Source organism: Elephas maximus, chromosome 8 (assembly GCF_024166365.1).
Source record: "Elephas maximus indicus isolate mEleMax1 chromosome 8, mEleMax1 primary haplotype, whole genome shotgun sequence".
Taxonomy (NCBI): Eukaryota; Metazoa; Chordata; class Mammalia; order Proboscidea; family Elephantidae; genus Elephas; species Elephas maximus.
In genome coordinates, this window is record NC_064826.1 from 78119169 (window position 1) to 78191257 (window position 72089).

Below are 72089 nucleotides of genomic sequence, written 5' to 3' on the forward strand. Positions count from 1 at the left end.
ATATTAATGAGGCAGGATTAGAGGCAGTTATGTTAAAGAGGCAGGACTCAATCTACAATATTAGGTTGTGTTTGAAGTCAATCTCTTTAGAGAAGCGAGCAGAGAGACAGGGGGACCTCATTACCACCAAAAAAGTAGTGCCAGGAGCAGAACAAGTCCTTTGGCCCTGGGGTCCCTGTGCTGAGAAGTTTGTAGACGAGGGGAAGATTGATGACAAAGACCTTCCTCCAGAGTCAGCAGAGAGAAAAAGCCTTCCCCTGGAGCTGGCACACTGAATTCGAACTTTTAGCTACTAGACCATGAGAGAATAAATTTTATTTGTTAAAGCCATCCACTTGTGGCATTTCTGTTATAGCAGCCCGAGATAACTAAAACACCTGGCTTTTGAAGAATTTAGCTAAGGATTATTTACACTATAAAATAATTTACTTGGTATTTCTTTAAATACCAACACACTCAGAAATAATTCTTTTGATTTTCATGTGTTTTTTTTCAGAAACATATTTACTTTGAGTGATTATTTGGAGAATGAGATAACCAGAAAGAATTTAACCCAAAGTATGGACTGAAGAATATAAAAAATTTGCCCAAGAACTGGCGATAAATTGAATCCTTCTAACCCATTTGCATCAGGGTTCCTTGCCTCTGTAAAGGCAGATGGGAACCCCATCTCTGGTCAGGCTGGAAAACAACTCAACTAGAGTTTAAAGTTTTACAAGGGAAATTCTTACACCCTGCCTTTGGCGGGAAGGGTGGAGAACGTGCTGTTTTATATAGGACACTCCACCCTCAGCTACATTCCTTTGATTAATTATGCAACCAGAACCTCTTTATCATTACCAACTTTCCAATCAGGTAATGGCAGACTTGTCTGATGCTTGGTATACTATAAGGTTTGGTTGAGAAGAGTCCTAAGAAAAGTATTTACAGTACATGTTTTGCATAGCATTAAGAAAAATGTTTAAACTAGGCTTAACAAGTTAACATTTTTTCCCAAAATGTTAAAAAAAAAAAAAAACTATCATTTTAGAATGTAAGCCTTACAAATATCCTGACTACTGATCTTAGCAAAAATCTTAGAAAATTCAGTGATTATATGTAAGAAAATAGATAAGGAATAAATTTCAGATTTATAATGTAAAAACAAGTGAAAAAGCATTTGTAAGGTATTGGAAACTATTAATGTCCAAATAAATATAACTGACCAGTGAATACAGCAAGATGAAGAATTTGTGGTTAACATAAATCAGCTAAAACTTGAAATATGTAACTACACCTCTGCTCCTCAGTCCACAGATACTACAAAATGGGGATTTGGGCTTCTAAGTTCGTTCTCAAATGCGAGAAGTGCAGAAACTTCATTGAACTCTTCTGTCATTTGTTTTCCACCTGTTTCCTGTAGTTACGAGGTTTACAGCGAGTTTCAAAGCTTTGTCTTAAGAGCTGGGTGCTTAATATATCAGTCCTGGCCTTACCTCCCACCGAAACTGTTATCAAGCTTCAAATAATTCCTTTGTCTCTGAATTTTAAACTTGAGGGTAAATGGCTATTTGTTTTTGCTCCAATTTTTTTTTTTCTCTAACTTTTCTATTGTGAAATTTGTCAATATTCAGGAAAGTTGAAAGAGTAATATAACAAATACCTGAACACCCTTCACAGTTGTGTGTGGGGAGGGTGTGTGTATCAATATAAGCCAAACCAAACCAGTTGTCCTCGAAAACGCTCCAACTCATGGCGACCCCGTGCATGTCAGAGGAGAACTGTGCTCCTAGGGTTTTCAGTGGCTGACTTTTCAGAAGTAGCTCACCAGGCCTTTCTGCCCAGGCCTCTAGGTGGACTCAACCCTCCAACCTTTAGGCTAGCAGCAAAGCGTGTTAACCATTTGTACCACCCAAGGATTCTGTGTAAAAGCATATATATATACAGATACATGTCTGGCTGAATTTTTCATAAGTTGCAGACATCAGGATAAAAAAAAAAAAATTTACCCTAAATGCATTTTTCAGAAACACATTTATAGAAATACCCCTAAGAAGCCTGCATTTCCTGAAAATAAAAAATTTCTTCTACATAACCCTGAGAACACTATTACCCCTAAAAATCCCCATGGCTATGCACAATCCAGACTAATTAAATAAAATCTCTGGAAGGGGTTCCCGAAATCAGTATATTTTAAAGTTCTCAGATGACTAGAATGTACAACAAAAGTTGAGAACTACAAGATACAGATTAATTAAAGTTAAACATTTTCAAAAAGTATACATTGATTTTTTTTTTTTTTTTAATGTGCATAAGACAGTGGTAGTCTTTTAAAGTTTAGCAGATCTCAATTACATAGACTTTAGGACAGAGTTTCATAATAACTTACTTTTCCCTAAGTTTTTCATCTGGAGTGATTGTAATTTTCTCTTTTATTCAACATGTTTTCTTTAATATAAATGCATTCAATCTCATTTCCTTTCTTCTACATGATTAAAAATGCAAAACGTATATATGCATTGTTACATAGATTCTAATTTATCTTTAAAGCTAAATGGTTTTGAATAAAAGACATGTTGTTGTTGTTGCTGTTAGGTGCCAGTCAAGTCAGTTCCAGCTGTTAGTTACTCTATGCACAACCAAAGGAAACACTGCCTGGCCCTGCACCATCCTCACAATCGTTGCTATGTTTGAGCCCACTGTTACAGCGATTGTATCAATTCATTTCCTTAAGGGTCTTTCTCTTTTTCGATGACGCTCTACCAAGCATGACGTCTGCCTAATAACATGTCCAAAGTACATAAGACAAAGTCTCACCATCCTTGCTTCAAAGAAGTACTCTGGCTATATGTGTTCCAAGACAGACTTGTTTGTTCTTCTGGCTGTTCATGGTATATTCTATATGCTTCATCCACACCATAATTCAAAGGCATCAATTAGTCTTCAGTTTTCCTTATTCATTGTCCAGCTTTTGCACGCATATGAGGTGACAGAAAATATCATGGCTTGGCTCAGGGATACCTTAGTCCTCAAAGTGACATCTGGTTTTCAACTCTTTAAAGAGGTCTTTTGCAGAGTTGCCCAATGCAATATGCCATTTGGTTTCCTGACTACTGCTTCCATGGGTGTTGATTGTGGATCCAAGTAAAATGAAATCCTTGACAACTTCAATCTTTTCTCCATTTATCATGATGTTGCTTACTGGTCCAGTCGTGAGGATTTTTGTATTCCTCATGTTGAGGTGTAATCCATACCGAAGGCTGTGGTCTTTGATCTTCATTAGTAAGTGCTTCAAGTCCTCTTTGCTTTCAGCAAGCAAGGTTGTGTCATCTGCACATCACAGGTTGTTAATGAGTCTTCTACCAATCTTGATGTTACTTTTTTCTTCATTTAGTCCAGTTTCTCGGACTACCTACTCAGCATGCAGACTGCATAAGTATGGTGAAAGGATACAACCCTGACACACACATTTCTAGATTTTAAACCGTGCAGTATCACCTTGCTCTGTTCAAACAACTGCTTTGTGGTCTATGTAAAGGTTCCCCATGAGCACAATTAAGTGTTTTGAAATTCCCATTCTTTGAAATGTTATCCAGAATTTGTTATGATCTGCAGTCAAATGTCTTTTCATAGTCAATACAAGATAGGTGAACATCTTTCTGGTATTCTCTGCTTTTAGCCAAGGTCCATCTGATATCATCAATGATATCCCTCATTTCATGTCCTCTTCTGAATCTGGTTTGAATTTCTGGCAGTTCCCTGTCCATATACTGCTGCAACTGCTTTTGAATGATCTTCAGCAAAATTTTACTTGCGTGTGATATAAACAATATTGTTTGATGATTTCTGCATTCTGTTGGATCACCTTTCTGTGGAATGGGCACAAATATGAATCACTTCTAGTTGGTTGGCCAGGTAGCTGTCTTCCAAATTTCTTGGCATACAAGAGTGAGCATCTCCAGCGCTGCATCCCTTTGTTGAAACATCTCAATTGGCGTTGTGCCAATTCATGGAGCTTAGTTTTTTGCCAGTGCCTTCAGTGCAGCTTGAACTTCTTCCTTCAATACCACTGGTTCTTGTTCATATGCTACCTCCTTAAACAGTTGAACGACTACCAATACTTTTTGGTACAATGACTGTGTGTATTCCTTCCATCTGCTTTTGATGATTCCTGCATTGTTCAATATTTTGCACATAGAATCCTTCAAAATTGCAATTTAAGGTTTGAATTTTTTCTTCAGTTCTTTCAGCTTGAGAAATGACAAGAATGTTCATCCCTTTTGGTTTTCTAACTCCAAGTCTTTGCACATTTTATAATATTTTACTTTGTCTTTTTGAGCTGCCCTTTGACATCTTCTCCTCAGCTCTTTTACTTCACTGTTTCTTCCATCCACTTTAGCTACTCTATGTTCAAGAGCAAGTTCAAGAGTCTCTTCTGACATCCATTTTGGTCTTTTCTTTCTTTCCTGTCTTTTTTATGACCTTTTGCTTTTTTCATGCAGGATGTCCTTGATGTCATCTCACAACTTGTCTGGTGTTTGGTCATTAGTGTTCAATGCATCAAGTCTATTCTTGAGATGGTCTCTATATTCAGGTGGGATAAACTCAAAGTCATACTCTGGCTCTCATAGACTTGTTTTAGTTTTTTTCGAGTTCAACTTGAACTTGCATATGAGCAATAGATGGCCTATTCCACAGTCGGCCCCTGGCTTTGTTCTGACAGATGATATTGAGCTTTTCCATCATTTCTTTCCACAGATGTAGTCAATATGATTCCTGTGTTTTCCATCTGGTGAAGTTCATGTGTAAAGTAGCCATTTATGTTGCTGAAAAAATATATTTGCAATCAAGAAGTCATTGGTCTTGCAAAATTCTATCATGGGATCTCCAGTGTCACTTCTATTACCATAGCCATATTTTCCAACTACTGACCCTCCTTTGTTTCCAACTTTTGCATTTCAATTTCCAGTAGTTATCAATGCATCTTGATTGCATGTTTGATCAATTTCAGTCTGCAGAAGTTGGTAAAAATCTTCAATTTCCATCTTTGGCATTAGCGGTTGGTGGGTAAATTTGAATAATAGTCGTATTAACTGGTCTCCCTTGTAGGCGTGTGGATATTATCCTATCACTGACAGCATTTTACTTCAGGATAGATCTTGAAATGTTCTCTTTAATGACGACTGTGATGGTATTCCTCTTTGTCATTCCTGGCATAGTAGACCATATGATTATCTGATTCAAAATGGCCAATACCATTCATTTCAGCTCACTAACGTCTAGGATTGCAATGTTATGTGTCCCATTTCATTTCTGACGACTTCCAGTTTTACTAGATTCATACTCCACACATTCCACATTTGGATTATTAATGGATGTTTACAGCTGTTTCTTCTGAGTCATGCCATTTCAGCAAATGAAGGTCCCAAAAGCTTGTCTCCACTCACATCATGAAGGTCGATTCTACTTTGAGGCGGCAGCTCTTCCTCAGTCATATTTTGAGTGCCTACCAACCTGAGGGGCTCATCTTCTGGCACTATATCAAACAATGTTCTGCTGCTATTCATATGGTTTTCACTGCTCAATTTTTTTCAGAAGCAGACTGCCAGGTCCTTCTTCCCAGTCTGTCTTAGTCTGGAAGCTCCACCGAAACCTGTCCACCAAGGGTGACCCTGCTGGTATTTGAAATACCGGTAGGAAAGCTTCCAGTATCACCATAACATTCAAGCCACCACAATACAACAAACTGACAGATGCATCAGTTTCTTTAGTGAGGTCAAATATGCCTATTAGACCACAGAACCATATATTTCTCCATCACAATATTTATGACAGTATGTCCTAATTCATTGAGAGCATAATTCATTTTTCTTAGTCACTTAGTTATCTAGTGCTGCTATACCACAATTGGATGGCTTTAACAAACAGAAGTCTATTTTTTCACAGTAAAGTAGGCTAAAAGTCCAAATTCAGGGTGTCAGCTCCAGGGGAAGGCTTTCTCTCTCTGTCAGCCTTCTCATCAATGTTCCCCCAGACTAGAAGCTTCTTTGCGCAGGGACCCCAGATCCAAAGGACGTGCTCTGCTCCCAGCACCTCCTTCTTGGTGGTATGAAGTCCCCCTGTCTCTCTGCTTGCTTCTTTATTTTATATCTCAAGAGATTGCCTCAAGACAAAATCCAATCTTGTAGGTTGAGTCCTGCTTCACTAACACAACTGCCACCCGTGCTCCCTCATTAACATCATAGAGGCAGGATTTACAACATATAGGAAAATCACAATTGGGTCCAGCCCAATCGATACACACATTTTTGGGGGGGAAATAATTCAATCTAAAGGAGAGACAGTCACCCATTGTCTCTCCTTTACTAGCACAATTCCTGGCACATAGTGAAAAGGAAAAAAAAATTTTTTTTTCTTTTCACAATTCCTGGCACATAGTAGGTACCCCAAAAATATCTGCTGAATAAATTAATGTATGATAATCAGCCAAGGAATCCTGAATGATGTGGCATTTAAGCTGGGCTCTGTCAATTTGGTATTATTGGAGAATAAGGTGGAGGGAGATGATAAGGGACATTGTGAAGAACAAACTTTAACTGTATCTGTTGAAAGATTTAGATATAGGTGGTAAGGGAGTTGAAGATGATTCCTAAGTTGATCTGAAGAATGTATCTGGAAACTGGTTGAACCGCAACAGGGTGAGATTTCAATTAAAGAAAATGATGAGTTCAATTTTTTGTTGCACTGAATTTGGGATAAGCTTACCAGGTGGGAATGGCTTGAAGGCATTTTGAAATGTAGAAGTGGATCTGATGTGAGGCAGCATCTAGGCATTTTAATCTGGATGTCCTTCTGCTCCTGACAAGCGAACAACTCCTTTGTCTGTGTTCACTGTCTTAGTTAACTGCACCCACAGAAACAGTCAGAAATCTTGAGGCCACCCTAGATTGTTTTCTCTCTCCCCTAGTGTCTTAACCACTTCTACCATCATCTATATTTTCTCTCTTCTCTCCATTGCCACAGCTGCTTCCCTGGTTCATTTCAACAACTTTCTAACTACTCTCCCCAAATCCAGTCTTTGATAAACTGTTTATCAAGTCTTTATGATTTGATCCCAAACTTCCTGAACTTCACCTTCAGCTGCTTTTCCTTGTTCCGACATACCAAAAGCAACCAAACCAAACCCGTTGCCTACATGTCGATTCTGACTCATGGCAAACGCATGTGTTTCAAAGTAGAACTGCTCAATAGGGTTTTCTTGGCTATGAGTCAGAATCAACTTGATGGTAACAAGCTTCTTTTTGTTTTTTAATTTTTTACAGTAGCAGTTCACCAGGCCTTTCTTCAGTAGAGCAGCTGGGTGAGTTGGAACTGCCAACCTTTAGGTTAGCAGCCAACTGTGATCTGCTTGAGCTTCCCAAGCACCTTCTAATCATACCAGACACCTTCTATTCTTAAACACCTCCTGTCCTAAGTGCTTCCCTTCTTCCTAGCTTCCTTCTTTCCACTAAGGGATAACAAAGTTTTACTGAGGAAAGGACATTATACTGCCTAGCCTGAGAGACAAATTAAAAAATAAAAAAGTCCAAGGAAACTCTTAGCCTCTAAGTCCCAACTTAAATGTGGCCTCCTGAAGCTTTCCCCTCTGGGAAAATTTAGATAGTCCTATTGGGTTATCTCTTCTAGTTTACTGAAATTCTTAGCCCAAAGTTAGCTGTCTTTCCATAAATGAAGTTTACTATTTGGCATATTTAATCTTGAGACCATGACTGCCCGAAGAAGGAACAACTCTTCCTTTGAAGAGGTACAGCCAGAATTCTCCTTAGAAGCAAAGATAACCAAGACTTCTTTCATGTACTTTGGACATGTAATCAGGAGGGACCAGTCCCTGGAGAAAGACATCATGCTTGGTAGAGGGTGAGCAAAAAGACAAAGACCCTCAACCAGACAGACTGAAGTGGCTGCAAAAATGGACTCAAACATAGCGAGGGTCATGAGAATGGCACAGGATTGGGTAGTGTTGCATTCTACTGTAGGCAGGGTCCCTATGCGTCAGAATCCACTCAAGGGCACATAACAACAATAATTCTTGAGACAGTCTAGCTACAAACAGTTTGACTACACCTTATTTGTTCTCACACCTCTTCCTGCGCTGGAGAGATGTATCCACAAAGGAATACTCCCTTTGACCTCACGAAGATGGCTACTGGAGAGCATCGTTACGTTCTACGTCATCACGTGCTGGGAGGAGGGTGGAGCCCTCAAGGGAGACGGAGTGAAGGGGCGGGTCCAAAAGGATGGGGCGGGGCTCTTCTGGGCGGGGCGGGCCCGTCAGGGGTCGGGGGCGATTCTGCTATTCGGCCGGCGCGTTCGGCGGCGGGAGGCAGTTCAGGGAGAGTCTACTCAAAGCTCGTCCCGAGAGTTTACCTAGGAACGAGGCCCAGATTTGAGGCAGCCGCATAGCCGAGCGGAAGCGGGTTGCACCCAGGACTGGCGGCCGGCTCCCGAGCTCCGCGGGCGGGAAGCACCTAGGAGCGGGGAAGCCCCGGGAGCAGCGCGGCGGCGCCTCCCTCACCCAGGGGGCCGCCGCGCCGGTCACGGGGCGCCGCACCACCGAGCGCAACCCAGGCCGGCGCTCCAACCTGCCGGCTCAGGCTCCTCCTCCGTCTGCCGCCTCACCTGCAGGCAGCGCCGCGCCGCCTCCGCCGGTGTAGACGGCACCTGCGTCCCCTCGCTAGCAGGTCTCCGCCGCTCTGCCCCCGGCGCCAAACACGGGCGCCCCCGGCCACGGGTTGTCTGGACGGGCCGGGGCTGCGGGAGGCGAGGCGCAGGGGGCGCAGCGCCCTCGCCACCGCGCAGGGGAGGACGCAGGTGGAGCGGGCGCGGCTTCACGGAACCCGGCGCCGGCCGCCTGGCAGCCCGCCCGCCCGCCGGCCTGCCTGCCATCGTCCCGGCCGCCGCCGGGCCCCAGGGACCGGGCCGCCTCACACCGGGCACCATGAACAGCAGCAGCGCCAACATCACCTACGCCAGTCGCAAGCGGCGGAAACCGGTGCAGAAAACGTGAGTGTCCGGAGCGGCGTCCTCGGTGCGGGGACTGGGTGCCGGTGCACGCGGGTGCGGGTCCTACCGTGGTGGCGGGAGGCGGCCCCACCACGCCCCTCAGTCCCCGCGTTCGGGGAGATTAGGTCTATTCCCGACACAGCCCATGGAATCAAGATTTGGTTGGTCGAGAGACCGAGGGCTTGGATTTTTTCTGTATTACACTTGAAGGATCCCCCCTACCCACCCTGTCACCAGCGCACACGCACCCACTTACACTCCCACACCTTTGCAGCTCTTGTTCTCTTTTCTGTGGTCCCAATTTGTTGACAGTTTTGGCCAGCCCCTTGGTGCTGGCGTATTAGCTAACATTAGTCTGTCTTGGAATACCCTTAGACTTTTAATATCCACATCAGTTAGCTTAGAGGACTGTCATAATTCTCGGAGGAGACTGAGAGCTTGGTAGGATGAAAAGTTTTGAAAGAGGCAAGCACGTGCGGTTTTGAAGAAAGGGGCTGAGTGTTTCTGAAGGCATTTTTTTGAGCTAGAGCAACTGGTGTTCTGTTGCACTCTTACGTCCAACGTGTCTAGATCGGTAGTGTAAAGGAATAGTAGCAGGTGTGAGTGAGTGTAGTGGACAGATACAGTGGGGGATTTGTAGTCTCAGTAATCTTTTGAGGAAACTTTCTCATTTTTGTGGTGGCTTGGGGCTCTATAAAAGATTTGAAACTAGATTTATCGAGGGAGACGTTTTCTTGGCATCTTCCTCTAATTTCCTTTCTTCCCTACTTCAAAGTTTTGTCAATTCTAGCAGAGTGATTCCAAATTTGGAGTTTTTGTTTAGGTGGAATATTTGTATGAGATGGCAAATACTTTAGAACAGTTTTTTTCCAGGAAAGAAAAATGTATGCTTGAGACAGATTTCCTGTTGTGATTTGTATGTCTTCATGTGTTTACTCCTAATTATTATCTCTGAGTTCCTTGAAATCACCTACATCTTTCAAATTTTCCTAGACAGTTTTAAAGACATATTAAAAATCTATTCAGCGAATCAGAGCACATTTGTTTAAAACTTGACTTAAGAACCAAAATAAATAAATAAATAACACTTCTAGGGTTTATATTTAAAAAGTTGTTGGTTGGAAAGTTTCATTAATTTATAGACTTTTAATTTCCATTCAGATTTCAGCGATGATTTAAAAAATAACCCAGTGCCGTCGTGTCGATTCCGACTCATAGCGACTCTATAGGACAGAGTAGAACTGCTCCATAGGGTTTCCAAGGAGCGCTTGGCGGATTCGAACTGGCGACCCTTTGGTTAACAGCGGTAGCACTTAACCACTACGCCACCCAGCGATGATAGTTCCTCAAATCTAGATGTATAAATTGGCATTCAGAGGATATTAGACCATTTTGTAAATACTCTTTGTTTAAAATTTTGAAAGTGTTACCTATAGTGTGTCTCATTTTAAGAATATTGCCTAGTCAGCACTTTTCTGTCTTGGGAGCTCTGCAGCATTGTTACAATATTTGACATTTTGTAGAATGGTTTCTTCTATAAAAATGTATTTGTTTAATTTGATGTTGTCCTTGATAGTTAAAATTGGGAGGCACCCAGAATGCCTGTTCTCCATAGCTGCTAATACAGTAGCATGCTGAGCATTGTATATAATAAAGGCATCGTGAGTTTTATTTGTGTGATCTGAAAAGGTGACAGCCTCACTGTTGGGTTTTTAAGATATTGAGCTTCAGTCAGTGTGTTACCCAGGGACCTAGGTAACTTTTTTTCCCCTCCTACTTTTAATTAAATGCTTTAGTTTGTGTTCATTATAAAATGTAATGTTTTTGGTTTCTAGTTAATGTTTTGTTAATGATCTTTTCTTTTAGTGTGTTAAATTTTCCTTTTACTTACGTAAAATGTACCTTTTATTGTAGTATTTTAATATTTTAGTCTACTTCCTAAGGCTTTAATATACATTATTGAATTAGTTCTCATATTACAATGTAACTAAAGCATTTTTCTCATATACCCTCATTTTATATTATCAGGTGGTGTAGATGTTTATCATGCCTTTACTGAGTACCGTGCATTGCTTCTGATTGTATAAATGCCTTATAGTGACACCAAATTGCTCTATAAGAAAAGACTAGCGCTGGTGTTTAAATAGTAAAATGAAATTGTTTATAAAACATTTTTACCAGAATAAAAAATGGTTAACTCAGTTAAAGTGAATATTGACCTTATGAATGAGGTCATTAAACCTAATATTAAGTTTAATACGAGTTTTTTAGTTAAATTACTACTTTGTGGATAATGGGCCTTGAAACATGCCAACATATTCACAGGAGAAATTCATCTTGTTTGATCTAAAAATGTTATTCACATCTCTTTAACTTGATCCCTTAAGTGATTGATATTTTACTTACAGAGAAAATACATTGTAGCATAAGTGTAAGACTGTTGAAAAGACAACCATTTAAATATACATTTTCATACAATTTTGGAATAAAGTAGGTGACATAATTTTAACCTGAAGCTCTTCTAGACAGTTGAATTTATTAAACAAAGTAAACTCCCTCTAGTGGCAGGTCTGACACTGAAAATTATTAGGGGAAATAAATTTTAAATGTGCTAAATCTAATCCTACTAATATAACTTGGAAACCCTGGTGGCATAGTGCTTAAGTGCTACGGCTGCTAACCAAAGGGTGGGCAGTTCGAAACCACCAGGCACTCCTTGGAAACTCTATGGGGCAGTTCTACTCTGTCCTATAGGGCCACGATGAGTTGCAATCAACTTGATGGCACTGGGTATTTTTTGGGGGTTAATATAACTTTTTTTTTTTTTTTTTATAACTTACACATAGTGGACACTAAATAAATGTTTCCCTTCTCTTGAGAATAACGAAAATTAGAGAATTAAAGGATCTGAAACAACCTAGATAAAGCATCTGATCCATGTTCCTGGTTTCTTCGTGAAGAAATTTTCAAAGATAACCTTAGGAATAAATTCTGTAACTCTCCTTAGAGTGTTGTTCTAATACTCAGTAACCCTGCTCAAAAAAAGAACAAGTATTTTTATTTTAAATCTCCTTGCTTTATTCTCTTTGGAGATTACGGCATTGTCCATTTGTTTAGTTGGTTTGGTTCATGAATATAGTTGAAAAGCCAATTTCGTTAACTTTGGCATTCTTACTGTATTTTCAAAGTTTTATTAATACAGAAAAAAATTTTAATGGAACTTCAGATAACCATATCTAGAGCATTAGTACTTAATGTTGGCAAATAATAGCTTTTCAGTAAATGACATCTAAAAATTGCCATCTACACTTAAAAATGTCAGCAGTAGTGGCTATCAAAACAGCCATCATGTGGTGTCAAAACTGGCAATAAGTATTGACTTGACTAACATGTCTAACATACTAAAAAAACTTTGTCTTTCTTGCTGTTTTTGCGAAATCGCAATTCATTTCATTTAGATATGATCTTCATTTATTGCCAACTTAAAATAAATCGTACTGAAAATGTTTCATATATAGTATGATGCCATTTCCTAAATAGTATCTAAAATAAAAGGATGTGTCTTTTCAGTTATATATTTCTCCACACCATTTTCCTTTCACATAGCTTTATTTAGATAGCTTATGCATAGTGAATATGGATGCTGCTACACATTGGAACTATGAAAAGTGTTATTAAATTAGGGTTAACATTTATGAAAAATAAATAGCTAAAAGAGGGAACAGTGAGTTATAAACTGAAAGAGCACTGGATCTAAACTAAAAGATGAGGTCTTATCTCCTCATTCTAGTAAATCTGGGCAAGTTCCTTAATGAGTAGAGGAGGACGGTCAACATCTACACTGTCAATTTTACAAATGAAATTAGCCACACAAAAGCATTCTACCAACTGTAAAGATGGCTAAAGGTATAAAACTAAATGGAAACATAAATTCAGTTCTTTAAATATTTTTACCTTATTACAGACAGCCAATTCTTCTCTGAAACTGTAAGAGGCAGTGTGTGATTATGTTCTCACTTTGGGGTATTGCTGAAATGTGCTACTTCAGTGGTGAATAAACTTACATAGCAAATATTTCATGATGTAATTCATAAAAACAATGACTTAAATAAATACCATGCAAACCTGAAACTTAACAATACATTGCTGCTTCCACGCCTTTTTAAAACTGATTTTTTGCACAGAGGTTTAATGTAACAAAAACTGGTATTTATCAGTACTGTACTTCCAAGGTGAGCCAAATTGCTCTACAAAAATTTACCAGTTTATATTCCTATTGGTAATCTGTGCCACTGTCCTTGAATTTTTGCTTAAAAAATATTAATTGTCCATTTCATAGACAAAAGGGGAGCAGGATAGGTAGCTAATTGTACTTAATATGTTGGGATTGTGTATGGGTGTATAGTAGTAGTAGTGTGTGTTTATAGATTTTTCTATTTGAGGTGTCTTTACATATTGACTTGCTTTGTCTTATACTTTTCAGTTGTTTTTTAGTTTGCTCTTTTTCCTTTTTTTTGGTTGACCTGTTTTAAAAATGTATTTCTATTAAATAATACATACACTTCTTAAAAAGTCAAAGTGTGCAAAAAAGCTCACGGTAACAGAAGCAACCCCTCAGTCAATTCTTGTTCACTATCATCTATGTCATCTCATCTTTGAATAGTATGTATAGTCTACCTTGATCCGAGCATGTTAGGAATTATTTATTGACGTTTTATTGTTGTAGTTAAATATTTTATCTTTCTTTCATCTTGCCTTCCCTTTTCTTCATCCTCCCAATATAATTTTATAACAATTTTCTATTAATATTCAGTGTTTATATTTCTATTCAGCGTTGCATTATTTTTGACTATGTAAACATTCTTTACTGCTAAGCCAATTAATACATTATAATTCCTTTCTTTTCTATCCTAAGTCACTGTTTCTTTCCCACATACTTGCCATTTTTATGTTTTGATTTGTTTTGGAGTTTAGCTGTCTCCTAGGTCTATTGAAGATAGAATTGGTGTTTTGTTCTCTTCTTTGTTTTCAGGTGATTTTCTAGAAGGGGAGGGTGGTTGCAGAAAGCTATGTACACCTTGAAACTGGCAATATCTTACTTGTTTTTAAAACCTGATTTAGATGCCATCTCTCCAAGAAGCTTTCCCGCATTACCCTATTTGTACATGAGCTCTTGCTCTCCTGAACTCTTTAGCATTTTGATTAAATCACTTTATAGCACCTACATTATTGTGTAATGCTTGATTTTGTCTTGTCAGAGCCTGTGTCTCCTCCTGCTAGGAGAGATAAGCTCTTAAAAATAGGATTATCTTTGTAGCAACCAGAGCTTCTTAGTACCTTATATATAGTAGGTATTTAGGAAATATTAATTTAACAAATGACTACAGCTTAAAATTGTTCTAATAATGTTTTAGTGATTTTGGTGTAGCAGATAAATTATATGTGAATTCAAGGGGAAATACTAAAAAATAAAGTCTAAAAAAGTGTACATGCATAGAAGAAGTGGCAAAAAGGAGCATTCTTAATAATCTTTTCAGGATTATGTAAATAACAGTGATTTCTGGGCATACTTTCATTTTCCTGGTTTTCACTGTTAATTTTTTGTGCTAGAGATGATGCTGCTTGGACCTCATCATGCCTCCTTAGATAGAGCAAAGAGAGGGAAAGGAGAAGGCATCACAGCTGTAGGGCATCAGCAGGAGAGTGACAGAGAATTCTGACTCACTAAAAGTGACTTCCAGCCAGAGTTCTCAGAATTTTTTTTAAAAAACATTTCTTGCTTCATATAGGGAAGTAAAATCTCTAGCTGTATTCAGCCTAACAATGAAATTTAACTTTCTTTGTACCACAGATCACCTCCCCGCATGTTCATATAAATATAGTATGATGCCATTTCCTAAATAGTATCTAAAATAATAGGATATGTCTTTTCAGTTATGTGTTTCTCCACATCATTTTCCTTTCACATAGTTTTATTTAGATAGCTTATGCATTGTGAATATGGATGCTGCTACACATTGGAACTATGAAAAGTGTAATTTGGGGCTAAACATTCAACATTCATATTTAGAGATAAATAAGGTATGCACTAAAGCAGTGGGGAGGAAGTGAAGAAGGGGTGAGTTTATGAGTTGGGCTTCATCGGGTGTAGTTGATATGGTAGAGGGATTTATTGAGGAATATTTCAAAATCCCTAGTTGTTGAATGGAGGGTAGCACCGTAGTAGATGGAGGGATGGTCATATCCTAAGTTCTGAAAAATGTGAATGAGTTTAGTCAGGGACACATTGAACTTCATGTGCCCAGAGGACAGCCAATATAGAGACTGGAAGTAAAGATAAACTAGTCATTGGTAAATCAGGTAGTCCCCAACTTACGATAGGGTTCCAGCCTGACAACTACTCCGTCATAAGTCAGTTCCGACATAAGTTGAATACCTCATTTTTTTTTTTTTTTAGTTTTCATTATTTTTGCCTTTTATTATCAGTATTTTTAGAAATTTGATCTTTATGTGTCTTTGGGGGTTGGAAACATTACATCTGAGAATGATAACATCAGCAAATTAAGGGCTGCCACATTGTATGTAGTACATATTACTAATGGTAAAATGTACCAAAAAAAAAAAAAAAGACAGTTGTTAGTGCACTTTGTCATAGTTCACATTCGTTTTAAGTAGGGGACTACCTGTAGATTGAAACAGTGAGAAAAGATTTAATCACCAAAATGAAAAAGCCTATGGTGCAAACTCAGTAGTATTGTAGGTAACCTGTTGTTAGAAAATGTCACTTTAGTCTCATAGGTTTACTGAAACTGTATCTTTGCATGTCCTTTTGAGGTTTCATGATAAACATCAGATACAAATACATGTACAAGTACATTAATATATGACTAAGTGGGTTGTTAGTTTCTTCAGCTTTGTTTTAAACATTAGATGGAAATGATGAGCTTGAAACATTCTAGATGGGGATGTTAAAAAGACTGTAAAGACAGCATTCACATTGGCATCGGACGTGCTACTGGGCCTGTTACCACCAGCACTTAGAGCGTGCAGGGCTTCTAAAGCTGGAGCCTGGCATGCAGTCAGCTAGAGCTTTGATTTCACAACAATTTTGATTTACAGGTTGGGACAGGACTTTTGAGGTTAAGGTTTAAAAAAATAAATAAATTGCTTCTTTACCTGATTAACATCTTACAGTCTACTTCAGGAGATGTCTGAACTCCAGGTCCCCCAAATCCAATCTTACAGGAATGTTTGTTTATATTTCACATGTAGCTTTTTATTTAAATAGATGGTTGGTAGTATATTTTGGTGTAGACTTGGAGACAACACAAAAGTAAAAGCACTAACATAATCCAAGTCAGGTGTAATTGATTTAGGATTAGTCTCTGTATTTTTAATTATCCGGTACATCTTCAGTATGCGTGGATATGTATGAAATATTTTCACAAAATAGTTCTAATTACTTCTCACAAAATGAGTACAAAAGTGAGTCAAATCTATTTGTTTAGCTTCAACAATCCGACCTTTTAAAGCTCCAACTCCAGTGGAAAAAAGCAGTAGATTTGAATTGCCAAGTTTGAATTATTAGTGGGTACTTCGCAACCTTGACTTTATTTAATCCCTCTGTGCATTTGACTTTCTCCTGTGATGCCAAAATATTCTTCACTAGTTCTTTTTCTATTTTATCATTTCTCCTGTGTCATCTGTGTGTGTATTTCTTTCTCTGCGTTACACCAAAATGTTAATGTTACTGAGGTCTGTTCTCAAGTCACTTTTCTCCTTGTTTGGTATACCTTTTGTCAAGAAGTAGTTTCTATCCTACGCTGCAAAGCCCAGAGCGATTCAAAACCTCGCCTTACACCCCATTTCCCTCTTCCTTACATTCTATAACCAGTTACCAAGTCAGTTTAGTTCTGTGAACCTTTGGCTGTATACCAGGCCCTGTAATGGTGCTGTGCTTAAATATCTCTTCAAGCCAATCCTTTCTTACCATCCTTGCTATCACTGCCTTTGGTCAGGTTTGATCATTTCTTTTCTGGTCAGCAAACATTGAGAGCAGACTCTGTGCCAAGTATTGTACTGGTCACTGGGAATAAAAAGATAATTAGGTTTACATAGTAATAAAGCAGACAGACAAAAGGTATATGCAATATAGGTTACATAACACTTGTCTTAGGGAAATTTGATCTCATGCTAAATATTCTGAAAGGTGCCTAATGATACATTAGAGTCATGGACAGTTTTTTGCAATGTGTAAAGAAACAATCTCATTTGGGCAGATATGAATACTACAGAGAGCCAGTGCAAGAGGGGTAGCGATACCACAATACCTTTGTCTTCTTTCTCCTGTGGTTGTTATTTCTTCCTGTATCATATCAGCTTCTCTTGCTTTAGTGTTTGTGTTACTCTTTTCTCCTTAGTGTTTTATAATCATTACTAAGAAGTCACCAAGAGGACAAGACCAGACTGAATATGCATTTTCATTTGCATAGAAATCTCATAGTGGAATGGTTGTATAAGAAATTCGTATAAGATACAGAGGTAGTATAGGGAAAAAAAACCCAAACCAAACCCATTGCCGTCGAGGTGATTCTGACTCATAGTAACCTTATAGGACAGAGTAGAACTGCACCGTAGGGCTTCCAAGGACCCCTGGTGGATTTGAACTGCCGACCTTTTGGTTGGCAGCTGTAGCTTTTAACCACTGTGCCACCAGGGTTCCCAGAATAGGGGAGGGAATAGCTAATTCATTGTGAGGTAGGTCAGGGAATGCCTTACAACAGAGATCTACCTAAGCAGGGCTTTGAAGGAGGCGGGCCAGGGTAAGGAGGTTCTAGGGAGTTACATGTATGAAAGCATCAAAATATATGTTTCTAACTATAAATAATTTCTTAGCTCTGCAGTATAACGGACAAGGAAGGCTTTGGCTGAAGGAAATGAGGCTTGGGTAGTAGATAGGGGCCAGAAAGATCATGAAGGGTTTTGTTGTTGGGCTAAGGAGCTTGGACTGTCAGGAGCTACTGACGGGTTTTAATCAGAAGAATAACAGATTTATATTTTAAAGAGAAGTTCCTGGCAGTACAGTCCTAATGTCAGTGAGATCTGCCCTGCATTCCGTCCTCTCCATCACCAGTCAGCTTAGTAAAACACAAGACTTCTTGTGTAAATTCCCAGCCCAGAACTTAAGATGACTCCCAGATACCAAAGGCCAAGGTGGTTTTTTTTTTTTTAATTTTTTAAAAATCATTTCTTTAAGGAAATTTGCTATTTCTTCTACCTCTACCTTGAACACCTTCAGACACTCACATGACACACGTCTTCATTTTATTCACGTCTGTGCTGAAATACATCAGAGAGACCCCCTCACCGGCCCGTCATATCAAAACCAGTATCTCCATCATCCCTTAGTTTCTTACCTTGTTCTCTTTTTTGTCTTAACACTCACAATCCTGAAAAGTTATATGTTAATTCATTTGTTTATTTCTGTATCCTCCCACTGGAATGTAAGTTCCACGAGAACAGGAGCTTTTTTATGTTTTGTTCACTGCCAAATGCTCTGCTTTTGGCACGTGGTAGGTGTTCAGTGTTGGTTGAAAGACTGTCGCCCCAACCAGCTTCCCCATCTCTTCCCTCTTCACCCAGTGTTTCAAATGTCAGACACAGAACTTCTGCGGCTCACCATTCCCCAGTCACTCCTTCCCATGAAATCCTGTTCATCTTTCCGAATCCATCTCAGATACCACCTTTTCTGTAAAATCTTTTTTTAAGCACTTGATCTCTCTAAGCTTCTATAGTACTTTTTGAATATTTACTAGAAGAAGGTTTACTGAACTGTTTGGAATGTGACAGTTACAGAGAAATATTTACTCAATGAGGTAGATGGGCATGATAGGTAAAAGTTGAAATTCCGTTGGTTAATTGGAGAAATGCAGTAATTAGGTGTGATTTGAATTTGATTACCAATGTAATATGATTGGGGAAAACATCTACAGAAACAGTCACCAATATCTATTAAGTATGAAGTTATATGAATACTCTGGACAAAGTATTGGCCTTTTGTATATATGCCACTTAACTGATTTATTATCTTTATGTGTGTGTATGTATATATGTATATATGCATATATGTAGTAGACATAAGATAAATTGTAATAGAGAAAAATAGCAATAGTTCTGAATAGTTCTGAAGAAAATGCTTGTTAGGGATAGTATAAAAAAGGCATGTTAAATTTCGTATTTACTTTTAATCATCTTTTTGCATAAAATATTACTTCTTCATATAGAACACTGAAGGCATAAATGATCTAAAAACATTCTCATTGAGTCAGATTAATAGCACTATACCCAAGCCAATTTCTACTTTGTAAGATAATTTAGTTTGAATTGTCAGAAATGCCTTTTGTTGTAAGAATACTCACAATAATTCTTTATTTTTTGGCTAATGGAAAGGTGGAGAGTCATGGTCTAAAAATTTGTTTGGATTGGGAACGTATTATCTATTCACATTTCAGAATGGGTGTCTGATGATGTGTAAATTCACTTTAAATAATGAATTTCTGTTGTGAAGTCCTGGCTAAAGCGTTTGTGTGACGTTGTCCAATTTATCACTTCTAAACATAGACTCTACTCTTAACTATAAGTATCTTTTCTCTCAGATAGATGAAAATCGTAGTAAATATTGACATTTCTTTGAATTTTCTAATTAAGACCAGACTCTGACAGATGATAAATAAGTGGAATTACTGCCCAGTCATAAAAGCAAAATTTACCAGTAATCACGGTTAGCCTCTAGTGTTTGTCAATCAGTAAATATAAATAAAGCCTGATTTATTCTTTTTTTTATATTGTTTGACTACATTAGGTAGCTGGAGTATCTAGGTACCAGAGGGCTTTGAGAGGTTGTCAATGATGGAATGAAAATGTATAAAAATCGAAGGCTGGGGATGATGAAGATACACATTTATTTAGGCTTGCTTCTATTTATCTACATAAATGAGGATGCTTCCTGTAGAAGATGGCAAAGGAAGCGTAATATTCACATAATTTATTGAAGCTGTATTTCTTTTTTTTCCCCTTCCTCTAACAGTGGCTAACTATGGTAGGGGAGGAATTATCTAATTCTTCTAATAGATTCGTTAATTGGGTGTCACTGTATCACAAATATATGAAGTAGAGGTAGGCATTTTCATAAGATATTATTTTATGATGTGTACATCAGATTTTTAATAAAACATTATGAAGAATTTTATCCTTGTTTTTCCCTTGATTAAGATATGAAAGGGAGATTTTGGAAAGAGTTATGTAAAATTGAGGTAGATTTTAAATATTTGTTTTATTAGAAAAATATTGGAGGAGATGTTATAATGCAGTAGAAATTTTTACTTTATATATTTTAATGGATTTTTATTTGTTTTTCAGAGTAAAGCCAGTCCCGGCTGAAGGCATCAAATCGAACCCATCCAAGAGACATAGAGACCGACTTAATACAGAGTTGGACCGTTTGGCTAGCCTACTGCCTTTTCCACAAGATGTTATTAATAAGCTGGACAAACTTTCAGTTCTTAGGCTCAGTGTCAGTTACCTAAGAGCCAAAAGCTTCTTTGATGGTAAGACAAAGGGTTTAATTTTTGTACAGTAGCTTACAAAATCTTCATACTAAACATGGCTGTTGTTACATTGAAAATTATAAAAATTAGCCATATGTGAAAAAAAGCTTTAAGTTTATTGCTATATAGTAAAATTTAAGTGGCAAAACCAAATATATAATGGTTCTTAAAATCAAATTTCCAGTTTCATTCATCAGAACAGGTGAATGGTGTCATTCTTTCAAAATCACATATTGGAAAGTTGTGCTTTTACTAAGTATGCCAGATTTCCATTCCCCTTCTTCTGCATCAAATTTTTGAAATCTCTTTTCTTTAATTAAAGAATAAATATATATTAACTGTAATATATTATTGCTGGATGCCTTGCAATATTTTACAGATATGTCACTTCATTGGCCCTTTCAAAATTATATGTACCATATTTTTACACAAATAAGGAGTGTGTTCTGTGTTTTTTTGCCAACCACGCCCTCCTCCTCTCAGGTATTTTCTTTCACAAGTATGCTATGTTAATTTTTTTTACAGCATCGTGTAAAAAATTAGCATAGTGCACTTACAAAAATACCTTGTAGGGAGAAGGCACAGTTGGCAAAAAAAAGTGGAACCTACACGTTGTGTAAAAAGTCACAGTTTTACAGTTCTTTATATTAGCTGTATATTAACTCCATGAAAATGTAATTTAAAAAATATTTTTCAGTGGAAAGAGCACTATAATATAGAAGTCAGTAGAGCTTGATTCTGGTCTCCATTGTGCCATTGACAAACTATTTAACTTTCACCAAACTGTTTTAGCACCCCTGTACCTCAGCTTACTCAACGAGTAAAGTTAGGGATTTGTTACCCACTAATCTTACCACATTTCATCAACATAAGGTATTTTTAATGGAAGTTTTGTTTGTAAATAATGTTCCAATGCAAAAATATTTCCTTGATTTCTCCTTTATCTGTTTGTAAGTCTGTAAAAGATTTTTAAAGGAAATGTTCAGACTTTTAAAAATGGCATGTTATTTTATAAACCTTAGTAAAGGAATTAATGATAAAATCTTAGTAGCGTTTATCAGTGCTTCTCAGACATTAAGCTTTCGATCACATGAGCATCTTGTTAAGAGATGCAGTTTCTGATTTAGGAGGTGTAGGTGTGGCCAGAAATTAAGCTCCCATATCATGTTGATTCTGCTGGTCCAGGTCGGTACCTAGACAGCACATTTACTGGCACCTGAATTTGTAATTTGTGTTTAGAATAATGCAAAATAGTTAATATCCCTTCAGGTTTGTTTAGATGGCTTGATGTGTTTAGTCCAAGCATTTTTGTTTTTATTTATATGTCCGTTAGGTTGCTTGTTTGTTCTTTATTTTTGACAAGAGCCGTGTAGTTTAACAATTGGGATCTGGGCAGTATACACTGGTTTGAGGGTAGTAATTTCAGGCAACATTATGTATTTAGAGGTTTTATGGTAGACACCTTCTGGTCTGTGTAAAAAGTCTTTGAATGTTCACTTTCGCCTGTACCAAAGACGCCCCCCATATTGGAGATAAATTGTGCATATGTGTGTGTAGTATGTGTGTACGTTGTGTGTGTGTGTATGTGTGCATTGTTTTTTTTCCTGATGACATCTCAGTTATTTCTCTTTTTTGGGAACCCTGACGATTTTGCCTTAGATCTGTGTGGTCCCCAAACAAGCAACGTCAGCATCACCTGGGAATTTGTTAGAAATGCCAATTCTTGGGCCCCACCCCAGAGCTATGGCATTATAAACTCTGCTGGTAGGGCTGGATGCACGTTGAATAGTTTGAGAACTGCTGTCCTAGACTGTAACCTCGAGTCCACTCCCAGCTTCGTGGAATGCCGTCCTGATCCTGGGCAGTCTTTTATTTATTCTTATACTATGCTTACTGCTTGCCCCTGTGGTGGGGGATTCCAGAACATAAATGTTGTGGTCTGTGCCGCTGGAGCACTTAACAGTCTCGAAGCAAGGGAGGCGTTTATTTTCTGACTCTGAAAAGGATTTATTGACTTAAGTCATTTTACTTTTCCATTTCCTGCTCCTGTGCTTAGGAAATCAAACTATATCTGTTTAAAAAAAGAAAAAAATTTATTGGTTGTCCTCTGTTTAGAAGTAGTGAAATTGATCTGAAGCTTCTTAGAGAGTAGCCAGTGTACCATTTAATTACTAGTCATAATTATTCCTTTGTAGGCAGAAACGCATACGCACACAATGTACATTTATATGTATATAAATATTTATATTTTTTTGTATTTTGATGTGTGTACTGTTCAATATCTCAAGTAAAGAAGATTTCAGAGTCTGACTTTTATATAAAGAATGTCATAGTTTAGCTTTTCTTGGAGTTCTTAACCTTTTAAAAAGTTTTTTCTCAGTTCTTCACTAATGAGTTTATGTGTTTTTCATTCTAGTTCAGTGTATTTGACTGTAAGGTATCATTACCCTGTTTATATTGTTCCTTATTAATTATAATATCTTTTATTTTAGATCCTTTACATTACTGCCTTTTAAACTTCAGTGTGCATAAGAATTACCTGGAAAGGTTATTAAACGTTCCAGGCACATGCCTTACATGCAGATTCAGTAGGTTCTGTATAGAACCCAGAAATCATCACGCATGTTTGATTATTCTGATGCCGATCATGAATCATACTTTGAGGCAGTGATTTAATCTGGCCTTGATTATGCCCTGAATTATTTAAAAATTTTATTTTCTTTGCCTTTGATAAGGACAAACCCAGGTGTACAAAATTTTAGGAAGACTTTAGTTTTGTTTGCTTGGCTTAGTGTATAGTATGTATGGTCTAAGCAGTTTCTCAGATTGTTCAGTACAGAAGCATAGAGTTAAATGAAAGATGAGGGAAATAATGGTTAAAGACAATCCCACGTCTTTTTCACACCACCAGTGGTTTGGGAAGGCAGTGCAACATTTGGAGAACACAGAATAGAATTTTGAAGGGAACGCTTATGAGCTGAACAAATGCTAAGTGCAAAAGAGGAGACTTGGTGCATGCTGACACTGGTTGGATTTTTGTGTGCAGTTAGAACCACTCTCCCACTATTAGGGAAACAGTATAGCAAAGTAAAGGGAAGCTCTAAGTGAATAACAGGATGCAAACAGGGGGTGTGTGAATTCCTGCGGAAAGAACAATATAAACGAGTAATCATACAATCTTGTTAGAAAGGAAACTCAAGTTTTACTGTAACAATAGATATTTTTCCAAGAAAATACACCTATTTATTGCAAGTTTAAATAATCCAACTTGGATGAATCTTCTTAAACTTTGGAGTCATGATTGTACAATTATTTATCCATTTTTAATTAGAACATTTTAAAATATAACTTTAAAGCACTAGAGTCATTTTTCAGTTATGGTAAAGTTAAAAGTAGCTTCTGTGGCCCTATCACATTGAAATTATTTTTAATAAGTTTTATAATTCTAGACTTCTTTATTCTAAACACTGTACAGTTGCAGGATACACAAAAAAGAAAAAGGTTTTTGTCCTTTAACAGGTCAAAGTCTAGTAAGGGAGACAGACTCAGAAACTGTAGCAAATACAATATGCGAACTAAAAGCACATATTAAATGGTTTATAATAAACCACTTAGGGAGCATTATCAAGGGAAATGATAGAATGGAAGCTCCTTGAGATTATTTTAATTTACTACCATGTCACAAGCACCTAATTCAAAGCCTTCTCCATAGTAGGCATTGAATAAATATTTATTGCATTAATTTCAGTAACTTACATCTGGAAAACAATATAAAATTCATGCTTAATATTCTATATAATGTTTAGAAAATATGTTTCTAGGGCTTGGTTTAAGATGTTAACAATATTTTGCTATTTCCAGATAATCATCTTTCTGTTAATAGCCAGTTATTATTATTGGTTCTTTCTATTATTTTATTCAGTATCTATAAATACACAGCTGCAAGAAATATTTGCCTTATTGAATTATAACAGAGGTCTCTTATTAGCTGTATCATACGGTGCAGTGTGTAAAAGTATTTAAGGGCTCAATGTCAAAGCTATGCATAGCTTTTTTGAACCAGCTAGCATCAACTGTAATCGTTTCAGTCTTTTCAGTACTGCCCTGAGTTCTTTAGCTATACTCTTTGCTCCTTTGCCATTCTTTCACATTTATTATCGTGTTCCTTGGTCACCAGTCCTTGTCATCTTTGCTGAATGTACTTTTTGAGTACCAGCGACCTGGCAATCCTGTTACTTTTTTTCTGGTCAAAAAAAAAAAAAAAAAAATCACTGACTTGGTAAATCTTACAGATTAAAAAATAGATAAAAAGGAAATATTTTATTCTGGGTATTCTGCATAAAAGACACATTTTGACATGCTTTAAGAGTAATAATAGATTAATAGCAATAGTAGGTGATGTGTAAGTTCTACTTAATTTCCTTAATAACATCGCTCTTCTGTGTTGCCTTCTCTTCCTCCTCTGCTTTTATCTTTTTTTTTAACTTATTTTTAAAGAGTTCTCTAAATTGTATCTTTGACGTAACTCTGTAGAATCTCTTTTGTTTTTAGAAAATAACCGAGCAAAAAAATAAAAAATTCCTATTGTTTGATGTTGGCAATTAAACATTTTAAAGCGCAATTTTTTTCCTCTCAACATAGTTTATATCAAACTACAGAGGTGCCTGAAGATAAGTATTCTTTTTTCCAGAATTCGTATTCTAAACAGAAAACCCTTATTATAACAGTCATGATACCTTCCTTAAGTAAAGCTATATAAACCTAGAATGTCTTTTAAATTTTATTTTATGGACTTTATATAGTAACATGCATCCAAATTTAAACATAGGTAAATAAAAAGAATAGAACATCCTTCTTGAGTCAGAGTAAAGAGGCTTTCAAATCCTGGCTTTTAAATTTAATAATATTATCTACTTGGATCAAGAATTTAATCTCTCCTTTCATCAGATATCTCAGCTTCCAATATAAGATTCATTAGATTATATGAATATGTGTAATATTTTATGATATAGTTTTATATAGAACACTTTCATATCTGAGTGTTTCAGTTTCCTTTGACAAATATTTAAAAAATACAATGACAAATATTGGAGATTGATACTGAATCTAAACTCATTGCATCCGTTATTATTATATATTTTTTAAATCATTACCTAGTGTTACATGGCACTAGGATCCTTAATTGCTTGGCAAGGAATGGATCCAGTTAGTCATCAATTTATACCTTTAGCTTTTTTTTTTTTTTTGACTTTTTCTTATTTTAAGGAAAATAATTGGAGTAATATTAAAGCCATTCAACTTTCAGAATTTTTTCCTTTTTTAAATTTTTAAATACAGACTTGTAAATCTCTTCTTGAGGCTTTGTAATCTGGTTAACGAATTAGGTGCTTGCGACATGATAGTAAATTAAAATAATCATGTGATAGAGTAGAACTTCCCATGTGATATAAAACAAACTAATCACATCAAAGTCTGTAAAGAAACAGGTATATTGCCACTAATCATTTTTATTAAGTAACGTTTATGTGTTCTTTTCAAGTCCTGCATTTCAGTCTTTTCACTTTTTGATGAATCCTTTAATCAGCATCTCAAACTCATTTATTTGCTCATAGCTAGAGATTTAGATGTTGAAGTCTTTGTAATATAGATGGAGTAATATTTTAATCCTTGGGAGTGAATAAAATATTCCAGGGAGAGCTTGTAGAGAAAGGGGAAAAACACCAAAGTTGGGAAGTTAAGGTACTTTTAAGGATGGGTGGAGGTGAAAGAAAGCAACTTTATTCAATATAAAACTATGCTAAAATGATCATAAGTTTCATTTAGAGATACCTTCATTTGGTGTTGAAAGTTCTTAAATTAGAAGAACAAAGAGAAAATTGTTCACAGAAATGTAAACTGAAATGAAATTCAAGTCCATACAAAAGTAATAACACTAGCGTAAAATGGCGGAGTGCCATCAAACCTTGTCTAACTTCAGGGAGAGGAGAGAGAATCAAGATCAGCATCAGCCAAGGCTGATTCCTGTGAGATGGAGGCCAAACATCCTCCCCCCTCTAACCTCTATACCAGTTCTGACACCAGCTGCCCCTCCCGTGGCACTCTCTACCTCTCTGCTGGGTTTGATAATTCACTGCAGTGGCTGCACAGACCTCACAGACTGTACTCACAGTGAAGGGGTTTATTAGGGATGTAACTGGTTCAACTCGGGATCGGGATTAACAGGCTGCAACTCAGGATCAGGAAGCATGTAGGCAAAGTCTAGAAGGCTTCCCCCAAAGTGAAGCGCACATCTCTTGCTTCTTCAGTGCAGGACAGCTCTCTTACTTCCTCTTGGCCATGTAGGCAAGCGGGCCCTTCTCTCTGCCGTGCACGCCCCCTAAGGATAGGCTCCTCTTGGCCCTCTCAGGACAGATTCCTCTCGGTCCTGGCCTCTGCCCTGCTCAAACAAGTGTTACAAAGTTCTTTAGTTACGCTGATAAGTGCCTGGAGGTACCCCAGGCCACTAGCAAGCCTCCTGCCTAAAGTCTGTTGGCCAGGAAGCCCACTAGAGCTGCCTTACTCCATGGGCTGGGAAGCCCACGACGCTAATCTTCTGGTTCCTGCTGTCTCAAACTGCTGCCACCCCTACAGTGTTACTGCTTTGTCTCTTTCCTGGGTCTAGGAGGTTCTCAGCACAGGGACCCTGGGTCCAAAGGATGCGCTCTGCTCCTGGCTCCTCTTCATGGTTGTAGTGTAGTCCCCTTCTCCGCTTCTGGGACTGGTTCCCTTTAATCCTAGCAGAATGGCAAAACTGACCAATCCCCTTGTTAGGATTCTGTACATTGTATTGGCATTGTCCCACCCCACAAGGGTTCCGTGCACCTTATTTGCATTATTAGCAGGCTCTGCAGTTCCCTTGTTGTACCACAAGTATCTTATTTGTACTTATTTGCATAGCCCCACCCAGTCATTTTGTGGGAGTCACAAGACCATGGCTAGAAGGGCTGTATTATAGTAATTTGCTACACTGCACTAAAGAAGAGAATTTCTGGTCCTTGGTTGTCCATAAACCTGTAAAACTCAAACCCATTGCCATCAAGTCTATTCTGACTCATAGCAACCCAATAGGATAGAGTAGAACTTCCCCATAGTGTTTCCAAGGGTGTAAATCTTTACAGAAGCAGACTGCCACATCTTGCTCCCACAGAGTAGCTGGTGGGTTCGAACTGCCGACTTTTCACTTAGCAGCCAAGAGCTTTAACCACTGCACCACCAGGGCTCTGGTTGTCCATAACCCAGTGCCATCGAGTCGATTCCGACTCATAACGACTGTATAGGACAGAGTAGAACTGCCCCATAGAGTTTCCAAGGAGCACCTGGTGGATTTGAACTGCTGACCCTTTGGTTAACAGCCCTAGCACTTAGCCACTATGCCACCAGGGAAGCCATAAAGCCACCCAGGTCTTAGTAGTGGGAGACTGAGTTGGAGACAAGCAATCAATTAGATTGGTCAACTTAACGATCTTAAAATTGTCAGTATAGAATTTTCTCTGTTTAGTCTAGACTGGAATTCGTGATTTACAGAATATTTTTCTGTCAGCTGGATTCTTGATATATCTAGTTACAGGCTTAGTTTCTGTGTTTTATAGGCAGCATTTCGTCTCCATATCGCAGCATAGTAGAGGGGGGTCGTGTTCGGTAATGAGAGTACTGGTAGACAGGAGAAATGGACGCTAGTTTGGATAACCAATTTTGTGGCCTTAGTTAAGACCTTTAACACTGTTCTTCATCTTCTCAGCATGGGCAATGGGTATGCTTGCTTATCCGGATAGATTGGTAGTGGATTAAACCTGAAAATAAGAAATCTGTGAAGTACATTTTATGTTTAAAATTGTTATATAAACTATAATTATTTTCTAGCAGAATACTGACATTTTACTTGTTTTAATCAAGAACTTTTTTTTCTGTTTGTTTCTGATATGCATAGGGACCTTTAAGGGATCTGGTATTAATATCAGTTGAGAATTCTTTCGCTGAATTAATTTTGTATTTTGATTTGGAGAAGGAAATTTGTTAATAAACATTGCAGATTTTTGGCATAATATGAAATCATTCCCTCATGTTGTTTTCTTTTATCAGAAGTGGCATACATTCAAATGTAGACACTTAGGGAAACGTGGGCAGAACTTACTTTGGTGAGGAGATAAATTGTGGGCGTAGTGTGGTATATGTTGCATTTGTATACATACAGGATTTTTTTTGGTCATTGCCCTGTATCAGTTTTAAATGATGTGCTTCAGTTTTCTTCTTTATATGATTAGGGTTAGAATTATAACCTACTGAAAACATTCATATTAACAGGTACACCCTTTTAAAGCATGAGAATGATGATTTTAGAAAATACGAGAGAATTAGATCTAGAACATTTCTAAGTTATTCCCCAAATCCTGATGCTATATGTCAGTGGTTCTCAAATGTAGCACCTGGTCCTCGGCATCGTGTGAGAACTTGTTGGCCGTGCAGATGTAAAGCCCTGCCCTAGACATGTTGTTAGGTGCTGTCCAGTCGATTCCAATTCATAGCGACACTATAGGACAGTAGAACTGCCCCATAGGGTTTCCAAGGAGCGGCTTGTAGATTTGAACTGCCAACCTTTTGGTTAGCAACTAAGCCCTTAACTACTACACCTGAATCACAACTCCGGAAGCTGAGTTCCAGCATTGTGTGTTAGTTAAAGTTAATAAGCCCTCTAGGTGATACTATTGTCTGCTTAAGTTTGAGAGCCACTGCTCTAATTGGTTATCTAAATTCTGCTTCTCAAAGTACAGTTTGAATTCCACATTTGTACCTGTGTAAAGCAAGTGCAACTCATTCCTGCTGAAAAGACAGGTAAATTAACTGTTCTTTTTGATTCCGTGAATTCAGAGAGCTAATGTGTAGTTATGGTAGAATTACACATAACTAAACGTGCAACTCTAAGAATATTAAGTAACAGTTTTGAAAACCAGTTTTTACGTTATAGAGGCTTGGAACAGACCTGAATTTTAAGGACTTTTTCAGCTTTAAAATGATGGTTTTTACTTGTGAAAAAGACAGTAACCACCATTTATTCACCCTGTAGTTATAAAGATGTAAAATACTAACATTCACATTTTAAAAGAAACTAAATTTACTTTTATTTTGCCTAGGCAAATAGAAATTTGTTTGGCAGGAAAAAAAGTCTGTCAGTACATCGTAAGGTACTGAACTATGTATACCTAATCTCTATTTTCTGGAAACTCAGAGGTTAACATAGCTTTCTTTAGTTTCAGTTTCTTCCTTCGTTCTCTCTACCAAAAGAAGAAAACTTTATTTACAACAGAAAACCTCATGTATTGAAGTGAAACGTGTATCTTTTACCCCCGGGATGTAGAAGAAACTTCTTTGGTATACTTAATATATTTTATTTTGAAATTATTTGTAAATACTCATCCATATCAGACTAAACTAAACTGGGAATGTTTTCCTTATATCTAATACTGTATTAACCCTTTCTAATTTTTTATGAAAGTTTTTGTGGTTGGCTAAATTTTATTTAAAAGAAATGGTAACTTTGCTTTCATTTATGCTCATGTCAGTGTGGAAATAGAATTTTACTTTTCCTGCCAAGAGAGAAGGAGATACTTTAATTTATTTACAGATAACTCTTTTGTACCGTAGAAATTGAAACAAGGCTAGGAAGCTTGTGCAACAATATAGACAAAACATCTTTACCCTTCTTATGAACACACAGTAACGGAACAATTCAGTTATCTTGTGACTCGATTTCTATGATCTTAAAGCCTGATACAATCCTTTTTTTTTCAGTGTTGACGTATTGCATTCCTGTTTGACTTTGGATTCTTACATTATTACACTGTAACTAGTTGTTATACCAGAAAACTTTTGATGTTCAGAAGGAAATTAAAGGAATCAGTATCTAAAATTGTAATTTGTTTTATTTAATATAAGTTATTTTGGAAATTCCTAACCTGTTGCTGTTGTTGGATACAATTATGGTTCTAAGCTTTCTATGCTTGTTAACTTTACATGAACTGGGTTGTGGTTGTAGGAGGTATCCTTAAATCTGGCCAGCTACCTACCTGTGACCTGCTAATGGAATTATTGCATATAACTGATATGTAAATAGTAAGTAAAAGCCTGTCACTATTTAAAAAAAAAAAACCTTGAAAGCTGTACTCTGTGGAAATGGCAAGTATTTGTTATACGCTGATAACCATATACTCTTAGGTAGTATTCTTTTTCTTATGAAAACTGATAGGCTAACTTTTAGCAACTCCATAAAACAAGAGGGTTTTTTCTTTCCGTATTTCTCCTCAGACAGCTCAGCTCATAATTTTCTCAGAAACTATTCCCATTGTACATCTATTTCAATACTTTGATATTTATTTCCTGTGAATCAGAGAAACTAAAAATTATTGTGGGACATTTTTAATCATTAAGATATATACCCATGTGAAATAAGTATTTTCTTCACAGTTTGATTTGATTTAGTTTTATTTATGTAGTGCTACAGTTTTTTTTTTTTTATAGTTTCTGTGCAGGGCTTATCGCTACCATTGCTCAAAACAAAGAGGTAGAAGATACATCCATCCTCACATAAACTCTGCCTCCAGATTTCTCTAGAAGAAACATGCATTGTGGTATAATTACAAACACTCCTTTCCTTGGATGTATAGAGTTGATGTTAACTATTTTCATTTAGCCATAGTGTTTTAAATGGAAAAAGATGATTTATTATTTAACTGTAGTTACAGGAGAGTTATTATCATGATTACCTGTAGTGTGATAGTGTGATATTTGCCTTCAGACTCTGTCCATAGTTTTCATATGAAAATAAAGTTAGAAACACTAACCAAATAAAGGACTCTTAATCAAGCATCCAAGTAGTGCAGAGTATATAATTACATTAGAGGCCAGTAATGATAAAAAAGCAACCATAAATAATACTAAATGGTACTAAAATGATTGCAACATCAATTTCTCAAGATGGATTATAGATTTCTCAGGGTAATGATATCACAATATAAAGGTGCGAATAAGTTTAGAAAAGAAAGTAATCCACATTAGGCTGTCTATGTTAAACCTTAATCTTAATAAACTTCTTTCATGGCAACAAGTAGCATTTCCTAATTATAAGTAACCAGAATTTTAAGTTGCTTTGATTTCTCCACTTGATTTATTAGATTGTAATTTGTAGCCATTATTATTAAGAGAGAATAAGGAGCCCTAGTTGTGTAGTGGTTAACCATTTGGTTGCTAACTAAAAGGACAGCAGTTCGAATCTATAAGCTGCTCCTTGGAAACCCTGTGGAACAGTTCTACTCTGTCCTATAGGTTCTCTATGAATTGGAATCGACTCAACAGCAATGGGTTTCTTTCTTTCTTTTTTTTTAATTGAGACACAAAAACTAATTCTAGTTAGTTGTGGAGATTTTGGGATCTCTATTAACTACATTCTTCCCATATTGAGTCATACTCCGTCAACAAACAAAGGTCCCAAAAGCTTTATTCCATCCATGTCATTGAGGTCGACTCTGCTTTGAGGAGGCAGCTCTTCCCTTTTTTATTTTGAGTGCCTTCCACCGAGAGGTGCTCATCTTCTAGCACAACTCAAAATGAGAAGAAACAGCTGGAAACATCCATTAATAATTGGAACATGGAATGTACTTAGTATGAATCTAGGAAAATTGGAAGTTGTCAGAAATGAAATGGACCACATAAAGATTACTATCCTAGGCATTGGTGAGCTGAAATGGATGATAATGGCCATTTTGAATCAGAGAGTCATCTGGTCATCTATGCTGGGAATGATGAAGAGGAAAGGCACTGCATTCATTGTCAAAAAAGAACATTGCAAGATCTATCATGAAAAGCAACACTGTCAGTGATTGGATAACATCCATACACCTAAAAGGAAGACCAGTTAGTAAGACTATTATTAAAATTTATGCACCATCCATTCATGCCAAAGATGAAGAAATTGAAGATTTTTACCAGCTTCCAGACATGCAGTGAAGATGCATTGATAATTACCGGTGATTGGAATGCAGAAGTTAAAGAAGGAGGATCAGTAGTTGCAAAATACTGCCTTGGTGATCGAAATGGTGCCGGATATTGCATGATAGAATTTTCCAAAACCAACAACCTGTTCCTTGCAAATACCTCTTTTTAACAACATAAATGGCGACTATACACGTGGATCTCACCAAATGGAATACATAAGAATCAAATAAACTGTATCTATGGAAAGAAACGGTAGAAAAGCTCAATAAAATCAGAACAAAGCCAGGGGCCAGCTGCATAACAGACCATCAGTTGCTCGTATGCAAGTTCAAATTGAAGCTGAAGAAAATTAAAACAAGTCCACAAGAGCCAAAATACGACTTTGAGTATATCCCACCTGAATTTAGAGAAAATCTCAAGAATAGATTTGACACATTGAACACTGATGACCGAAGACTGGGCAAGTTGTGGGATGACATCAAGAACATCAGACATGGAGAAAGCAAAAGGTATTAAAAAAAAAAACAGGAAAGAAAGAAGATTCAAAATGGATGTCAGAAGAGACTCTGAAACGTGCTCTTGAATGTAGAGTACCTAAAGCAAATGAAAGAAATGATGAAGTAGAAGAGCTGAACAAAAGATTTCAAAGGGTGGCTTGAGAAGACAAACTAAAGTATTATAATGAAATGTGCGAAGACCTGGAGTTAGAAAACCAAAAGGAAAGAAACGCACTTGGCATTCCTGAAGCTGAAAAAACTAAAGAAAAAATTCAAGCCTCAAGTTGTGACGTTGTAAGATTTTATGGATCAAACATTGAAGGACACAGGAAGCGTCAAAAGAAAATGGAAGGAATATACACAGTCACTGTACCAAAAAAAAAAAAAATTGGTTGATGTTCAGTCATTTCAGGAAGCAGCATATGATCAAGAACCGATAATACTGCAGGAAGAAGTCCCAGGTGCACTGAAGGCGTTGGCGAAAAATAAGGCTCCAAGAATTGACAGAATACTAACTGAGATATTTCAGATGCATGTGGGAATAAGATTTGAATTGGTATGGAGTATCATAATTTGTAATGCTGTAATATATTCACGGAGCCTTAGTGGCACAGTGGTTAAGAGCTCGTCTGCTAACCAAAAGGTCGGCAGTTCAAATCCACCAGCCACTCCTTGGAAACCCTAAGGGGCAGTTCTGCTGTGTCCTATAGGGTTGCTGTGAGTAGGAATTGACTCAAGTATAATGGGTAATGTATTCACACTCTAAATTCTGTCATTCATTAAGTTAAATTCTTATTGAGTGATTACATCGTAGATTTCTCAGTGAGGAAATAGTTGAAATATTTTGATGGTTCATTATCTTAATATTCCATCTTATCCTCAAAGCCACACCTTCACAGTTTGGGAGGTGCAGTACTGGGGTTTTTTTTTGGGTAGTGTATCCCACAGATGTGGAGGAGTTAACAAAGGTCGGTTAGAGTATAGCGATGCTTCCCAGAAGCAAAGTCTGCTGGCAACTTATTATCAGATGTGATATTTTGTTTATATGAACTGGCTCATATTTAATTCCAGTGCTATAATGTTTAAAATGTCCTAAGCATGCAAACATACTAAAATTTATGTAATAATTTATAGTTTGGAATTACTTTCCCATCATATAATCCTCATAGCAGTCCTTCCAGGTATTTATTAAACTCCCACCTTAGAGATGAGAACACTCTGTTAAACCCTGGTATGCACTTTTATATAAGCTTGCCTTCATGGTTTCAGGGTGTGTAAACCCAGCATATAACTGATTATTCTATCCTTGACTGTCAGTGATTGATTCCAGGCATTGCCCAGGTCCTCTGCGTGTTATTTTAATAATCCTCAGAAGAATGTGTTTCAGTAGGCGTTATCGTCCTCATTTTACAGACAAGGAAGCTAAAGGTTAAAGGTGGTTAGCAGAGTAGGAGAAGTCTGGGAGGTGGTTAATAGTAGTTCACAATCAGGGTCAGGCCGCCTGGGTTTTTATCTAGGCTTTACCACTTAAAGCTTTATGACCTTGGGAAAGTTTCTTAACCTCCCTAGGACTCAGTTTCCTAGTCTATTAAAAAGACAATGTTGCCAGTCTCATAGGACTGCTGTGAAGATTAAATAAGAGGTAAAGTGCTTGGCATATAGTGTATGCTTAGTTAAGTATCACATATTATTACCAAGCAATTTATGGAAGGCCACACAGATGGTAGGAGATAGTACTTGTAACAGTATCTCACGTCACTTTCTTACTCACTTTCTTACATTGCTTTCTAATAAAAGGAAGCAGTGAATAGGGTAATGTTAACTAATGATGCAGTGGTTAAACGTTCAGCTGCTAACCAAAAGGTTGGCAGTTCGAATCCACCAGCTGCTCCTTGGAAACCCTATGGGGCAGTTCTAACTCCATCCTTATAGGGTCACTATGAGTCGGAATCAACTCGACGGCAAAGGGTGTACAGGTAGTAATTTTAAAATGGGAGAGGTAATAGGTATAAGACAAATAAAGGGAAAGTGATGGAAGGGTAAAAATTACATGTCTGGATAGAGAGTACCCAGCTCCAGTGCTGTCAAGTTGTTTCCAACTCATAGTGACCCTATAGGACAGAGTAGGACTGCCCCATAGAGTTTCCAAGGAGCGCCTGATGGATTTGAACTGCTGACCCTTTGGTTCGCACCCATAATGGGCATTAAATATGTTTGTAAAAAATGGATTAGTATTTTTTTTTTTTTTTAGCTGGAGATGGGAGGGGAGTGTACCCTTCCTAGACTCATCTTTGCATGGTATTTTTACTTAAATCCTTTACCAGTGATTAAACTTAAACATGAGTGCAACAGGGATATTTATTTGTTTAGTTTTGGTAGATCCTTCCAGTGATCATTCCCCACTTTTCTTACCTAAGCATAGTTGTCCATACTAAATACTGTCTTTCCAACATTTAGAGTTATAAACATTGTTGTTTGAGAGAATTTGTTTTTATTCTTTCTTGCCTTCAAATCCCCATTTTTAATTACATTCTGTTTTGGTACTTAATATTTTTTTGCATTCTCTTTTAGGCCTTTATTTCCATAGCTTATATGCTCTATGTAAAGGCAGGGTCTGTCTACTGTCTAATTACATTGGCTAATACCCCCACTCTAAGCCCAGGAACAAATCATAAATCACTCTGAGATGGATGATCTCTTTCATTTCTTACTCAACTTCACAGTGGTAAACCGTTAAGCCTTGATGTTTATCTGTGTTCTGTTACCAGTGACTAGTTGGAACTGACGTCAATTCCATTGATTACAATTAACTTGAAAAGATTCTTAACATGATTTAAATTGTACGTTTTAAATTTGACACTGATGTTATCTACAAAATAAATTACCTATTTTTAGGCCTACTTTGCTTCTTTTGAAATGTAAGGATTTGGGTTTTATTTTATTTTTTAACAGCAATCTTCTGTGGATATGTAGTATAACTCTTAAATTGTGCCTCATACCGGAGCTTTGGGAAAAGGAGCAGAGTATACTTAACTCTGACATTGTGAGACTTTGTTGCATCCAAGTACATTTAGCCATTAGAAAGCAAGCCAAAAAAAAAAAAAAAAACCTTACAAACTAGAAAGAGAGGAAAGGTCATTTTCTCTTCTGTCTTTCAAGGAGAGAAGATTAAACCTTTCCTTTGGTCTTCATTAACTATCAGGTCAATTAATTTAGCTCAAACTATTTTTTGTCATAAGGAAGTCTGTTCTCTGGCCTTTTCAAATTGTTACATTCACAGGCCAAGCTTTTGGCCTCTTTCAAAGTGGTATGTTTCAAGTTCTGCAAAGGTAAGATTTTTCTCATAAGGTTCTAGTGGTGAGACACATGCTGAATTTCACTTCCCCACACTGTGGGGAAAGTAGTGATGATTTACCAGAAAATATAGTTCAGACATTGAGAACATTGGACATGTGATGCTTTGCTCAAACTGAGAGAAAATAAGCCAGATAATTCAATTCACATAAAAATTTAGTGAAACAGGAAGTATTAAAAGGAATGCCAAAATCAGTTTCGTATGGCCGCTTTTCTTATTTAAATATTAGATTTAAAAGAGATCAGAAGAAATGGAAAGATTATAATAGTGTCTGAAAGGATTAGTCCACAGGCTGTGGGAAATACTGCAGATAGTTGAAGCTACCATTTATTGAACTGCTTTTGAGCCACTACATACCAGGAACTTCACATCTATTCTCATTATTTTCATATCAACCCTGCAGAATGAGCTTTTTTGTTTTTTTTTTTTGTTTTAATCACTACTTCACATATTAGGCAACAGGCTCAAATTGCTCAAACATTTAGTAAACGGCAAAGTTGAGATTTGAACCCAGTCTGTCAGATACCAACATCCACATGCTTATAAATGAGATGTTTGTGAGTATTTAACAAAATGCTAAATAAATGGTAGCTGTTATTATTTCCATTTCATTATGCTGCCTTCCGGATCATAAATACATTGTATTAGTAACATTCTATTTCCAATAGTAAGCATAATAAGTGATAGAAGTGTCTGACCCTCCCTTCAGACTTTTCTTCATAGATACAGTCCACAAGCAGTTAGAAGATATAATGAAGGAGAAGCCACCTCATAAGATATAAACAAAGTAAAACCAAACCTGTTGCCTTAGCGTCGATTCCAACTCAGTAAAAAAACATAGCCACCCAATAAAACAGGATAGAACTGCCCCATAGGGTTTCCAAGGAGCTGCTGGTGGATTCAAACTGCCGACCCTTTCGTTAGCAGCCAGTCTTTCAACCACTGCCACCAGGGCTCTTTATAAGAGACAGTGCTCAGGAATAAACATGAGAAGAAATGTTCGTGTCTTTTTTGTGGACAACTTTAAAACACTCTAGAAGAAAAAAAAAAAAAAAAAGACAAGTGGAAAGGCATACATGTTCTTGGATAGGATGATTCAACAACACTAAAGATGTCAGTTCTCCCTGAGTTGATTTATAAATTTTAAGTATGCTAACATCTAACAGCTTCCCCCAACCCCTTCTCCCCCCCCCCCCCGCAAAAAAAAGTAGACAAGAAGATTATAAACTTTTTGGAGCTACGTCAGGTGGTGGTTGATTCTTTCCTCTCCCCCACTAGCTCATCAATGTGTAGATATATATTGATGTTAAAATTATTTTTTTATAGATATACATTCTGAGGAAACTTATTCTTGTAAATAAGTAGGTAGGGATGGAGGGAGTGTTTATAGCAGTGCCATGCAATTCTTTAAAACGCCTAAGTTATATGGCAAAAATTCATGTAGTGAGCTTATAAAAAATTAATTTTTAACAATCAGCTGACAACTTGATTAGATCCTTCTTCAGCATTATTAGCATAGAATTGGAAACTGTCCAATTGGCAAAGGAGGTATTCACATAGTTCATTGTATTACCAGTAGATACTACTGTTCCAAATTGTTTGTTTGTTTGGTATACAGAGATTTTCTAATATAATCTTTTAGAATTGCTTATTTAAAAACTACATACCATATCACTGTTTTTTGCCTTTTTTCCACAGTTGCGTTAAAATCCTCCCCAGCTGACAGAAGTGGAGGCCAGGATAACTGTAGAACAAAAGTCAGAGAAGGCCTGAACTTCCAAGAAGGAGAGTTCTTATTACAGGTAAATTTTAGTAAATGTAGTGCCTATAATAAGGAGAAATACCAGATTTTTTTACATTCCTGATTATCTTGTCAGATTCCCATGCTTCATCATATACAGTTGCCATCATTACATCTGACTTTATATGTTCAACATGCAGTCTCAACCAGTTACCACTGAAATGTGGTAAATAGAGATGTTTCCAGAAGTGTAGTATACCACACACCTTATACTTTTGGTGAGAAAGCTTTTCCTTTGGTTTTACCTAAGGAGTCACAGGAAATCTTTCTCTGGAAGATAATCTTTAAACCTTAAACCAAAAATATCCCCGAACTCCTCTCAAAACCAAATAGTTTAGTTTAACTAGTAAAGAATGTCTGTCTTGAGCATTGAGCTCTTTTAAGTTCTGTTTATATGGGATGAAATTGACAACAGCAACTTGAAAGATAGGAAACTTAGGGGGCAGTGAGTTAATGTTAATTGGGGAGGAACAGCCTAGAAAAGGGTGAGAATGGTTGCACAATCGAAGACTAATCAGTGTCATTGAATTGCACCCATAGAAATTATTGAATTGGTTGTGTTCAGGTGTGTATATTCTCAGCATCAATAAAAATAAAATAAATTATTTATTTTATTCACTTAAATTAACTGTTATATGAGAAATGATCAATAAAAAATGTTTTATCTTTTTACCATTATTTACTTCAGATGTTTATTTTCATTTTTAAAACATGTTCTGTCTGGTGCCATTAATAATGTGCTTATTACAGTCCTACAGCTTCATTTTTAAATTACATCAGTTAAAAGTCCTAACAGTATCAGTTGCAGTTTACTTCTCTTACATTAAATACTTAAAACCAAAAAACCAAACCCAGTGCCGTCGAGTCGATTCCTACTCATAGCGACCCTATAGGACAGAGAGAACTGCCCCATAGAGTTTCCAAGGAGCCACTAGGGTTTCCATTAAATACTTAATGAAGCTCAATATGATTTTCTGATAGGTAGGGCAGATCTGTGGGACTAAGACTCAAAAATAATAATCTCTTTCATTAATACGTAATTACCGCATTAATTCCTTCTGTTAATTTACTAATATAATAATGCCATATAAATGATTACCTTGTACTCCAGGGTATTTAAGAACATTTAAGGTACATAGAGAAGTAGTGTATGTCTGTTTTCTTTAGTTTTCATCTTATTTCTGACAGTTAACATTTCCTTGTCTTTTAGCATGCACCAGTGAGTTTATAGGAGTGCACTACATTTGTTTCACTGTTTAAAAATGCATGATGCTCTGCAAAATGATATGAATGTGATCAGTGGATAGTATTGCCTGGAAAAAAGATATTTTCGGGATGAAAAAATACCACAATGAATATAAAATATTACTGCCAACTAAAATTTAATAGTATTCAATTTGGAGGTGTTAAATAATTATTAAATATTTGAGTTCCCGGTGGGTACCAGTATCATTCTTAGTCCTGAGGAGATTACCAGTGAATTATAAAATATGCAATCCACAATCAAGGACCTTAGAGACCGGTTTGGATTAAAAGAGTTACAGCCATGCAACAATTAGTGATCGATAACACGTAAAGGGAGTGTATCATGAGATTTAAGTGAATAAGCTTTGGAGCCAGACTACCTCTTGACTCAGCTTTTTCCTAGCTCTGTAACTATACAGTTACTTTAAAGTTCTTTACCTCCTTTTTTGTAAAACTGGAATTTGGTAACTACTTTGTTGGATTGTTGGGAGAATTAAACCACTTTGAATGCATAAAAATTGCCTGTTTAATAGTAGGTGCTATTGTCTTTCTAATCAAGTGTTCACAAGTATAATATAGACTAAGGATCTTGAAAGTGAAAGGAATTGGAGTGAAAAAGGAGCAGCCTGTCACTGGATTTCATTATGTCATCTGAAAATGAGGGTATCCACTAGACTGTGAGCAGCATAAGCACAGAAACAGTATTTTGTTAACTCTTAAATACCGGTACCAGGTATGTGTCCTATTTGGTGTGAAGTAGTTACTCTCATGTGTATTTAACTGTTCATAGTTCTCCAAGGAAGTTCATGTAAACCCTTATTTACTTATTTCCACAAATTCATAATAGTGACAGCTTACATTAATTGAGCTCCAACTATGTGCCAAGCACTGAATTAGATGAGATACATTCATCAGATCTACCTGATAAAGTTCCTGTTTTTTAAATGGCACTGAAGCTTGAAGGGGTAAATAACTAAAGCCATAGCGTAAGAGACAAAGATAGGAAGGAGCCTTTTCCAGGTCTGACTCCAAACTGTGTGATTCTTACACCAAACCATACCGTATCTCCATTTACATAAAAAAATTAATCAGAAGGGATTAGTCATAGCAAATAATAGTCCAAGTACCACATTGAACTTAAGCAGGAAATGGTGCCATTTTAAATATGTAATTGTGGAATTAATATATGATAACCACAGACCTTAAGGTAATCTAAGATATTTTTGTTTATCCAATAGGAGAGTAGAGATATTAATTAACATTGGACTTAAATAACCACAAAGAGCATGGGAAAACTAAAAGAAGGAAAGAAAATGGAATGATAAAAAAAAAATTGGCCCAAAGCAAGCAAGAAGGGAGAAAAAAAGAAACATAGTGCAGATGGAAAGTACAAAATAGAAAGCATATAATAAAATGATAGATTTGAATCTAAATATATTGATAATTACATTAAATTCAAGTAGACTCATGTGATTTATATTTGTTCTACATGTGTATTTATGTGTATTACATATATGTTGTGTTATGTTTTTCAATGGAAAGTTTTTAAATGTCTTATAATATTTTGAGAGTATTCAAATTTCAAATTGGATTGGCACTTGAAATGTCTTTGCACAGAAAAGATTTTTCCTATCTAGACTTCTCTGAGGATCAGCCAGCATCTCTCTACACTATCTTCTTCTGTAAAGCAGTGTGGCAGATTACAGTAAATTATGTTTGTGTAGTGTATGTTTTAAAAAATGTATACAGCATATGTAAAACAAAATCTGAAACATGAGAAATGAGAGGAAACAAATATTTTATTAAAGCTGTTGTCACTGAACATTAAATTTAGCCGTGAGCTTTTCCTGAGCCAAATCGAAAGGTACAAATAAGTGCTCATTCCCAAGGTTGCGTGGTGTGCTAATGAAGTGTAAAAATTTTAATTATTTCCAAGAGATTTTCAGAGACAAAAATAACAGCCTTATCTGACAAATATTTTTGAATAGCAGTGTTATCATTAAGTCACATCACTAATATATAACTTTTTCCCCTGTAGGCTCTGAATGGATTTGTGCTGGTCGTCACTGTAGATGCTTTGGTCTTTTATGCTTCATCTACTATACAAGATTACCTGGGGTTTCAGCAGGTAAATTTACTTTTCTTACAGCATTAGAAACCAGTGTTTTTAAAAAATTAACTTTTTACTCTTTATGCATTTTATAACTTAAGGACACAGTTGAATTTTTGTTTATACTTATAAAGTATCAATTCAAATGTATATGCTGTAAAAGAAAAAATTATATTTGTAGAAAGAACAGTATTTTTCTAGTATTAGTAATTTACTGCATTGTAATTCCTTTAAATGTTTCTATGATCCGTGGGTATTATGCTTCTTTCACTTACTAAGCATCTCCTATGTGTAAGAAGGAGCCCTGGTGGCGCCACGCTGATTTTTTGGTTTCGGCTGCTCACCAGAAGATGGGCAGTTCAAATCCTCCAGCGGCTCCTTAGAAACCCTATAGGGCAGTTCCACTCTGTCTGGTAGGGTCACTATGAGTTGGAATCGACTCGACGGCAGTGGGTATGGGAAACTGTTTCAGGCAAGGCGCAGATAGGGTTGGGAGGGCAGACGAAACTATTTGCCATCAAATAATTGATGGATAGTCAATGACATGAAAGTTATGAAATGAATCGAGTGCCGTGTAAAGGTACAAACAAAATACTATAGCCCGTACCTTTAATTTTGATTTATGTAGATTATAGAAAGGTTTCCTCAAGGACATAGTGTTCAAGCTAACATAAAGAATGTATAGGATTCATATAGGTGGACAACTAAAGAGGGAACAGAGAAAGGAAAAGATAAAAGTACTGCAAGCAGCAGACTAGAAGTTTTCAGAGAAGGCAAACGGGCCTGGCTTGTTGAGCGTTACTGAATGAATGGCGAATAAATGGAGTGGTAAAGCTTTTGGCATATTTGAGGAACAGGAGCATCAGATATGATTGTAAGTATACTTGAATGCTATTTTTATCTACCAGCAGTTCTCAAAATGTAATGTGTATAAGATCACCTGTAGAAGTTGATAAAACCTCTAAGCCTCATTCCCAAAGACTTTGTTTCAGTCAGAGTAAACCCAACTAAACAAAACCTATTGCAGTAAAGTCCATTCTGACTCTTAGTGTCCCTATAGGACAGAGCAGAACAGCCCCACAGGGTTTCCAAGGCTGTTTTTTTTTTTTTTTTATCTTTATGGAATCTGCTGCCACGTCTTTTTCCTGAAGAGCAGCTGGTGGGTTCAAACCTGAGCTTTCAGTTAGCAGCCAAGCCCTTAACCACTGTACCTGTAGGGCTCCTTCAGTTTGGGTTAAAAAAAAAAAAAAAGTTGCCGTCAAGTCAATTCCAACTCATTAATGACCCTGTAGGACAGAGTGGAACTGCCTCATAGGGTTTCTAAGGAGCGGCTAGTGGATTTGAACTGCTGAGCTTTTGGTCAGCAGCCTGAGCTCTTAACCAATACGCCTACCAGGGCTCCAATCAGGGTTGGGCCCATGAAATTGCATTTGTAACCATCTCGCAGGAGATGCAGAAGCTGCTGGTTTGAATAACGCTATATAACACTGTTATATGAACTTAAGTTTAGACTATTTTATATACACAGTCTAAGCTGCTCAAGATTTTTGCAAAAGAGAATGTTTAATGCTCCAACCTGTGTTTCAAATGATAATGCTGGCAATTGTGTAATGGTTGGAATAGAGATGGTTTAAATGCCAGAAGATTAAGCTCTTAGGGTGGCTATTGGCACAAAGGCTACATTTCATTTTTTCCTGCATTTTAAAGAAAATATATTAATATCCATAGAAAAGCCTGCTTGGAACTTGATAACTTATATAATTATCTTAATTACGATGTGGTATTATGATTTATATCACTTAAGAAAATCAAAGAGGTTAGCCATTTTCCAATCTATTTTTTCTCACATAGCTTGACTGTTCTTTAAGAAAACATCCCTGTCTGGCATGGGTGATGGTTTAAGGTGCCATTTTTAAAACTGCAAGTCATGACCAGGTAGTGAGTAATGAAGATGATACAGTGGATCACTATCAACCTTTTTCTTTAATTGCTTAGAATTTAATAAAGTAAAATAATATAGATACACAATATCATCACACATAATAAAGGTGTTTTTATGAAACTTTTTTACATTTGTGTGTGTGTGTGTGCGCATGTGCGCGTTCGTGTGCTTTTACAATGAGTTGCAGTTAAAAAAAAGTTAGAAAAACACTGGTTCAAATTTTATAAGCTGAACACTGTAGTAATGGCAGAGGGGCAAGAAGTCAGGGAGGAATTCAGACATGTTGAAGTCACAATCCCTTTTACCCTAAGGAAATCTACTTGGAGTGAAAATTTAGTACAAAGAAAACTATTAGAGAACAGTGAAGAAAATTCATAGTGTATGCTATATTAAGTTAGAGAAGTCAAAGAGGGCTGAGTATTCAGGAAGGGTTTCATGGAAGAGGTAGGATAAGAAACAAGCAGAACTTAATATGCTGCATTTAAGGAATGGGGAGGTACCTGTTTGAACCTTGGCATTTATGTTAGGAAGTGATGGCAATTTGTCTTACCAATTATAATCCAGGTCTCTTTTTCTAGCTTTTCTTATGTTGGATGACTAGAGAACTTTGGCAATCATTTGACGTGCATTTACCTTCACTAATAAACATCCACTAATCTAGACAAGTTTTGAAATTGTTCTTTTTTGAATTCAGTACTTTTATTTCCTTTCACCTTTTTTTATTTAGTCTGATGTCATACATCAGAGCGTGTATGAACTTATTCATACTGAAGACCGTGCTGAATTTCAGCGTCAGCTACACTGGTCATTAAACCCTTCACAGAGCATAGACTCTGGACAAAGACTTGATGGTAAGAATGTTTATCAAAACACAGTCTTGTTGATTTTTTAATATAATTGTCTTAAAGGAGGCAGTGAAGCTTTGTTGTCATATAATTGTCTTAAAGGAGGCAGTGAAGCTTTGTTGTCGTTCCTTGCCTTTGGGTTGATTCTGACTAATGGCGACCCCATGCGTACAGAGTAGAACTTAGAACTGCTCCATAGAGTCGTCAAGGCTGTGACCTTTTGGAAGCAGATCACCAGGCCTGTCTTCTGAGGTGCCCCTGAATAGATTCAAACCACCAACCTGCTGGCAAGTAATCAAGCGCTTAACCACTTGGGCCAAGCAGGGACTCCATTCCCCTTTGCCGTCAAATCTATTCTGACTCATAGCAACCCTACAGGACAGGGAAGAATTGTTCCATAGGGTTTCCAGGGCTATAATCTTTACAGTAGCAGTCTGCTACATCTTTCTCCCATGGTATGGCTGGTGGTTTGAACCACCCACCTTAACGGTTAGCAGCCAAGCGCTTAACCACTGCGCTACCAGAGCTCCTTAGGGACTCCATTAGAGGAATACAACTCCATGGCAAAGTTGGGGAAGGAATGGAAAGACATGAGTCTGTAGTTCTAGACCTGAGCCAGGTCACAAGATCTAGATGAGCTGAGGAATGCTTCAGCAGATGAAAGCCACTGATGAGTTTAAAGCAGGAGCACTGCCAAAATAGGTAGTAAGGTAACAACTTTGCCACCATTGTGAAAGATGGAAGGAATATAGAAGATTGACACTGGAGTGCATGTAAATGACTCTGTGTTTAAAATGCACCAGATAAAAAAGCAAGATAGCATTTGCAAGTGTAAAAAAGCTTTTCTCAATGCAAGCAGTCTTCCAGAAGTTTATGAAAGTATTAAAAAGAAAAGGTATTAAAAAATGTGAAAATTGTTAATAGCGATAATTCAGTAAAAATAAAAACAAAAGTAGGTAAAGTTCTGTATAATAAAAGTGACATTCAATAAGTTTTCAGTTTCTTTTCATTAGCTCCGCTTCTGAAAATGATTTTTTCTTGAACTTTTTTTTTTTTCTTGCTTTAACAACAGTGTCTGGAGAAAATTAAGGACCCAGAAAGTTATTAATTTTTTGTGCCCCTCATTGTTCCGTAGACATACCATAGACAGCTGCTTTCAAGTGAAACGGTCTGTTTTTTTTCCTTGTCCTTCTTCCCTTTTCCTTTTCCGCTTAAGTAGACTTTGGGTTATTCAAGAGGATTGGATCAACCGCGTGATCTGAATTTTTACTGATCTCATATGCTAATTAACTGTGTCTTACGCTTAATTCATTTGTAAGAGATAAGCTCTCCGTATGTACTGATAAATACATAATATATTTTAGTAAACACATACCGAACAACTTAAAGCTCTGTTTTAAGTAACACTTTGCTCTTAAATATTTCTCCATTTTATAGTAGACCACTTTTTAGAAGCAGACTTTATCATCCTCCCTTCACATCCATGCTTGCTATTGTTCTGGAAATGATTGTTTATTTTTTTATATTCAGCATAGACTCCAGTTTAGAAATTAACACCAGTTTCAGGTATTCAGACACCAAACAATTTTACAGTGAAATGGAAAGTAAATTTGTGTTGCTATTATTTCTACAGACGCTAATGGTCTTTCACAGCCAACTGTCTATTATAACCCAGACCAGCTTCCTCCAGAAAACTCTTCCTTTATGGAGAGGTGCTTCATATGCCGACTAAGGTGCCTGCTGGATAATTCATCTGGTTTTCTGGTAAGGTGCAAAAATCTTGTGATATTAGCATTTAGCATTAAGTTATGGAAAACAAAAAAAGAAAAGTGAATTCCTTGATTCCAATTTTCTTTGATTATATTTGAGTTTATTTTTTAGAAACTCCTACCAAATAATTCATCTGGTTTTGGAGCTCTGTTGGCACAGTGGTTAAAGCGATTGGCTGCTAACTGAAACATCGTTGGTTTGAAACCACCACTGGCTCCGTGGGAGAAAGATGTGGCAGTTTGCTCCCCTAGAGTGTTACAGCCTTGGAAACCCTGTGGGTTGCTGTGACTCAGAATTGATTGGATGGCAGTGGTTTTTTTTTTTTTAACCAAAGAATTCAGATTTTAATTATTTCCCATAACTCAAAAAACTCTGTCCTTTAGGATCTAGGAATGCTGATTGAGTAAAACAATGTGTAACCTTGTAGTTTGCTTATTGTTAGGACTTTTTAGGCATAAGATAGAGAACTATCTAGCCCCTCTCTAATAATAAGATGCTTACTGTCTTGAGATTTTATGCTTGTTAGACAGAAAAGCTATCATAGCCTTTTCCATGTGTCTGGAATAACTGCCATATAGAAGAATTACTGTATATTCATGGTTGCAGAATCATCATCTTGTTTGAGATGTTTTTCCAGTTGCATAGTTTGAACACTTAGGTGTGATAACGGTAGGGAGCAGCCTGGACAGGATACTCAGAGTGGAGGTGGTCCGTCCTCGCAGTTGTCGTATTCTTACCACGTCTCACTCCACCAGGTACAGGAGGAGAGAATACAAAGCTCGTTGCATGTTCTTTTTGTGAATTATCAGGAATTTGAAATGAATAATCAAATCTTAACATTAGGAAATCATGACTTTAGGGGTGGGCTGTAGAGGAAGGATTCTTTCTGAAGATAATTTTGCTGACCCAGAGTTAGAATTGTACTTTCAGAAAGTTTTACTAGTACTGACAATCAAAGAATATATTTCTGAGATTGAATTTCTAGGTGTAATAAGGTCTTTTCTTTCTTGTACTGCTGTCACATTGACGTCAGAATCAATCCTTGGCTTAATAATACTGTTTTAACCAGCTAAACTGATCCTGTTAATGTGTAAATTGTCTTTATTTCCTGTCTTCTAAAGTTACTTGGTATTTTTATTGTCAGTGAGCTCTACATTTTTTATGTGATTCCATGATGATTCATTTTAGTGTTTTAATAAAATCATATTTTGGTCTCTGTATGGACAGTTAGCACACATATAATTCATGAATGTTTGAAGATTAATGTTTACTTGATGACTTTATAACTGTTCATTCATTCGGGAAATAATAGCAAGGCATGGTGCTAAGTGTTAGTGATAGGACAGGTACAAGCTCAGAAAATGATATGAGTATCCCTGTTATGACCATTATTAAATTAGAAGCAGGGAGTGGTTCTCTTTTCTTATGAAAGAAGATAGCAGTTTTCAGCGTCAGAGATGTTGTCTCTGAATTATCAAGAACTCTAAAAATGGTCACAGCTAAGTCTTTTAAGGAGGAACTATTTTAAACTGTCAGTTAACTGTTTTTGGTTTTTTAAGGCAATGAATTTCCAGGGGAGGCTAAAGTATCTTCACGGACAGAACAAGAAAGGGAAAGATGGATCGATACTTCCACCTCAGCTGGCTTTGTTTGCAATAGCTACTCCACTTCAGCCACCATCCATACTTGAAATCCGAACCAAAAATTTCATCTTTAGAACTAAACACAAACTAGACTTTACACCTACTGGTTGTGATGCCAAGTAAGTCAAACTTATTTAAACAAATATATATTTTGTTGCAGAAAGTCTCTCTTACGATGTAAAACATACAGTGTAGGTTATAAAACATGTTATTTTTTATTATACTCTTATTTCATATTAGTATAGCCCTGTAGAATAAAATAATTTCATAAGGCTCACGGATCATCTTATTATTTTGTAATTTTTTTACAATACTTTTTACAGTTTCCATACCATAAAGATACTGTGCCTTATATTAGTGTAAGGCTCTGTCTCCTGATACCACTTATTCGTTTCTTTTACATTTTTACATTATACAAAATTTATTTTATTTTTAGCTCTAGAAGTTGCATCACTTTTGGAAAATTATGAAGTAGGACCCGTCATTAAACATTCACACCATGACCATAATAGTTTTTTTCTTTTCTGATATAGGAATTCAGAGAAGTCATGTGAAAACCTGTGCAAAAAAAATGAAGCAGAAACATTATGGATTTTTATGTACATAATTTGCTATGTTAGATTCATCTTTGGCCACACGAATTTTTATGGTCTTTATTCAGGAGAACAAAATAGGCTAAAACTCTTAATTTGCAGCCATAAGCGAAAGTGTTACATAGATATGGTCAAATTTTTCTACCTACTACTAATGCGAAATTCTCAATGTCAAGTAAAACATATTACAGAAGGTAGTAGTATATAGCCAGTGAATTCATCCTAGATTTTAATTTCATTCTTATTTTACCTTTTTTTAAAAACAGAGGAAGAATTATTTTAGGATACACTGAAGCAGAGCTGTGCATGAGAGGGTCAGGATATCAGTTTCTTCATGCTGCTGATATGCTTTATTGTGCCGAGAACCACATCCGGAGTAAGTTATAGTCCTTAGGAACATGGCAAGAAAAAAATGGTGTTATATTCTAGTACGTGTTTCAAATTATAACGTAAGGTAATGTGTTTAAGGAAACTATTTGGATACCCTTCTGATCAGTATCATAAAACCATTAACCAAGATCAAGCTCTTTATTCATTAACTGTTCTACAGCTGCCACACAGGAATGTAGAACTTCTGTCACTACGAAAATGACCATTTTGGTCAGCAAAGCTTTGGTTTCGCCCAGAAGTTTTTTTAATGGCATCATTATTTAATTTATAACTTAATGTTAATATATATTTAAACTTTGAAATTGTATAGTAAAATGTTAAGCTGAGGGAAAACATTAACTATTTAAATGGAAAAAAAAAAAAATCTAATTTTTTTCTCCCAAACACCTATGTTTTCTTGATAGTTTCATGCATTACTAGAATTGTCTGATAGGTACTTAAATTCTCTTTTTAAAAAAATTGAAATAGGATAAAATCAACTCTTAGACTGTTTTCATGCATTTTAATGTGCTGTGGTAAAAAAATTACAAGGATAATTCTCTTCTTTTATTGATAAATGAAATATATGTTTGAGGGACTTTGTTTCAGAAATTCTCTTTAATATTTTGACTTCGAGTTTGCTAGTTTAATTTTTTTATCTTATTTTAGTGATTAAGACTGGAGAGAGTGGCATGACAGTGTTCAGGCTTCTTACCAAAGAAAATCGTTGGACGTGGGTTCAGTCTAATGCACGCATAGTTTATAAAAATGGAAGACCAGACTATATCATTGCAACTCAAAGACCTCTAACGTAAGCACAAAGACTTAAAATGTTTTGTGGTTTCATTTTTTTATTTGAATAACAGTTGGATTTACAAAGCCTTCTTAAAACTTAAAATATATTTTAAGAGAATTTAGTCTGGAAATAAATTTAAAAAGCTACAATATCATGTACAGAAAGAAGTGGAAATAGATGAGAGACATTGAGAAGATCAAATTGACAACAGCTAAATATGTCATTGCTGTTGTTAGCTGCCATCGAGTTGGCCTGACGCATGGTGACCTTGTGTACAACAAAACAAAATGAAGCCCAGTCCTGGGCCATCCGAGTGATCAGTTAGGGATTGGACAGTTGTGATCCACAGGATTTTCCTTGGCTGATTTTTAGAAATAAATCACCAGGCTTTTCATCTTAGTCTGTCTCCACTAAAACCTGTTCAACATCATAGCAACATGCAACCCTCCCCTGCCGGGCAGGTGCTTCCTGCACGTGAGGTGTACTGGCCACGAATCAATCCTCTGTCTCCCACGTGGAAGGTGAAAATTCTACCACTGAACCACCAGTGCCTCAACTGAATGTGTAGAGATATAAAACCCATTGCCACTGAGTTGAGTCCAACTCATCGCGACCCTCTAGGACGGAGTTGAACTGCCCCATAGAGTTTCCAGGGAGCACCTGGTAAAGTAGAATAATCAAATAAAGGACCACGGTTTTATCTTGGGTGTATGAAGGAGTACCAAAAAGCTAGTACTACCTATAAAATATAAGGAAAATACAATGTTCTTATTTTTCTAAGCACCATAGTGACTTAAGATTTTCTTACATATTTTGGAAATGAGCTGTGGTCAAATATTTGTACTGCAAATGTGTTCTCTCACTCAGGAGAGTTGATTTTTATATATGGCTTGAGGTAGGGATCCATGCTGCTTTCCCCCCTTACATGGATATCCAGTTGACCAGTAACATTTATTGATGAGACCGTTTATTGAAAAAGCCATCTTTCTCCCCACTGCACTGCTTTTCAGTCAATTGTATGTATGTTACAAATATTTTCTCTGTGCCTTAGCTTGGTTTATAATTCTTTTGCTGTACAAAAGATTTTAATATTGTCAGTTCTGCCATGTTTTTCTTTTATGGCTTCTCAGTTTTATGTTTTACATAGACATGCCTCTCCTACTCAGATTATTAAAATTTTATAATTTGTTTTTTATGTATTTAGGTTTTCATTTTATTTTTTTCCATGATATCAGGTAGGGATGTAACCTGAGTGTGGAAATAACTGCTGTACTGAGTTTTCGGACGAATTCTAAATAATTTAAATTTCTTTTTTTTTTAACCTAAAAAAAAAAAACAACTTATAGCAACAGTCGTCAGGATATTTAGGCCAAAATAAAATAAAGCCCATGTTCACTGCAGTCAGACTCAGTTATAGTCTATTCTTTGGCTTACTCTTTTTCTGCATGTGAAATTTTTTTTTTTTAATGATATGATAGGAGAACTCCTCCTAATGTTTGCAAACTTTCTTGTACACAATTTTAGAGATGAAGAAGGAGCAGAGCATTTAAGAAAACGAAATATGAAGTTGCCTTTCATGTTTACCACTGGAGAAGCTGTGTTATATGAGGTAGCCAGCCCTTTTCCTCCCATAATGGATCCCTTACCAATAAGGGCTAAAAGTAGTGCAAAAGACTCTGCTGTTAAATCAACTTCAAATAAGGATTCTGTCGATCCCAGTTCCCTCCTGGGTGCAGTCATGCGACAAGATGAGTCTGTTTATCGCTATCCAGCTTCAAATACTGTACCCTTTGAAAGAAACTTTTTAAACAGATCCGTTAATGAATGCAGTAATTGGGAAGATAATATTGCACCAATGGAAAACGATAATATTCTGAAACATGAGCAGATTAGTCACTCTCAGGAAATGAACCTGCTACTCTCTGGAGGTCATGCAGGGCTCTTTCCAGATAATAAAAATAGTGAGTTGTACAGCATGATGAAAAACCTAGGCATTGATTTTGAAGACATCAGACACATGCAGCAGAACGAGGAATTTTTCAGAGCTGACTTTTCTGGTGAGGATGACTTCCGAGACATTGACATGGCGGATGAAATCCTGACGTATGTCCAAGATTCTTTAAATAAGTCTACCTTCATGTGTTCAGGTTACCAACAGCAGCAACCCGTGGCCCTAAACTCAAGCTGTATGGTACAGGAGCACCTACAGTTAGAACAGCAGCAGCAGCTACAGCACCACCAAAAGCAAGGAGTGGAGCAGCAGCAACAACTGTGTCAGAAGATGAAGCATATGCAAGTTAATGGCGTGTTTGCAGATTGGAACTCTAACCAGCCCATGCCTTTTAGTTGTCCTCAGCAAGACCTACAACAGTATGATGTCTTTTCAGACTTACCTGGGACCGATCAAGAATTTCCCTACAAATCTGAGATCGATATTATGCCTTATACACAGAACTTTATTCCTTATAATCAGTCTGTGTTACCACAACATTCCAAATGTACTCAGTTGGACTTTCCTATAGGGAATTTTGAACCATCCCCATACCCTAGTACGTCTTCTAGTTTCGAAGGTTTTGTCCATTGTTTACAAGTTCCTGAAAACCAAGAACATGGAATAAATCCACAAGCAACTGTAGTGACTCCTCAGACCTGTTACGCCGGGGCCGTGTCAATGCATCGGTGCCAGCCTGAAACTCAGCACACCCGGCTGGATCAGATGCAGTACAATCCAGCAATGCCAGGACCACAGACATTTCTAAACGAGGTAAGGGTTTTTATGGAACTGAACCAACCCTTTCAGAGACTCTTTTTACCTTATAAATAAATAGATACAGTTGTAAATGGGAGCCCTGGTGGCGCAGTGGTTAAGAACTCAGCTGCCAACCAAAAGGTCAGCAGTTTGAATCCACCAGCTGTGATAAATTTTTCAGTAATTAGATTTTATTCTTTTATTTAGTATTCAGGTGAGAGTATTTCTGGTTGTGTCTGTGACTACTTACTTTAAACAAGCCAGTAGTTTTTCCACTAGGTTATTAATGTAACACACTTACCCAAAATATAAAGGAGAAATAAATCAAGGGCTAAAGTAATGAAAATGTCCTTAACAGATGGCCTAAGTTACCAGGTAAAATTAGTTACAAGTATCTTGTTTAGAATAGGAAATCTGGTTTGTCTCTCTTGATTTGTTAAAAATCATATATGGCCTTTTAAAAATTCAAACTTTAAAAATGTGTTTGAATTTTTTAAAATGTTTTCTTCAAAGCTCTATTTTTATCTATGTTTGAAATTGAATTAAAATGTAGGTGTGCTTTCTTAGAATGCCTTTTTGCTAGTATATCCCTGGAATTCAGTCATAGGCTCCACGGGGTTCTCTGCATGTTATCTGGCAGGTCCTCTTTTGATGCTTTAAGGTGGAATTTTTTTTCTAGCATTCTTACAGAAGACTGACTCCGCTAGCTTTCTTTCATGCAAGTTAAGCTTGACACTGTATTTTTATTGTCTAAGTGTGTCATCAGGACCCTTCTAAGAGCAAGCACACTTCAAATAAATCTAAAAATAACATTTATGATTTTTAAAAATGTTAACATAGTGATGGTAGCTGCACTCTGGCCACGTAGGAGAGTAAGTTTAGTTGCAAAACATATTGTGACTAAAATTAAGTTCATCGGTCCCTGTTTACTGTGTTTATTTAAACAAGAAAACACCTGTTGCCTTTGAGTGGATTCTGACTCATAGCGACCCTATAGGACAGAATAAAACTGCCCCACAGGGTTTCCAAGGAGCCTCTGATGGATTCAGACTACTGACCTTTTGATTAGCAGCAGAGTTCTTAACTACTGCCCCACCAGGGCTCCTATTCTGTATTAGAATATAAAAATTTAAAAATGTGACATGAATCTTTATCCCTGTTTTCCTGATGTTTTTCATACATATAGTTTATATGATTATATATGAGCTTTTTAATAGAAAATGATGATTTTTTTCTTGTCATTCCCCACATCCTTCAAATCTATTCAAAGTTAATATTCAATTATAGTCTATCTCACAGCATTGCTATGATGTAAGCATGGGCAGAGTGACTTAATATGCTTCAATCTTGAGTAAAATAACTTGCAGAGTTATTTAATTTAGAATTACATTTGAAAGGGCTTTGCGTTAGCACCATATGAGTTCTTGACCTTGTGTCACCACCCTCCTTGCTTTGTATTGCTTCTTTATGTATAATAAGATAATAAGAGTCCTATAGGCCTGCATATTCCACTAAGGTACCCACCCCACATGTGGCAATTGAGCACTTGAAATGTGGCTAGTCCAAATTGTTATGTGTTTTAAATGTAAAATACTCACCAGATTTCAGACAGTTTTTAGATGAACTTAAGACTTGTTGTTACGTGCTGTCAAGTCGGTTTCAACTCACAGCGACCCTGTGTACAACAGAACAAAACACTGTCCAGTCCTGCACCATCCTCATAATCGAGTTAAGATTTAGTATGAAAAAAAGAATGTAAAATACCTCAATGTTTTTTTATTGATTACATGTTGAGATGATAAAATTTTGGCTATATTAGGTTAAATGAGACATATTAGGAAAATTAATTTTACCTGATTCTTTTTACTTTTTTTTTTAATATGGCTACTAGAAAAAATAACTATGTAGCTCACATTATATTCCTGTTGGCCAACACTGTTCTTGATAGTGTATTTGAAGAGAATTACTGACTTGCATTGTGTTACGACTCATGAGCTATTCATTCAAAACCCATTGTTATCTGGACAAATAATATTATCTCCCATTTGAAGACTGAAGAAAGCTGCCGTTCTTTGAAGAGCCAGATTATGTGATTTTTACTGCACATTCAGTATATGTTTTGGAGGATCTTTGAAGTAATCAACATTTTGGTTACTGAAGCCTGATGTTACATAGACTTTAGAAAGGTAGAATTTATTTAAAGCAGTTTAAGGACATGATTTTAATCTGTTTGAAAGTTTATACAACTTTTACTAAATAGTAAAATATAAAGGCTCTGTGATCCATAAAACCCTACAAACTTTGTACTACAGTGACTCTGACCTGTATCTTCATATCCATCATTCCTCGTCCATCTTTCATCCCGCTCTCTCTCCCTTCCCTCCTGTCTGCGTTCCTTTCTCTTTTTTTAATAGCAGTTATAGAAACCAGGCTATATTCAGTATAAGGCAAGAAAGCATATTTTCTTTTGGTAACTGATTCTATAATTAGTATAATATTTTAATGACATTTGTTTATTAAAATTATATTGCATATAAGAAATTAAGTAAATTATACCCATGATGTGATATTTTAGGAATATTAAGAAACTCTTAGAAAATCAGAACTGACCTCTTTTGGAAAAGTTCAGTATAGTTCATGCATTGCATCATACTGCAGTTTGGGGTTCAGCCTGTTAGAGTGAGTTTTGGAGAGTTGGCTTCTGTACCATACCAGGCCCCTGTAGTAATCCTACTGTGATCAATTAATCACTACCTAGGTGTTGGCTGAGGCAAGTTCTAGTCAACGCTGACCTACTTATGACAGAGTATTTAACTGTTATTCCTGATTAGACTCTACCCATCAATTCCTATCCTACCAAAAACAACTCATTTATCAAATACTCTCCTAACATGGAATGCCAGATCTAAAGTAAAACAGTTGCCTCAACTACCTGTACCATCTGCAAGATTTCTTATCAAATTAATGGAGAACCAAAAGGTTATAAAAGCAACTGATACATAATATGTGCTCAGTGTATCTTCATCGAATGAAAAGTTTAAAATTTAGCAGTTAAAGGAATTTGAAGTTTAATAGTACACAAGAGTGAGATTTAAAAATTACATTTGAACATGTTAGTTAATGGTTTATGATATTTGAAAGATCTATTCTAATAAGTAGCATTGCTGTTTTTGTTTTTAGTTCCAGAATGGAGGCGTTTTAAATGAAACATATCCAGCTGAATTAAGTAACATAAATAACACTCAGACTACCCCACATCTCCAGCCTCTTCATCATCCATCAGAAGCCGGACCTTTCCCTGATATGCCATCCAGTGGATTTCTGTAATTCCAAACGTAATTTGCACCTTGGTGTGTGTATGCTGCTTAAATTAGTTTGTGAAAGATTGCAGAAGTAATAGAACTGTCAGTGTTGGGCAACAGCAAGTGGAAATGGTGGCATTGATGCCTGTTGTTCACATTGTTATTCCAAACCACACTTTAATTTGCATCTTTAGAAGAGGAGTTAGAAAATAAAAGAAAAATTTGTATGCTAGAGTCTTTAAAATACGCTGCCACAGAATAATGAGATACCATACTACCTTTCACATTATTCTGAGCCCCACAAAATATGCAAAACTTATTCAGAGTAATTTTAAGATTCTTTTAAATAAGAACATTTTCTCTATTTGAATTACTTGTCAGAATAAAAATGAAATACTTCAAGTTTTGAACTTCTAGATTCTTATTAGTACATCAGAGTTACAAAATTTAACTATTTTTTCCCTGTTAGCTATACAGTTATCTCAGATGTTAAAATAAGTGGTTTGGTGTTTTTATAAAAAAGACAATCTCAATGCTTTTCTTCACTGTTAATCTAAGTGCCTCACAATTTTTTCTACCTATAATACCGTAGGATGTGTATTTTATATAAAATATACTTTTTCTTTTTTAATTAAGTTAATAACATTCTTTTTGTGCACAATTATTATTTGTATTTCTTAAAAGCAGTCATTTTTATTAATTCAGGCATATTTTAACTGCATTACTCACCCATTTCTTCAGGTAAAGGGCAAATAATGATTGAAAAGGTAATTATTATATAATCTAGTTGCTTCTAGACATTAAATGTTGCTATGTGCCTTATATGTGGAAGAAATCTGAAAATAAAAAAGTCCTGCTAAATTATTTCTTAATTATTATTTAACTATTAAGATTGAAAAAAAAAAAAACAACCAAACTTGTTGCCATCAAGTCGATTCCGACTCATAGCAACCCTATAGAACAGAGTAGAAATGTCCCATAGGATTTCCAAGGAGCAGCTGGTGGATTTGAACTACCAACCTTTTAGTTAGCAGTTGGAGCTCTTAACCACTTTGCCACCAGGGCTCAAACTATTAAGGTCAAACCAAACCAAAAGAAACCAGCTGCTCTTGAGTCGATTCTGACTCATAGCAACTATTAGGATAAACCCAGTGCCATCATGTCAATTCCGACACATAGCAACCCTATAGAACAGAGTAGAAGTGCCCCATAGAGCTTCCAAGGAGCACCTCTTGGTTTCAAACTGCCAGCCCTTTGGTTAGCAGCCGTAGCACTTCACCACTATGCCACCAGGGTTTCCAACTATTAGGATAGAAAAAATTAGGATAGTAGCAGGTAAATTTCATCAGTGTTTGCAAAAGAAAAAAACGTACCACCATTTACCTTTATTGGAATCTCCGCAATGACAGTTGGATGTCGCAATGCAAAAAACCTTTTAAATGCAGCCATGTTTTTTAAATTGCAATTAAGAGAAGCAGCTTTGTTTCTAGCTTTTTAATTAAATTAAGCAAAGCCATCCTTGTTAGTGTGTATAAATTGTCTTTAAATGCTGTTCTAGACCTATAATCCTTTCAGATACATTACATCGACTTTATAAATTCATTTCTTTAAAACAGTGGGAACTATTTTTTTTTTTCTCATATTTGAGGAGTGTTAAGATTGAAGATACCAATGTTTGGTGTATTGTTATGAGTGAAATGGATGGTGCATTGTATAGTTTGTAGTGAACAAAATTATTTGTAAAAAAAACTTCAATCTTTCATTTAGAAATAGTCCATACTTTATATATACACATGAATGATATGTTTGGTTTTATATATTTTGTCAGTATGTCTTTTTAAAGAAATCAGATAATAACTTCAACAGCTTTGAAGACGGTATTAAGAAGACAACCGTGCAGCTCTTTTAACTTCTAACATTAGGTTGTTTCTATGGTATAATGACCTGTATTATCAATAAGGCAAAATAATAGCTATATTGACTTTAATGGAATCCCAAACTGAGTTGTACTAATAAAATGTAACTTTTTTTTTTTTTTAGTAAACCAATGTATATAAAAGTAGCTTTAGAGAAAATATCTATGTCAATACTGTGCTTTTGCAGTCAAAATTATCAATCTGTAGAATCAATTTAAGTGTTGAAGAAAAAAATTGTCTAAAACATTTCATAATTTGTTTCCAGCGTGAGGTGTCACTAAAGATTTAGACCAGTGGTCTACATTAATATTCCATTTTTACATTTAAAGCTTTCATTAAAAAATCTTCATACAAACCATTCTTGTTAGTATCTTCCACATTGTTATTGGATGAATTATGTTTAGTGAAAAATAGGCTTTATAAATTGTGAATATGATGACAGTTATACACTTACTATAAAATTAAAAATTTTTAAAGCAATATTGTATATTTTTATCTATATAAAATAACTAAAATTTATCTAAGAATAATAAAATTACGTTAAACCAAATACACCCTTGTCTGTGTTTTAAGTGCCAAACAAAGAATGCCTTGTATATTGCTTTATTGAGGGCTTTATTTTTACATGGTGTGCACTTCCAAAGGATGTATACGTGTTCAGTTGGAAATTTTTCTATGTCAGATTGTTCTTGGAGTACAAGATTACCAATGCTCCAATTTATTATGAAGATTTCAATCATTACTATGCACAAACTAGTGCTTTTCAGTATTGTTCAATTTCAGGAAAAAATGTTTTCATTGTTTTTTTCTTCAATGTGTTACTGCTTACATATGCCATGCATACATTTTTGTTTGTTTAAAATAATGACTTCGAATTTCCATGCTTATCAAACAGAATTGTATACATATATTGTAATAAAGTTATTACCAAGTATGAAAAATGTTTTTTAATGTAAATTATTCTTTTTGGTCCATATAAAGGATGTGACCATTTATAGCATAGTAGTATAACTAGGTTGGATAGGGATAATCTATGATATTTAAGGATATGTTAAGTCAGTAATTCATCAACTTCTTATATAGGTCTGTCCTAGTTATTTTGATCTTAATCAGAATATAAAATATATACTTGCAGTAACTTCATAGATTAAAATGTTTTTGAAATGGACTGTTCATTTAAATCTTGTATTATCAGTGTTATTATATACCATGGTATTAGTATCTCAGATCAAGATCCAAATCCCATTTTAATAAATCAATATTTTAAGCTTATTTGTGAAGAATTTTGAAAAGAACCCTGGCTAGGTATATTATGTGCTTAGCCATTGCTGTTGAATTGATTCATGTTTTGTGTTTAGAAGAATTATTGTTCAAACCTAGCTCTCTTTATAAGAAATATAAATGACACAAAACCGTTTGGCCTTAAATTCTTAACTATTCAACATTCACCAATAATTCTGCAATTAGAATGGATTAAAGAAAGCATTCCAAGGGAAAAATAGTTCTCATTCCAGTAACAACCATTTTTACACTAATTTTGTGTTTGTCATGTGTAATTGTTAAATGTTTTTCTCAACAACATATATAAACATAGCACGTTAGCATCATACTTAATTCTGAACATCTTAGATAACACTGAGTCTTTTGTTTAAGAATGACATGAAATATTCCGTTTTAGTTACTTGGTCTGAAAAAATGAAGTAAAAATGTAGATAATCTGTATCTGATCTCCACTTGCACTCTTCTGGCTTCTGTCCACATGAATGACTTCAGCTTGCCCCTTTTCACTGACTCTGCCAAACACTGTTCCAGACACGTTAGCTACTGACAAGACTGCATGATACTTCTCTAATTTCTCTTCCCCTTTCTGTGGATGACCTTGCTTCAGTGTTTTTACTTACAGATTTGAGACCATGAAAAATCTTTCACACATCCAAAGTGCGTCCTGTACCATCATCTGTGGTGTCTTAGTCTTGCCTCCGCTATGTGAGTAGGAAGGGTTCCCCTAATCTCCAAGGTTAACACTTGCACCGAGGTTAACACGATTCCTTTCCAACTCTCATACACTTAGTTCTACATTTCCCTTCTCGAGTCTTTTCTTATCATAGGCTTCCCTGTACACACGTCTCCTTCCATCCTGAAAAAAAAAAAAAACAACTTGTTCCAGCAGCCCTTTTCTCTGTTAAATTACTTCCATACTTTCTTTCACTGCAAAACTGATCTGAAATTTGGTTTTGTTACCACCATTTGTTACACTGCCTTGTTGAAGTTCACATAAAACTCCCTAATTCTCCACGACCCTGCAATTAAATTGATCGCGCCATGAATGAACTTTTTATCCCCTTGGCTTCCATGATAGTTGTCCTACAATCTCCTATCATACCTTCTCTCTTTTCTTTGTTAGCTACTGCCCCCCCGCATCTGTCAGCAGGCCCACTTCTGATCATCCGTGCTTCTTTATATGTTGTCCCTCACCATTCTGCAACTACTACCTTTATGATGAATCACTTCAAAATTTTTTATCTCACCTCTAATAGTTGCACAGTATTCTGTTGTCATCCATAGGGTTTTCATGACTAATTTCTGGAAGTAAATGCCAGGTATTTCTTCCTAGCTTGTCTTAGCCTGTAAGCGCTGCTGAAACTTGTCTACCACAGATGACCCTGCTGATATTTGAAATGCTGGTGGCATAGCTTCCAGCCTCATGGCAACACGCAAACCACCACAGTACAACAAACATAGAAAAGTGGTGGTTCTTATTATAAAGGAACCCAATTTTGTAAAAACTTCTAATGACTTTTTTCATTGCTCTTTGTTTAATGTCTACTAGTTAAGATCAGTGAGATGTAGTCTTCTCAGAGTTAATACTTTGAAAAAATATTGTCGCTTCGGGAAAAGTGCTACATATTTATTTTTGCTGCCAGGAAGCACAGAACTCAGGTTTGTACTTAGATGCAGCAGCTTTCTTCAGCCTTTGTTTCAGGCAAATGTGTTTCTACTTCTACCCCACTCCTACCTATACTTATTTGTTACTTCCTTCTTGATAGTCCCTCCTTTCATTTTTAAAGTTTTAATGTATGCCACCACAAATTCTTTCAAGATAGGATAAATATTATCCACATAAACATGCAGTCAGTATATGCAGTGAAGTGGAGAAAACATTGAAGGGAAGCATGCCATCCATCAGTGCCTTTATATAAGATGCTGGCCAATAATACTTGTCAGCATTTAGAAGAGACAGATTGGCTCAGTATAGAAGCAATGACTTGAGATAAAGGGATGATGACTGTGAATAATGGCCTTAATCTTGTCTTTCTTTCCAGAGCTTTCACATTTTCTCCATGCTCATTCTCTTTCACACTGCTAACTTAAGATTATTTGCAATGCCCGTGAAATTCTTTGCTCTCCTGGCCTCTTTAGTATCCCCAAATGTTGTCTTACCCAAAACAAAAAAAACCAAACACGTTGCCATGGAGCTGATTCCAACTCATAGAAACCCTCATAGGTTAGAACTGGCTCATAGGGTTTCCAAGGAGCAGCGGCTGGATTTGAACTGCTGACTTTTTGGTTAGCAGCTGTAGCTCGTAACCACTGTGCCACCAGGGCTCCAGTTGTCTTACATCTCCTACTATTTCCTAGCCTGTGTACTATCTAAAAAAGCTACCATCTGGTTTTTTTTTTTTTTTTTTTTTTTGCTGGATCAGAGTACACCAAATGTGGCCAGAATGAAAAGACTTGAGAGGGCTATCCATGTGAACACATAAAAAGTGCCCCCTTTATGCTCCTGTAAATTTGGTGGGAGAGACTGTGGGAAGTTGCAAGTCCTTTCTTTTGCAGGTGGATGTCATATTGAAACCTGAGTCATCACTGCCAGTTTTCACAGGCTGATAAAAACATTTGCACATCTAGAGAAGAAGAAACCCTACTTAGCTGGGACAGTGGCGGGGACAGAATCTAAGTCATCTAACTCCTGGCTAAAAGCTCTTTCAAAGTAGACCTTTAACAAACACCATGTAAGGCCTTTTCTGTATCTGGCACTCTAAAAGATGGCACTCTGCTAGTTGCTTAATCCAGGCTATTCTCAGTATATCCCTATAAAATACATATTCTTAACAATTTTACACATGAAGAAACTACAAAAAAAAAAGACCAAGGCGGTTAGGTAGAATGACCCCCCCCACCACCAGCAATGCTCAAGTCTTAATCCCTAGAACCTATGAATGTATTGATTTACATGGCAAAAGGGATTTTGCCAACATGATTAAATTAATGTTCTTGAAATGGGAAGATTCTGTATTATCTTGGCTTCAGTGTAATAACGATGGTACTCATAAAAAGGAGGCAGGAGAGTCAGTCTAATAAGGAAATGCGACGACACAAGCAGAGGTCAGAGAGATTTGAATATGCTATGCTGCTGGCTTTAAAAATGGAGGAATGAACCACAAGCCAACTACAAGGAAGACCAGTTAATACAACTATTATTCAAATTTACGCACCAACCGCTAATGTCAGAGATGAAAAAATTGAAGATTTTTACCAACTTCTGCAGTATAGAATTGATCGAACATGCAATCAAGATGCACTGATAATTACTGGTGAATGGAATGTAAAAGTTGGAAACAGAAGAAGGATTAGTAGTTGAAAATATGGCCTTGGTGATAGAAATGATACCAGAGATTGCATGATAGAATTTTGCAAGACCAATGACTATTTCATGGCAAATACCTTTTTTCAACAACATAAATAGTATGTACATGGACCTCAACCAGACAGAATACACAAGAATCAAATCGGCTGCATCTGTAAAAAGAGATGATGGAAAAGCCTGATATCATCAGCCAGAAGCTTCCAGACTAAGACAGACTAGGAAAAAGGAACTGGCAGTCTACATCTGAAAAGATGAAGACCTTATGAATAGCAGCGGAACACTGTATGATACACTGTCAGAAGATGAGCCCCCTAGGTTGGGAGGCACTCAAAAGATGACTGGGAAGAGCTGCCTCCTCAAAGTGGAGTCGATTTTAATGATGTGGATGGAGTCAAGCTTTTGGGACCTTCACTGGCTGATTTGGCATGACTCAAAAAGAAGAAACAGCTGCAAACATCCATTAATAATTGAAATGTGTAATGTACGAAGTATGAATCTAGGAAAATTGGAAATCATCAAAAATAAAATGGAATGCATAAACATTGATATCCTAGGCATTAGTGAGCTGAAATGAACTGGTATTAGCCATTTTGAGGCAAACAATCATACAGTCTTCTGTGTCACGAATAACACCCTGAAGAGGAATGTCATTGCATTCATTGTCAAAAAGAACATTTCAAGGTCTATCCTGAAGTACAACACTGTCAGTGATAGGATTATATGCATACACCTACAGGGAAAACCAGTTAATATGACTACTATTCAAATTTACACACCAACCACTAAGGCCAAAGATGAAGAACTTGAAGATTTTTATCAGCTTCTGCAGTCTGAAATTAAGAGAGTGTGCAATCAGGATGCATTGATAATTACTGGTGATTGTAATGCAAAAGTTGGAAACAAAGAAGAAGGATCAGTAGTTGGAAAATATGGCCTTGGTAATAGAAACAATCCCAGAGGTCGAATGATAGAATTTTGCAAGACCAACAACTTCTTCATTGCAAATACCTTCTTTCACCAACATAAATGGCAACCATATACACGGGCCTCACCAGAGGGAATACACAGGAATCAAATCAACTACATCTATGGAAAGAGACAATGGAAAAGCTCAATATCATCAGTCAGAACAAGGCCAGGGGCCAACTGTGGAACAGAACATCAACGGCTGATACGCACGTTCAAGGTGAAACTGAAGAAAATTATGAAAAGTCCACAACAGCAAGAGTGTATCCCACCTGAATTTAGAGACCATCTCAAGAATAGATCTGATGCATTGAACACTAGTGACTGAAGACCAGAAGAGTTGTGGAATGACATCAAGGACATCATACATGAAGAAAGCAAGAGGTCATTAAAAAGACAGGAAAGAAAGAGAAGACCAAAATTGCTGTCAGAAGAGACACTGAAACTTGCCCTTGAAGGCTGAGCAGCTAAAGCAAAAGGAAGAAATCATGAAGTAAAGGAACTGAACAGAAGGTTTCAAACGGTGGCTCGAGAAGACAAAGTAAAGTCTTATAAAGACATGTGCAAAAAGCTGGGGAAAGTAAAAGGTCATTGAAGAGACAGGAAAGAAGGAGAAATCCAAAATGAATATCAGAGGAGACTCTGAAGCTTGCTCTTGAACGTAAAGTAGCTAAAGTGAAAAGAAGAAATGATGAAGTAAAAGAGCTGAACAGAAGATTTCAAAGGGTGCTTGAGAAGACAAAATATTATAATGAAATGTGCAAAGATCTGGAGATAGGAAACCAAAAGGAAGAACACGCTCAGCATTTCGCAAGCTGAAAGAACTGAGGAAAAAATTCAAGCTTCTGGTTGCAGTAGTGAAGGACAAGTATTAAACGATGCAGGAAACATTAAAAGAAAACAGAAGGAATACACAGTCATTATACCAAAACGAATTGGTCAACATTCAACCATTTCAGGAGGCAGCATATGATCAGGAACCGATGGTACTGAGGGAAGAAGTCCAAACTACAATGAAGGCATTGGGGAAAAACAAGGCTTCAGGAATTGACAGAATATCAATTGATATGTTTCAACAAATGGATACAGTGCTGGAAGTGCTCACATGTCTATGCCAAGAAGTTTGGAAGACAGCTACCTGATCAACTAACTGGAAGAAAAAAAAAAAAAAAACTGGAAGAGATCCATATTTATGCCTATTCCCAAGAAAGGTGATCCAACCAAATGCAGAAATTATCGAACAATATCATTAATATCACACACAAGCAAAATTTTGCTGAAGATCATTCAAAAACGGCTGCAGCACTATATCGACAGGGAACTTCCAGAAACTTGGGCCAGATTCAGAAGAGGACATGGAACCAGAGATATCATTGCTGATGTCAGATGGATCCTGGCTGAAAGCAGAGAATACCAAAAAGATGTTTACCTGTGTTTTGTTGATTATGCAAAGGCATTCGACTGTGTGGATCATAACAAATTATGGATAATATACCAAAGAGTGAGAATTCCAGAACACTTAATGGTGCTCATGAGGAGACTGTACATAGGTCAAGAGGCAGTTGTTCCAACAGAACATGGGGATACCTGCATGATTTAAAGTCAGGAAAGGTGTGCATCAGGGTTGTATCATTTCACCATACCTTTCCAATCTGTATGCTGAGCAAATAATCCACGAAGCTGGACTCTATGAAGAAAAACAGGGCATCAAAATTGGAAGAAGACTCATTATCAACCTGTGTTATACAGATGACACAACCTTCCTTGCTCAAAGTGAAGAGGACTTGAAGCACTTACTGATGAAGATCAAAGACCACAGCCTTCAGTATGTCACCTTGAAGACTAAGGTGCACCTGACCCAAGCCATAGTATTTTCAATCACATCATATGCATGTGAAAGCTGGACAATGAATAAGGAAGATGGAAGAAGAATTGCTGTCTTTGAATTGTGGCGTTGGAGAAGAGGGTTGAATATACTATGGATTGCCAAAAGAATGAACAAATTTGTCTTGGAAGAAGTACAACCAGAATGTTCCTTAGGAGCGAGGATGACAAGACTGCATTTTACATACTGTGGACATGTTGTTAGGAGGGATCGATTCCTGAAGAAGGACATCATGCTTGGTAAAGTACAGGGTCAGCGGAAAAGAGGTAGAGCCTCAATGAGATGGATTGACACAGCGGCTACAACAATGGGCTCAAACATAACAATGATTGTGAGCATGGCACAGGACCAAGCAGTGTTTAGTTCTGCGGTACATAGGGTGGCTATGAGTTGGAACTGACTCAACGACACCTAACAACATTAGTCAGAACAAGACCAGGGGCCAACTGTGGAACAATCTATTGCTCCTATGCAAGTTCAAGTTGAAATTGAAGAAAATTAGAACAAGTCCACTAGAGCCAAAGTGCAATCTTGAGTTTATCCCACCTGCATTTAGAGACCATCTCAAGAATAGACTTGATACACTGAACACTAATGACTGAAGGCCAGACAAGTTGTGGGATGACATCAAGGACATCATACACAAAGAAAGAAAAAGGTCATTGAAGAGACAGGAAAGAAGGAAAAATCCAAAAGATGTCAGAGGAGACTCTGAAACTTGCTCTTGAATGTAGAGTAGCTAAAGTGAAAAGAAGAAATGATGAAGTAAAAGAGCTGAACAGAAGATTTCAAAGGGTGGCTTAAGAATACAAAATATATGAAATTGTGCAAAGATCTGGAGATAGAAAACCAAAACGGAAGAACACGCTCAGCATTTCTTAAACTGAAAGAAATGAAGAAAAAATTCAAGCCTCGAGGTGCAATGTTGAAGGATTCAGCAGGGAAATTATTAAACAATGAAGGAAGCATCAAAAGAAGACAGAAGGAATATACAGAGTCACTATACCAAAAAGAATTGGTCGATGTTCCACCATTTCAGGAGGTAGCATATGATCAAGAACCGACGTGACTGAAGAAAGAAATCCAAGCTTCACTGAAGGCACTGGTGAAAAGCAAGGCTCCAAAATTGACAGAATACCAATTGAGACATTTCAACAAACAGATGCAGCACTAGAGGTGCTCACTGGTCTGTGCCAAGAAACTCGGAAGACAGCTACCCGGCCAATCAACTGGAAGAGATCCATATTTATACCCATTCCAAGAAAGGTGATCTAACAGAATGCAAAAATTATCAAACAATATCATTAATATTACCCATAAGAAAAATTTTGCTGGAGCTCATTCAAAAGTAGTACAGTAGTCCATCAACAGGGGACTGCCAGAAATTCAGGCCAGATTCAGAAGAGGACGTGAAACGAGGGATATAATTGCTGATGGCAGATAGATCTTGGTTGAAACCAGCAAATACCAGAGAGATGTTTATCTATGTTTTATTGACTCTTGCTGTTGTTAGGTGCTGTTGAGTCAGTTCCAACTCATAGCAACCCTGTGCACAATAGAATGAAACACTGCCCAGTCCTGAGCCATCCTTACAATCGTTCTTATGCTTGAGCTCATTGTTGCAGCCACTGTGTCGACCCACCTCGTTGAGGGTCTTCCTCTTTTCTGTTGACCTGGTACTCTGCCAAGCATCATATCCTTCTCCAGGGAGTGATCCCCCCTGACAACATGTCCAAAGTATGTAAGACGCAGTCTCGCCATCCTTGCTTCTAAGGACTGTTCTGGTTGTACTTCTTCTAAGACAGATTTGTTCGTCCTTTTGGCAGTCCATGGTATATTCAATATTCTTCGCCAACACCACAATTCAAATGCGTCAATTCTTCTTCAGTCTTCCTTATTCGTTGTCCAGCTTTCACGTGCATATGATGAGATTGAAAATACTATAGCTTGGGTCAGGCAGACCTTAGTATTCAGGGTGACATCTTTGCTCTTCAACTCTTTAAAGAGGTCCTTTTTGCAGCAGATTTATCCAACACAATGTGTCTTTTTATTTCTTGACTGCTGCTTCCATGGCTGTTGATTGTGGACCAAAGTAAAATGAAATCCTTGAGAACTTCAATCTTTTCTCCATTTATCATGATGTCGCTCCTTGGTTCAGTTGTGAGGATTTTTGTTTTCTTTACGCTGAGGTGCAATCCATGCTGAAGGCTGTGGTCTTTGATCTTCATTAGTAAGTGCTTCAAGTCCTCTTCACTTTCAGCAAGCAACGTTGTGTCATCTGCATAATGCAGGTTGTTAATGAGTCTTCCTCCAGTCCTGATGCCCCATTCTTCATATAGCCCAGCTTCTCACATTTTTTGTTCAGCATACAGATTGAACAGGTATGGTAAAAGAATACAACCCTGACACACACCAGAAGGATGTTTACCTGTGTTTTATTGACTATGCAAAGACATTTGACTGTGTGGATCATAAAAAAATTATGGATAACATTGCAAAGAATGGGAATTCCAGAACACTTATTTGTTCCCATGAGGAAGCTGTACATAGACCAAGAGGCAGTTGTTCAAACAGAACAAGGGAATACTGCATAGTTTAAAATCAGAAAAGGTGTGCATTAGGGTTGTAACCTTTCACCAAACTCATTCAATCTGTATGCTGAGCAAATAATCTCAGAAACTGGTCTATATGAAGAAGAATACAGTATCAGGATGGAGGAAGACTCACTAACAACCTGCTATATGCAGATGACACAACCTTTCTTGCTGAAAGTGAAGAGAACTTGAACCACTTACTGGTGAAGATCAAAAACTACAGCCTTCAGTATGGATTACACCTCAACATAAGGAAAACAAAAATCCTCACAACTGGACCAATAAGCAACATCATAATAAATGGAGAAAAGATTGACATTATCAAGGATTTCGTTTTACTTGGATCCGCAATCAACACCCATGGAAGCAGCAGTGAAGAAATCAAATGACGTATTGGGCAAATCTGCTGCTAAAGACCTCTTTAAAGTGATGAAAAATGACACTTTAAGGCCTAAGGTGCACCTGACCCAAACCATGGTGTTTTCAATCATATCATGAATGCAAAAGTTGGACAATGAATAAGGAAGACCAGAGAAGAATTGATGCCTTTGAATTATGATGTTGGTGAAGAATCCTGAATGTACCCTCAACTGCCAGAAGAATGAACAAATCTGTCTTGCAAGAAGTACTGCCAGAATGCTCCTTAGAAGCAAGGATGGGGAGACTTTATCTCACGTATTTTGGACATGTTTTCAGGAAGGACCAGTCCCTGGTGAAGCACGTCATGCTTGGTAAAGTAGAAAAAAGAGGAAGACCCACACTAAGATGGATTGGCACCTGGCTGGAACAATAGGCTCAAGCATAACAATAATTTTGAGAATACAGGACCAGGCACTGTTTTGTTCTATTGTATATAGGGTCTCTTTAAGCCAGAAGCAACTGGACAGCACCTAACAACAACAACATGCTGCTGGCTTTGAAAATGGAAGAAGGGGCCATAAGCCAAGTAATACAGATGGCCTCTAGAAACCACCTGGGAAAAAAAAAACAAGAAAAGGGTTCTGCCCTAGAGCTTCCATAAGGAAGGCACCCCTGCTGACACTTTGATTGTAGCTCAGTAAGGCCAGTTTGGACTTCTGAGCTCCAGAACTGTAAGAGTAGACTTGTGTTATTTTAAGCCACTGTTTGTGGTAATTTGTTCCAGCAGCAATAGGAAATTTTTACAATGGTTATAGATTTTAAGAAGGCAAGAAATGAATTTGAAAAGAAAACATTTACTCCCTCATTATAATTGTCCCTATAGTAGAAAAGAAGAGCTTGTTCTCTGTACCTCTGTCTGGCTGTGATAGTTGTGCCATTCTGTAGACATGGACAAGGAAGTTCTGGCAGTACTTCCCATTTCTCCTCTTCACCCCAGATGCATCCGGACCTGCAGAAAAAGCTCCACTTTATGAGGATTACAGTGGTCTCTGATGGGCTCCAGCCTTGCCTTGGCATTGCAAAGAAGTGTGGGAGAATATAGCCAACCCACGGTTCCATTTCAGCCTTGCCTGCTCCAGATGTTTAACTCATGTTAGAAGTCAAGAAATGCATTACAAGCCCACATGTGTTTCTGGAAAAAAAATTGGTTCTGATAAATGTGTGCAAATAACCCTACAATACTGGCCTGATTCTTAGATGAAAAATGACTGTCCAATAGCAGGTTAGACACTACACAAGAGTGGCAGTTATACATCTTTAAGTGTTTGTCCTGGCTTGAAAATTAAAGACTATTTTGGCTTACCACCTATGCATGTAAGGTGCTTGTATATGGGGAAAAAAACCTTCTAAACGTATACTATGATGTCTAACAAAAGACCAGTGAAAGAGAATGAGTGACCGAAAACTGTGAGAAAAGCTTTTCCTTTCTGAACACATATTTGTTCAGTGGTTTATTTTTATTTATTTATTTTTTATTTATTTGGGCAGCAGTTCCACAACCCTTATCAGAATTGATTCTCACTGTTACACTATACAGTGAGTTTTTATGGAAAAGGAAATATCCAAGAAGATTGTTCAATACTACGTAGCTAGTAACTGGTGACATCAAAGATTGTACCGGAGTCATCTAACTTTCAAGTTTGGACTCTTTACTGTATCAGGGTGGGCTTTGATAGGATACAACTAGAACTGAATCATTGGCTTACCTACATACATCAAGCATTCAAAATTTCTCCTGAAATTCATCTATTAAACTGTGGGTAAATCCCCAGATAATAAAGCAAACTGGATTACTATTGAGGACTCTAAGGAGGAATCACTATTGGAGAATTACAAAATCGAGGCAAGAATGCAGGATAATTAAATCTTGTTTTCCCTAAAGTCCTCATCCTTAGTATAGTAAATTAATCTCACCAGGTATATGAATGACCAATCTTCAGGGTTTTCTTTCCTTGACTCAGGTGATCCATGAAGTTAAGTGTCTTCCAATAAACGTTAATATCTTGGATATTCACGATGGCTCTTTACTGTTGCCAGAATGCCGTCTTTTCTGGGAAATTAATGTGTGCATCCTCACAAATGCTATTTCCAAAACTTATAATTACATTTATATATGTACCAAAAATAAAGTCCTTCAATGCAAATCAAACATTTAAAAAGTTTTAAGAATACCTCAGTTAAAAAAATAAGTATGAGACCAGTTGAATAATAGGCTCCCATATTTTCCTTAAATTCACGAACTATGGCATTTAAAAATTAATTTAAAAAATCTAGCTACCAAATAGGTTTTATAGTATAGAAAGGAACTATTACTTCTGAATATTTCCTATGTGACAGACATTTAATATATACATTTTCAATAGTCTTTTGAGGTTTGAGGGAGCCATGCTTCCATTTCATACTTGTTGAAGCAGATACACAAGAATCCTCCTCTGGCTGTGGGCATGTTAACCCAGAAAAACCCAGTGGGCATGTTAGAGCTTTGAATTAATGACTACTGTTTTGTTTCCCAGGAAACCCTGATGGTATAGTGGTTAAGAGCTACGGCTAATAACCAAATGGTTGGCAGTTTGAATCCACCAGGCGCTCCTTGGAAACCCTATAGGGCAGTTCTATTCTGTCCTGTAGGGTCACTGTGAGTCGGCATCCACTCGATGGCAATGAGTTTGGTTTTTTTGTTTTTGTTTTTGTTTCTGTTTCCCATAGCTTTCTTCACTGTGAAATTTTCTTAGTGATTTTTATCTCAACAACACATTGAGTAAGTGTCTTGAGAAACAATCTACAAAATGTTTCCCAATGTGTGTTTTATAAAATACTAGTCACACAAGATATTGACGTGGATCTGATGATCAAATAAGCCTGGGAAACACTGGGCAAAGAGAAGTTAATCAGATTTCTTTACTTCAGGTCTCTAATGTGTTAACATGCACCCTAGTTTCCCAAGAGATGAAATTGGTATGCAATATTTTTCCAAACTTATTTGACACAGGACATATTTTCAGAGCTCATCACATGATGCTGGTGTTCCAGGGAAAATACTTGGAGAAAGCCTGGTGTGTAGTAAAAGGTCCCAAGTTCTTCTCCTGGATTGTCCCTGTGTCTCAGAGTCTTTAATTTATAGAATCTGATGCATCCATCCATGAATGATATATGTGCCCACAATAAAGTTATCTGCCACTTTTATACCTAAGCACACAGATTCATAGGGATTTCCTGTAGTACCTGCCCCCCTGCTGCCGCCATGTCATGCCCCGATCCAGATTTCCACTGTGTGCAAGAGTTTACTGTTATCTTCAAACATGAAGCATTTGCTGTATGCTCTCTTCTCCATATCACTTATGGTATAGTCTAGATTTTGCTTTTGACAGTAAGAAAACTCTTTGTATTTAAACCATATTATTTCAGCCACCTGCAAGAAAAGTTTCATTGAGTTGTGTTCAGGGTTTTCTTTTGTTTTAGCTTTCATATTAGGTTGTTTTGGTGCTTTTCATATTAGGTTTTGCTGAGGGATGCTGGGAAAAGCAGTCTTAATGAAACACATTACTGCATTTACAATAGCGATTTTATGTCAGCCCCTAAGAAAAGACTCCTACGCTTTTTTTTAAGTGTTAAGAAATAGGAGAACAGCTTGTCTTCTCATCAAACTGTAATTGACGGGGTCTCTCTTTTCTATTTTTATTTTGGACACTTGGAAGCTTAAAACCAAATCAAGGCACAACTATAGCAGTGATTTATGTCCTTGCAGCCTACACATTTGTGTTATATTTTTACCTCTCCCTACCTCATTCTAACCTCCTACTTTAATTTATATTTTCTTTGATGTTATTTTGCATTTATTTTTTCTGTTCATGCTACACTATTTCGTTTCATGTGTTGATCATTTTAAATAAATTTCTCCTTTTTTGTTTTTACTTTTGGAATTTTTTTTTTTAAATAAAGGAACCAGTAAATAAATAAAAGAATGTAGATGC

General features: G+C 36.7%; 1 protein-coding gene across 1 annotated transcript; it reads left to right on the forward strand.

Moving 5' to 3' along the window:
* Nucleotides 1–8314: 8314 nt before the first annotated feature.
* Nucleotides 8315–58334, forward strand: AHR (aryl hydrocarbon receptor). Its single transcript, XM_049893270.1, has 11 exons — nt 8315–9042; nt 20461–20648; nt 38223–38326; nt 41609–41698; nt 44350–44473; nt 46101–46231; nt 47797–47999; nt 48740–48849; nt 49512–49653; nt 51163–52402; nt 55568–58334. Exons 1-11 carry the CDS (start codon nt 8978–8980, stop codon nt 55712–55714), a joined length of 2544 nt encoding a protein of 847 aa, XP_049749227.1. The 5' UTR covers nt 8315–8977; the 3' UTR covers nt 55715–58334.
* Nucleotides 58335–72089: the final 13755 nt, after the last annotated feature.

Excerpts from the sequence above, each read along its gene's own strand:
- AHR (XM_049893270.1), top strand. The coding sequence starts at position 8,978 with ATGAACAGCAGCAGCGCCAACATCACCTACGCCAGTCGCAAGCGGCGG. Across the intron at positions 9,043-20,460 it reads CGGAAACCGGTGCAGAAAAC|AGTAAAGCCAGTCCCGGCTG; the intron begins GTGAGTGTCCGG and ends TTTGTTTTTCAG. Across the intron at positions 52,403-55,567 it reads CACAGACATTTCTAAACGAG|TTCCAGAATGGAGGCGTTTT; the intron begins GTAAGGGTTTTT and ends TTTTGTTTTTAG.